Source organism: Delphinapterus leucas, chromosome 10, assembly GCF_059928025.1.
Source record: "Delphinapterus leucas isolate spDelLeu-1000000601 "Yukka" chromosome 10, BTC_Dleu_Yukka2, whole genome shotgun sequence".
Classification (NCBI taxonomy): domain Eukaryota; kingdom Metazoa; phylum Chordata; class Mammalia; order Artiodactyla; family Monodontidae; genus Delphinapterus; species Delphinapterus leucas.
Window position 1 is genome coordinate 25,132,491 of NC_143138.1, and position 72,089 is coordinate 25,204,579.

General features: G+C 41.2%; 1 non-coding gene and 1 pseudogene across 1 annotated transcript; one reads left to right on the forward strand and one right to left on the reverse strand.

Annotated features, from left to right (window-relative positions):
* The first annotated feature begins 26,517 nt into the window (after positions 1 to 26,517).
* Positions 26,518 to 27,986, forward strand: LOC149748185 (oocyte-expressed protein homolog pseudogene; annotated as a pseudogene).
* Positions 27,987 to 42,854: 14,868 nt separating this feature from the next.
* LOC115801798 (U1 spliceosomal RNA) lies at positions 42,855 to 43,018 on the reverse strand. The gene has a single exon (XR_004022143.1). It is a non-coding gene; the product is annotated as a U1 spliceosomal RNA (small nuclear RNA).
* Between the last annotated feature and the right edge of the window lie 29,071 nt (positions 43,019 to 72,089).

The window sequence follows — 72,089 nt, forward strand, 5'->3', positions numbered from 1 at the left end:
GGAATCAAGCGTGCAGGCAGGGAACAGTTGGCGGGAAAGGAAAACTACTGGGACCAAACACAGGGGCCAACCTCAGAGCAATTCAGCAAGAGGTAAAGAGAGGAGGAGTATAATAATACAACCACTCTCATTTAATGTGAGTCTTCCATATGCTAGGAAGGAACACTGCATCTCTTACTTAATGCCTGGGACAACACTGAGTGGCAGAAGTCAGGATCCGCATTTTGTATGAATGGGGGTAGTCATTATGGAAATGATTTTAGATAACTGTAGTTCAGAGAAATAAGTATTGTGCCAATAAGGTTTGTGGTGATGAGACAGGCTGGGACCTGGGACCTTGGGACCGTTTGCTGCAGTGCTTGCCCCTGGACAAATGTCTCCTCAAGCAACAGAATACAAAGAAACTATAAGGGACTAAAAATAACTGCTTGCATGCACAGTTGAGGTAAATTATGAACAGTAAGATACAAAAAGGCCAAAACCCAACTGCCACTCCTGAGGTGCCGGGAGCAAAAGCAGGGTACCATGCATGATCCCTGCACACAGCACCACCAAGTGGGCCGGCCACCTAAGCCAACCCTCCAGCCCAACCCACTGATCCGCCCCTCCCCTCACCCCGTTTAAGGAACCAGCTCGCCCCCTTGTGGGGAGCGAGCAAAGGCACCTGTTAACTTGTTCTCACTCCCTCGTGCTGCAGCGCGAGTCCCCGTAAAGCCTTGCCTGAATTCCTCGTCTGGCCTCTGCTCAATTTCTATTGATATATATAACTGATTCATTTTGTTGTAAAGCAGAAACTAACACACCATTGTAAAGCAATTATACTCCAATAAAGATGTTAAAAAGAAATAAAAAAGAGTCCAAGAATCCGGGTCAGGAGGAGTGATAGAGGCACCGAGGAAATGTTGATCTTAGGTCTCAAGACGGAGCCCACCCAAAGGCCTTAGTGCTCTGCAGGACTTAATAAGAGAAAGACAGACTCCCAGTTTTATACAGAGTGGGCTACGAGAACGATGGTGGGTAGAAGTAATCCAGCTTTGGGAAGAAAAGGATTGAAGGGCAGGGAACCTGGCATGTCACCACAAAGAGGTGACATCTTCCAGGCTTTGAAAAAATCATTTATCACTATGGAAATTCTCCAAGTTAAGAGATTACTATAACTGGCCACGTGTAGGAATCATCTCTCCAGCATTTCTTGGTCGTCTCTAGGGTCAATACCGAACTTATCGGGCAGGGTGTACAAAACATACATACACCAACATACTACGATGCATCAAAAGGTCATGTGACCAGTGCCTTTGTTCCCATTCAGTGATGAGCCAGGCTGGAATTTGGGATAAGAAGGAAACTGAAGAGGCTAAGCAGCAGAAGAATTGGGAATGAAGTCAGCTGAAGTTCCTCCAATCTGCACCTTTTGAGGGGGTTCAAAGAAGAAAGTTATTTTCCACATGCATGAATGTTCAGTGCAGCACTATACACAACAGCCGAAAGGTAGAAGCAGCCCAATGTCCATCCATGGATGAATGGACACACAAAATGTGGCCTATCCATGCAATGGAATATTATTCAGCCACAAAAGGAAATGAAGTACTGATAGATGGGTGAACCTTGAGAACATTATGCCACAGGAAAGAAGCCAGACACAAAGTGTCACATATTGCCTGATTCCATTTATATGAAATATCCAGAGTAGGTAAACAGAAAACAGAATGGTGGTTTCCAGGGGCTGGGAGGAAGAAGCAATAGGAAGTCAAGCCATGGCTTGGACAGGTACAGGGGCTTCTTTTGGAGCGAGGAAGATGCTTTAGAACTAAATAGATTTATTGACTGTACAACATTGTGAATGAACTAAGGGCCCTAAGTTATTCACCTTAAAATGGTGAATTTTATTTTACATGAATTCCATCTTGATTTTAAAAAATTAAGTTATTTGCCATGAAAATTGCAGGAGAGGCCAAGTGCCTCTACTTCCCCCCAGTTATTTCTTTACTTCTGAACCCACGTTGGTGGGGCCAGTGCCTTTTTAAACTGCGTTCACTTGGCCATACGGACTGAAGGACCACTTACTCAGAAGAGGAAACCAAGGCACATGGCCCAATGACTTTTCCTTTCTGATTTGTAAATTTTTTCCTATGAGAAAAAAAAATGAAACCATGTTTACTCATACTTTAAAAGATTGTTTTTTTTAAAAAATGAAAAAAGTACATGAAATCAGAATCATCCTGGGAATTCTGGGACCTACATAATATGTCCTTAATAAGACGTTTATAATCCCCATTACCCCAAAGGTCTCTACTTGTACACTGATGATAACCCCGTTCAGGTGCAAGTAACCAAGGTCCAGCACCTGCAGTCCTTTCTCAGCTGGCCTAGTAGGAGCCCCATCTACCCGGTACGAGCCCAGAATCAGTGTTGTTTTCCTGTGACTGGGGATTTCATATTCACTCTCCAGGTACACACGTGCCTAGATTTCACTGAACTACCTAGGTTTTCTTTATTCCCTATTAATTTAGAATAGTTATAGATGCCCTAACTCTATATAAATTTGAAATTATATGAAAAATATCATGAATATGTATACATTTTTCTGATAAAAGTGTCCATTCATTGTATTAAATCAGTGGTTTTCAAGTTTAACTTGTGTCAAAATCAGCTGGGGGACTTACTAAAGCACCCACTGCTGGGCTCCACACCTGTGGTTTCTGATTCAGTAAGTCTGGGGCAGGGCACATTTTGTATTTCTAACAAGTTCCTGGGTGATGTTGCTGCTGCCAATTGGGGACCACGCTTTGTAAACCACAGCATTAGATTCTCAAAGGGGTCTGTGGTCTAGGATCCAAGGGCTTCAGCCTGGGCTCTGATTTGCACTATATTTCCCTCCTAGAGTTAGAGTCCTGTCCTCCATCACAGCACAATTAGAATCTACCTAGCCCTTGACAGCTCCCTTATCCTTGTAGGTTGGTTTTTGTTAGAAATAATTTAGTTGCATGAACTTGGAACCACTGTGGAAAATCTTGGACCCATCTCAGTCCCCTAAGCAGGCTAGAGTCTAGGGTGCTGTCCCAAAGCAGATGCATCTCCCCTGGTTAGACAAAATGGAGGCAGCTGGACCCCTCTGTCCACATGTACCACCAGCTGCACCTGACTGAGCAGTTTGCCCTGGCTTTTCAGACAGAGACATTGTGGTTGCAGCCAACTTTAGGATGACCTGCCCCACGGCCAAGAGAGTGTCTTTGACCTCAACACCCTCTCCATTAGAGTTACCAAATCCAAGTTCATACCTCTCACTTCACGACAGGCTAACAAGTAGAGAGACAAGGTGTTGGGACAAGGAATAGCGATTTTATTGAGAAAGGCAGCATACCGAGAAGATGGCAGAGAATTCAGGCTTTTATTTTTTTGCGGTACGCGGGCCTCTCACTGTTGTGGCCTCTCCCATTGCGGAGCACAGGCTCCGGATGCGCAGGCTCAGCGGCCATGGCTCACGGGCCCAGCCGCTCCGCGGCATGTGGGATCTTCTCAGACCGGGGCATGAACCCGCGTCCCCTGCATTGACAGGCGGACTCTCAACCACTGCGCCACCAGGGAAGCCCCCAGGCTTCTTTTATGTTAAGGGAAAAGGGAAGTGGGAGGGTTCAAGCAGGTTGCAGACTTTTTGGAGCCACCTGACCTTCAAGGGAAGCGTAACACTTCTTTGTTTTTCTGCTTGCTCATGTGGGCTAAATCACAAGGCCCCTGCAAAACTTCAACTTGCTAGCAGTTATTTTTACTTTGCCATTCTTACCTCTGCTTATTTGAAAGGTTTCTAAGCTGAAAGTGAACTTACCTACAAGTAATAGTCATAACCAACCCGGGACCTTTGAATGGGAACTTTCTTCAGGGAACTTAATGAGCTATTTGGGCACAAGGAACATTCTCTTGGTGTGCAGGGCTAATGTAATAGAATACATAGACTATAGAATGAGGGAGGCAGTTTCAATATGGTGTTAGCTCTGTTCTTCCTCTGTTACATTACCAGATCCCAAATGGCAAATTATGACCCATTAGTCAAGCAATTCAGTGTATTGAAAATAATTGTAATTTTAATGCAATAGAAGACAGAAGAGAAAATATCCCAGTACATTATCATTATTCCTAAAGAGTATTGCTTCTAAAACTTTTCTTTTGTGTGTGTGTGTGTGCATGTGTGTATGTGTGTGTGTGTGTGTGTGTCAGTTTCAGGGAGCAAATATACTGACCATGGTGTAAAATGTACTTCCCACTGTGCATCACAGTCAAAAAATGTTAGAAAGCCTATGCTCTATTTCCTAGCTTGCCTTGAAGGGCAAACACAGCAGTAGGTTTTAATGTCATTCTCCTTAGATAAAATCATTTGCCTGGTATTTTGTCTTATGTCCTAAGATCTTCTTATTATTCTTGATAGGGTAATACGCATTTTTGTATGTGCCACAGAGTGGATAATGTAAAAAAAAAGTTTTAACTGTTTCTTGACTATCTATTGACCTATGTACTCATAATTCCACTTCTTTCCATATCCAAAGAATAATAAGATCCCATCCTAATCCGAGCTTCTGGAAATTATTAGCATGTTCTTTGAGACTCACCCTTCTAAGTGCCCATATGTGTAAAGAAAAATTCAGCTAATGAGCTACTTAAGTCTATGAAGCACATGGATGCAGCTGCCTGCCTTACCTAGCAAGGCATCTCTGCTTGGACTACAAAGACTTATTCAAAGCTGCAAGAAAGCTAGTTAACAATTCACAATTTTTGGCTGAGCTTCCATATTATGTGCTTCAAAGAAACATAGGGGGAGGTAAAAATTTTAACGTATTTCCCTCTTGTAGGCACTCCTAATGGCTGTTACTAAAGCTGATTTTCATCTCTCCACCGAAGAGGTTTGAACAAGGCTCAGAGTCTCACTACTATGAAGACAGATGCTGGATTAAGAAACTGAGACCTATGATTTATCGAAAAGAGAACTGGTTTCTGAGTTCTGAGCACCCGGAAGACCTGAGAGCTGTTTTCATCCTTAACTATATTTGGAAGTTGAGAGATTGGGGGTCAGAGATGACCTGTTTCATATTTCTGTGGTCCCAAGACACCACGCCATGCAAAGCTGATCATTGGGCATTCCCTTCTCAGGGCCTGCTGTAAAGCCCAGAAGTAAAATTTAACTTTTACTAGATGGTCAAACAGTCCACCAAACACAAGTAACCCAGAAATCCTTTAAAAATATGTACCCAAGAGGACAACTACATGCTTTCATTGCAAAGAGCACATTGGTACTAGACAAAATCACTGCATTGTAATTAAGCTGCAGCGGCCAAGTTAAGTTTAAGGGTGAGGCTCTAAGACTTTAAAGAAGAATCTATAACCAAAGTGGTGTTTGCTTGGTGAGCCTCGGGCTCCAAAAGGGGAATGTCCCAGGGATACCTTCCAAGAGAGACCAAGAAAGAATTTTCCTGATTTGTGAATGTATTTGTATAAAAAGTTTTTGAAAGGTTTAAGTTAAATCACGTTTATTTGAAATTGACATCATCACAGAGAAATTATGCTGTTTGATCACTGACTGCACCAATAGAATCTAACATTTTATTTTTGTGTATATCTCTCCATGAAAAAGGAAATTGGGGTTAACACAGATATTTCTCTGATTTAGAATAGAAACACATATTCTGTATTCTTCCCTGATTAAGGGGCTTGCTTTTACTTCTAAACCCATAGGCATATAAATATAAAAATAATATTTAACCCAGGAAACTGTGAGTCACATTGAATTGGTGGGAGAATGGCCACATAACCCTTAAACTTTTGACTCTCCAACCCCACCTCGACCTCTCACCACAGGACATTCTTTTGTAGGTCTCCACTGAAGTAAGTCCAGTTCCAAGGAAAACAAAAGCCTCATCTATTCTTAGTCTCTTAACGAGACAGCGTTGCTGACACTCAGAGACCTTCCTGCACCGCTGTGCGCGTCCTTGGAGGTCTGAGGAAGCAGCTGCTTCACTGCTGTATGGAAGCGTGCTCCCAGTTTATGGGAGCGTGCAAGCAGAGGGCCAGCCCAGAAGTCCTGAGTCTTTTCTGCAGGCCAAGCCTTGAGCAGCCATATCGCTTTAAGAATGTAGTGAGGTGGATGGACCTAGAGTCTGTCATACAGAGTGAAGTAAGTCAAAAAGAGGAAAATAAATACCATATGCTAACACATATATATGGAATCTAAGAAAAAAAAAAAAGGTCATGAAGAACCTAGGGGTAAGACGGGAATAAAGACATAGACCTACTAGAGCATGCACTTGAGGATATGGGGAGGGGGAAGGGTAAGCTGGGACAAAGTGGGAGAGTGGCATGGACATATATACACTACCAAATGTAAGGTAGATAGCTAGTGGGAAGCAGCTGCATAGCACAGGGAGATCAGCTCGGTGCTTTGTGACCACCTAGAGGGGTGGGATAGGGAAGGTGGGAGGGAGGGAGACGCAAGAGGGAAGAGATATGGGGACATATGTATATGTATAACTGATTCACTTTGTTACACAGCAGAAACTAACACACCACTGTAAAGCAATTATACTCCAATAAAGATGTTAAAAATAAATAAATAAAAATTAAAAAAAAGAATGGTTGAGTTGCAAATGAAATAATGCCATTTGCAGCAACATGGATGGACCTAGAGATGATCATACTAAGTGAAGTGAGCCAGACAGAGAAAGACAAATATCATATGATATCACTTATATGTGGAATCTAAAAAAAAGATACAAATGAACTTATTTACAAAACAGAAACAGACTCACGGACATAGAAAACAAACTTATGGCTACCAAAGGGGAAGTGGGGAGGGCAGATAAATTAGGAATTTGGGAGTAACATATACACACTACTATATATAAAATAGATAAACAACAAGGACCTACTGTATAGCACAGGGAACTCTCTCTACTCAGTATTTTGTAATAGCTTATGTGGGAAATGAATCTGGAAAAGAAGATAGATAGATAGATTTTTTTTTTTTTTGCTGTACACCTGAAACTAGCACAACATTGTAAATCAGCTATACTTCAATTTAAAAAAAAATAAGAATGGTTGAACTACTAAGCAAGATAAAGGTACTCCCTTGATCAAAGAACATTCACATATTCAGGTGTGGGTAAGTCAATTGGGCATATCCATGAGCTATCTTGAATTTTATGCCGACCGGAACAGCCTGGTTGTGGCCTATCAATCATACATTGTACATCTGCTTTAATTATTAAAGAAAAAGGCGCACTGACCAGAAGTAAAGAATGTCCAGTTAACAATAAAGATTAAATGCCTCCCTTCCTGGGACGTCAATGCTGGCCCTCCTTTGATGATAAGACTCCCTTCCCAGGTGCCAAGGCCATGCTGACTCTCTGTGTATGTGCTGATCTCGTTTTTTTGAAACCCTGAAGGAAAGCATCCCTGACTTGTTGTTCTTTGTTCTGACAAAACATAAAACTGCACTGAAAACCCCACTTCTCCAGAGCAGTTCCTCAGAGTTATCTGAGAGGCTGTCTTCTAGGCTATAGTCCTCAGTTTGGCTCAAATAAAACTCTTTTCTATTCCTATCACAGATTGTTTATTGATTATTTTTGTCGACACCCTCACTGATTTTTTTGAGGCTTACCTAGTAGTAAGAGTACTAGAATACATAAGACATATATAATCTAAAGGAAAACTCACAGTTACCATAAAGCAGGAGGCAGAGACAATAAAAAGACACTGACGTGCTCAAAGGGATGGTAGACCTAAATGTAAAATGAAAAAGGATAAAACTTCTAGAAGATAGGTCTATATATATTTATTTTTATCTAGATAAATATTGATGTATTTAATCTAGATAGAACTAAGGGACCTTCGGTTCAGCAATAATTTTTTAGATACAGCACCTAAAGCACAATCCATGAGAGAAAAAAATTAAGTTGGACTTCATTAAAATTAAAATAACTGCTCTGCGAAAGAATGAAAAGACAAGCCATGGACTGGGAGACTTACCTGATGTCTTGCAAAACATATCTGATAAAAGACTTGTATCTAAAATACACAAAGAGCTATTAAACTCAGCAATAAGAAAACAAACAACCCAATTTAAAAATAGGCAAAAGGTCTGAACAGACTCCTTATCAAAGGAGATACACAGATGGCAAATAAGCACATGAAATCCACTTTGCATCATATGTCGTCAGGGAAATGCAAATTAGAACAACAATTAGACATCACTACACACCTATTAGAACGGCAAAAATCCAAAACCCTGACAACAGCAAATGCTGGCAAGGATGTGGAACAACAAGAACTCTCATTCACTGCTGGTGGGAATGCAGAATGTCACAGCCACTTTGGAAGATTATTTTGGCAGTTTCTTACAAAACGAAACATACTCTTCCCATATGATTCAGCAATTTCCCTCCTTGGTATTTACCCAAAGGAGCTGAAAAATCTACATCCACACAAAAATCTGCGCTGTCATGTTTATAGAAGCTTTATTCAAAATTGTCGAAACTTGGAAGCAACCAAATTGTCTCTCAACAGGTGAATGCATAAAGTGTGGTACATGCAAACAATGGAATATTGTTCAGCAATGAAAAGAAATAAACTTGCAAGCTACAAAAAACATTGAGGAAACTTAAGTGCATTCTGCTAAGTGAAAGAAGCCAATCTGAAAAGGCCCCATACCGTATGATTCCAACTACATGGCATTCTGGAAAAGGCAAAACTATGGAGACAATAGAAAGCTCAGTGGTTGCCAAGAATTCAGGGGAATGGGGAGCGGGATGAATAGGTGGAATAGGGACACTTTCAGGACAATGAAACTATTCTGTGTGATAAGGTAAAGGTGGATACAAGACATGATGCGTTTATCAAAACCCATAGAACTAGGCACTTCCCTGGTGGCCGCAGTGGTTAGGAATCTGCCTGCCAATGCAGGGGATAAGGGTTCGAGCCCTGGTCTGGGAAGATCCCACATGCCGCGGAGCAACCGGGCCCTTGAGCCACAATTACTGAGCCTGCACTCTGGAGCCCGCGAGCCACAACTACTGAGCCTGTACGCCACAACTACTGAAGCGCGCGTGCCTAGAGCCCGTGCTCCGCAACAAGAGAAGCCACTGCAATGAGAAGCCCGCGCACCGCAACGAAGAGTAGCCCCCGCTCACCGCAACTAGAGAAAAGCCCGCGCACAGCAACGAAGACCCAATGCAGCCATAAATAAATTTAAAAGAAAAAAAGAATCTTGCCAGGGGAGATTATCCTGGATTATCTGAGTGGGCTCTAAACCCAATCACAAGTGTCCTTAGGAGAGAAGCAGAGAGAGATTACACACAGAGAAAAGGAAAAGGCAATGTGAAAATTCAGGCAGAGATTAGCATGACATGACCACAAGCAGAGCAATCAAGCTGCTGACAGAAGCTGAAAGAGACAAGGGATGTATTCTCCCCTCGAGCCTCTAGAGGCCGTGCTGACCTACCGACACAACAAGCAAATACAGATCTTCCTTGACTTATGATGGGGTTTTGTCCCAATAAACCCATCATTAATTTGAAAATATCAAAAGTCAAAAATGCATTTAATACACCTAACCTACCCAACATCATAGCTTAGCCCAGGCTGCCTTCAATGTGCTCAGAACGTTTACATGAGCCTACGGTTGGGTAAGATCATCTAACACAAAGCCTATTTCATCATAAAGTGTCGAATATCTCACATAATTTACTGAATACTCTCCTGAAAGTGAAAAAAAAAAACCAAAAACAGAAAGGTTGTCTGAGCACAGACGGCTGTGTGTCGGTTGTTCACCCTCGTGACTGTGTGGCTGACTGGGAGCTGGGCTCACTGCTCAGCATCACCAGGGAGCATCTTACCCCATATCACTAGGCCCAGAAAAGATCAAAATTCTAAGTACAGTTTCCACTGAAAGCATATCACTTGCACATCATCGTAAAGTCAAAAAAAAATCGTGAGTCAAGCCATCATAAGTCAGTCACATCCTAAGGTTGGTACCATGATGTATTTGTAGAGTAACTACTGTGTTCCGGTCACTATTCTAAGTGTCCATGTGTAGTGATGCATTTAATCCTCACAACAATAAATGAAGTAGATACTGTTATTACCTTCATCCCCATGTTATAGGTGGGAAAACTAAGACTCAGATAGGTTCAGTCGTCTGACCGAGGTCACACTACTAGTATGACATAAGTGGCATTCAAGGCCAGGCAGTCTGGCTGCAGAATCCTTGTGCTTAACCACCAGGTGACACTGTCCTTGGACAGGAAGCAGCTGTAGTATATTTAGTGGATACAAATGCACTTTGAGAAGTGAAGCCGTGAGCAGCGAGATAAGGCTAGAGAGGTAACCCTTATCACACAGGGGTCTTGAATGTCATGCAAAGATCAGGCTTGAGCATGCAACATCAGAAGCACCCAGAGGGCTTGTCTGTACCCATATTTCTGAGCTTCACCCTCAGTTTCTGATTCAGTGGGTCTGAGGTGGGGTCTGAGAATTTGCATTTCTGGCAATTCCCAGGGGATGCTGACGCTGCTGGTCTGGGGACCACACTTTGAGAACCAGTGCTCTAGGTGATAAGAAGCTATTCAAGGGTTTCAAGCTGAGAGGAACTCTGTTAGAGTTGCAGTTTAGTTACCTAAAGGTACTAAAAGCATTCAACAGTATCAGAAACAAATCTCAATATTTAAAATCGATAAAAATGCAGCTGCTCTGTTTTAATAAGGAAGTGGTAGAGTACTTTCTGGTTCTTCAACTTGTAGGTTCTAGCATCTGTGAGACCTTGGGTAACTTACTGAACCCCTCCCAGCCTCAGCTCTCTCATCTTTAGAGTGGGAGTAGAATCTTGAGGGTGAAATAAGCTGAATAAAGTATAACAATTGACATACAGTAACACTCATTACATAGAAGACATTTTTATATTTAGTATATTGTTGAGGGGAGTAGGGCAAAGCTCCCTCCCCCAGGATGGATTCTAGGTGAGCTGGGACTTTCTTTTTTAAATATAGTTTATTTTAACTTAAATGTGCTTAAAGGAGTACACTCATATTAGTTAGTATAGTGTAATTTAGTTCAATTTAATGAACACAATTTGGACCAAAGTTGTAAATGGTTTAAATATTTAAAAGAAAAAACAAAACAAAACCAGGACTTGCTATCTGTATTATTTTTCACCTATTTTAAGTGTACAGAAGATCCTCCCTCAAATGCTACGAAAAAAGGCAGCACGAACCCTGAGAAATTGGATTTTAGTTTACTTCAGAAAAATAATGTGTTACACTGTAAAGGCTTAAAAATTGGAGCAGCAAAGCATTTTCATAATGTTTCCGTGCCAGCTTACACAAATGCAATAACCATAGCGTAGCCCCCGGGTGGGGAAAGGGTACTTCACGTGTGAGGCAAGTACAATAGCTGTGTGAATTTAGTTGATATTGTATGTGGCTTCTAAATCCATACCCTCTGAGAGCCAACCAATTCCCTAGGTCTGAGTTAACACTCTCAGTCTGAGGAACATTTTGAAAAATACTGAGTTAGATCAGTTTTAAACACTACGTTCTGAAATTGTAAGGTTTTTAAGTGAGCATTTTTCCCGAATTAAGTAATTAGACTGATTTTTGCCAGATTTATAGATTCAGGTGCTGAATAATGTGCCTGGTCTTTCAGGGTGCTGGAGATATTTTCTGCGTTAGGCCATTAATCTTGATCACATTTCAGTGATACATGGAAAAAGTAGGTCTCATCCTCCTTAAGTTTTAGAAGGAGAATACAGCGCTGAAAGTCTACACATAAGGTCACTGAAGAAATCTGTTTCAGAGCTGCCACTAGGCTCTGGGCCCCCTGAGATCTCTTCCGGAGGACTGTGTTAGATTTCACTGATGACCTTAAATAGGAGAATGCACATGGATTTTCAATCAGGAACCATGTGGTCAACCAAAGTATCAAAAACCTTTGCAAACACTATGTTAAAACATGCCAGAGGATTATCAACCTTTTTCTTGTTTGCCAATATACTGAGAAAAAAAAACCTCATTACTGTTCTACCCTGTGGTTCCTTAAGAGACCTCGAGCGTCTTTTCGTGCGGCCTCTATGAATCGCCTTTTCCAATCCTTTGCCTTTTTCCTACTGTTACATCTTTTTCTTATTAAGGACATGATTTCACTGTCATATGTTTTTAAAAGGCTTTCTTTCTACTCTGTTGCTGATATAAAGGGACCACAATCTTTGATGCATGCAGAGAATGCAGATTCTTTATTTTGTCCATTGTCCATCACCCTGAATGAGCCCCACTTGCTAAAGAGAAGAGAAAATTAACAAAATGTTAAACCAATGTACCCCTTAGTCTGATTTAACAATTTAAACAGTTCTTTTAGGTAATGTTCACCTTTAGGAGTTAATTGTTTAGTCGGTCTCATTGTTTGCGCCCCACCATCACTACTTACACCTTCGCTCCTACTTCTCCCAAGATGGGACTTGGTATATAAGAGGAGATGGGCTAATGTGAGCTAGGAAGAGAGTGCAGGGTCCCAGGGAATATGCACAGTGCTCCAGAGTCTCCCCAGGGCCATCTGCAGAATGGCTGGCTTGGTACCCATTGGGTTACAGTTTGTTCCATCCAAGCCACATGCATTTTGTAAGCATCTCCTGCAGCTGGTGATACCAAGGCTGATTTATTCCCAACTTGGTGAGAGCCATAGCAGTGACCCCTCCTCACCCCCCACCACCACTGCCTTGGCCCGCTCCAGTCCTTGCTGAGTGGCAGACTCCACTGAGCATCTGCCTCATGTTTTATCCTGCCCTCTGGCTCAGGGTTTGGTGTAGGGCCAACTCACGCTCTTTATAGTGGGCTCCACGGTTCTCAACTCAGTGTGTCCATTTGAAGAACCATAGGAACTCAGAAATGCACTACCCTCCACCCTCCTCTCTCCCTCTCCTAAACTTACTGGACACGACTAAGTTAACACAAGACTTCTACACAGCTGTCTCCTCCAGGACTCATATGGAAGGTGAAGCCAGCCCTTCTGACCTTGGTGTTTCCCTCAACTGATCTGGCATTACCTCCTCTTAGGACATGTGTCTAATTATCTACTCTCCTGGCATGTTATCCAGTTCCTTTTCCCAAAAATCCCTTAGGACTGGATAGGGTGAGCTTTCCCTGATTCTGCTCCTGAGACCTCTCCAAGGTGAAAATGCTCTGTCTCTAGTTCCCTTCTCTTGATATGCGTATTTCTTGTGGCAAAATCCTATTCTGAATGTCAGATGTTGACTATTAACTCTTTCTCTTGGCATTTTGGCTATCTCAATTATTTTTTAATCCTTTAAACATAATTATGCTGTCATTCATTGTTCACAAATTTTTGAACATTCAAATTTATCAGTCTTTTCCTTCATGGAGTTTTCAGGTTTTCAGTTTTCATAAGAATACTGTACAAAACTCAAGATTATAAAAATATGTTTGTATAGTTTTCTTTGGTTTCTTACTATTTTTTATGTTTAGCTCTTTAAGCAATATGATTTTTTGTATTAATTTAGAGATATGACTTTATTTTTTCAACATGGCCACAATATCGTTTTCTGAATCTAAACTCCATTTATTTTATCAAACTAAATTCCCATTAATACATTGATCTGTTTCTACATTTATTCCCCTAGGTCGGGAATCTCTTGGTAAGCAACAGGTGGGAATGTTCTGAGTCATTTATTCTTCTAAATTGGGTTTTTGTCCTTTGCCTGCTATATTTCTTTTCACTATATATATATGTATATATATATATCAATATATATGTAGGTATGTATCTATACATATAGATATATGTCTGTATCAGTCACACAAAATTTTTACACATTGCCTTTCATCTTGCTAATTCTTGGAAGCTCTGTCCACATATTCCTTTTGTTCTTGCCTCATTGTGTGTCTTCTTTATTTTCTTTCACTGTATTTGATAATATTTTGCTTTCCTCAATCTATATGTTGACACTGGCTATCTTACTCTTCTATCATCTAAGTGATGATGGTTGGGGTGGGGAAGGACAATTGCTTGCCTGAGGCTTTGTATACTTGTTAGAATATCTGAGCTCCACCTTCTCTCCTGTGATGTGGGTGACTGTCCTGTTCCAGGTTCCTTTCACCTGGGGAGTGAGGAGCTGGGAAACAGCCTATTCCCCTTGGCTTCACTTTAGGGTAAGCGGTGGGAGCTTGGGGTACCCTGAACGCCAGAATAAGAAGGACTTTACTCGGAGACACCAAATCCACACTGGCCATCCTAGTTCATCCCTGTCAGTTTGTTCTCTTTCTTAAGGAAAAAGAAATCCTTCAGTCAAAACTTTGGCCAAGGAGTGAATGCCTAGCTGCCTTTTAGGTTGATGAGACAGAAGAGGTGGGCGTGTGGAGCCATAAATCTGCATCTGAGGGACTTCCCTGGTGGTGCAGTGGTTAAGAATCTGCCTGCCAAATGCAGGGGACATGGGTTCCAGCCCTGGTCCGGGAAGATCCCACATGCCACGGATCAGCTAAGCCCGTGCGCCGCAACTACTGAGCCTGTGCTCTAGAGCCCGCGAGCCACAACTACTGAGCCCGTGAGCCACAACTACTGAAGCCCGCGGGCCTAGAGCCCGTGCTCTGCAACAAGAGAAGCCACCGCAATGAGAAGCCCGCGCACCGCAACAAGAGTAGCCCCAGCTCGCTGCAACCAGAGAAAGCCTGCGTCCAGCAACGAAGACCCAATGCAGCCAAAAATAAATTAAATAAATAAATAACTTAAAAAAAAAATCTGCATCTGAGGGAATTCCCTGGCAGTCCAGTGGTTAGGACTCCATGCTTCCACTGCAGGGGACATGGGTTTGATCCCTCGACAGGGAACTAAGATCCCAAATGCTGCACACAGCCAAAAGAAAAAAAAAAAATCTGCATCTGAATCTTCAGTCAGTCCCATCAATGTCCAGCCCACCGTCACTCCTGACTTTTGAATCAGGCCATTGTACGTGTTCTGCAGGGTAGGTCGGCTGCCCTCTGTACTTATTTTAGCATTTGATTTCCTTGATTTAGCCTTACTATTAAATATCTGCTTTGTTGATGTCCCTGAGCTGTTGAGTTTATACTTTTTTAAACTTCTTTACTGTCATTTAAATGGGGTCTCAGGAGGAAGAGTAGGTCAAAGTTTGTACTCAATCCACCACCTGAATTAAAATTATTTTCAAGTGATTTACATACCTGGTAATTCTTTAGAATTGTAGATCTGAATTCTTCAGAACTGTGGATCTGTTGATGGTGTCTTTTGGTTTCTGGCACTCTAAGGAAAGATGGTATAGATATAGGTTATAGGTATATAGATATAGATATAGATTATAGGTACAGGTATAGGTATAGATGTGTGTGTGTGTCCTATGATTCTGAGGGATGAACCTGAAGACAGAACGGTGTGTGCTCAATCTGCATCTTAATCCAGTTTCTCCTAAAGCCTCCTTTCATTGAGAAACAACCCCTCAAAACCCGTATTTCCATGAGTATATTTTAGCGACTGTCAGTCTACAACACACATTCTTTCTTAGCCTCAGACTGGATTTCATTGCCAGCATTTTCTGGAACTGACCGAGTATTGGAAGAAGACTCTCTGGCCCTTCTGACCTCCCTGGAATCATTTAACTCACAATCAGTCACTACAAGCTCCTGGTAGATTTGGGAGTATACAGTATGAATACCCACATGTGCTGGAGATGGCACATATTCCCATATTCTTCTATATATACTATTAAGAATCAAACATATATTTTTCTCACTGAGAAAACTAATACACACTCATTGCTGAGAAATTGGATAATATAAAAATGAATAAAAAGCAAAAATATTACTTCCAATCTCATTTCCCAAAGAGAATAGTTGTTAATCCTTTATTTTCTTTCAATTTTTTTCTATGCATTTTTAAACAAAATTAGGGTCGTTTTATACACATACATTTGTAAAATATTACACTCTGCTTTTAAAATATCTTAATGTCATGAATATTTTTAAATGTCATTAAGTATATTTGGAAAATATTAAGTTAAAAAAATTTTGATATTGACTGGAATTAAAGAACTCAAAACAAAATCAATTTATGTGCATATTAAGAAGGCTCACTCCATATTGATTCCACCACTGTCACCACCATCACCACCATCACCATCACCCTCTCTAAAGTAACCACTTTCATTAATTTATTATTTATCTTTCCAGTTGAAAACACTATTTTTAATGGCTGCATAATAATCCATCCTAAAGAGATATAAGATTTACACATTCTCCTAATTTGGGGCATTTGGAATGTTTCCATTTTTTCACTATTATAAATAATATTTACAAAAAATTTTAAAGTATTGCTATGACTTGGCAGAGCTTCCTGACTTTCTATTCACCATATTGTATTTTTCTATCTGGCACCACAGGAGAAATGAAAGTTCGTTAAATGGTACTTCCGGCTTTTACCAAAACCTTGACGCTAAAGGGTCCCTTAGCGTTAGACTAGTTTAGTATCAACCCCTCATTTAACAGAAGCAGGAAAGTAAAGCAGAGAATGAGCGACTCGCCCAGAGCCACAAGCGGGTTAGCAGGAGGAAAGTGATGGAACACAGGACAGGCTGGCTGCAACATCTACCTCACCACTGCCCTCCCCAGGCTGGGAGGGATGACTGGGGTAGGAGACCCCCTAGCCCACCAGTCAGTCCCATAGTCCCGCTCAAATACACATGCTTGGTTGAAAGAGGAAAAGAAGAGGAGTGTTTAAAGTCAAAGTGACCGCATATCTCTGCTAGAACATCTTGGCTGAACCATCTTTAGGCTGAACATCAGGTATATAAGTAAGAAAAGAGATGAAAACTGAGAAAATAAGAAAAGGGACAATTCTAAACCTCCCGTATTGTTTCTAAATCATGCAGCAGAATCCAGCCAGCTGCCAAGGCGAGAGGCATACTGTGAAACTAGATTCCCCCCAAGCTCCCTGGACAACCTGCCTTTCCTTGTTCATTTCTCTTAAGGGAATGTGGAAAATTCCCTGGGATTTAGAAGCCTTTGACTCATCAACACATATGTCTGAGAACTTATTCTAAGATAATACACAGACAAGTACACAAGATGCATATAAAATGATTTTCATTGCAGTCTTAGATATCATAATGAAAACTGGAGAATTCTATTTCTTCCGGATATATTTTATTTGCCTCTGCAGCTTCTCTCAGCCTCACCTGGCTCTGAGACCCTTTGCTTTGCCTTGGCTATTGCTATGGCTGGCCCACTCTTCGAAGACTTCGAAGTCCACCTCCTATGGCCAACCAGCCACACACTCACAGTCTCTGACTCTCCCGGTCACTTGCAAATTCCAGTGGAGAATTTCACTGTAGAACCTAAAATCTTGTTCGGCCAGTGGCTGCTAAAGATGCTGAGTGATGAGAGGGAGTGTGACGGAGTCAACTTCCTGGTAAGGAAAACTTGGACCAGTGGAAGAGAGAAGAGAGGGGCTAGCAGGGAAAGGCCTCTCCCTTCCTCCCTCCAAAACACTGTCCTGAGGCTTGACTTCTCCATGTGGTCCTCCTGGGTACATCCTGCAGGACCAAGCAGACGTACCTACTAAGGAACAGATGCCTCTCAAAATTAAAAATGATGACGTTAAAGTTAAAAATGATGACGTATACCTATATTCACTAGCTTGGAAAGAGCTCTGAGTGATATTTCTGGAGGGAAGTTAACCCTGTTTGTTTCTAGATAGTCAGATTTTGGACATTTTCTTTTTTTTAAACTATTATGGATTTATTGTTGCACTTGCTACAAGTATGTATTAAATTTATAAACAGAATAGTTTTGGGGAGTCCAATTTTTACACTAAAATGTTGCCCAATTTTTCATCACCATAAAATTTGCTCTAATGAATACATTTTAAAGATAAATACCTTATCAATGTCACATGTATATAGAAGTAATGTTTACATGTGTAAATAGATATATACATAGTGTATCAGTACCTAAACCATTTTTGAATGGAACTTTTTTATTAGGCTGTCCACTGACAAACTGCTTTACTCAGCTTCCAGTTTCAGAAATGCCACTGAATAATTGCCTATTCACAAAGAACAACAGTCCCTTTGTGAAACAAAGATTTTTGGCTTGCAGCCTTACAGACAGAGTTCACAGCACTATTATAACTGTTCATACACATTTGTCAGAAAAGGATGGTATCTGGGGTTAGTTCAATCAGTTCCCTACAGAATTCAATAATAAACTTCTAGCTAAACTTAGAAATGCTATTTTATTATTTACATGTGAAGTGAGTTTTTTGGTTTCTTTTTTTTTCCATTTAGGGTATGTCAGCTGATTTAAATAAGCAACTTATACTGAGGAAAGCTTTTATCCAAGTGAGCAAGCTAAATGGAAAAATACAAAACCAAATAAAAAATGCTAAAAAATAAAGATGTTGCCCAATTCTGGACCCAAATGAATTAGGAAATAGATTATCCAATGGTTCATGATTCTAAATTCAAATATGGTGCCAATGTACAGAAATAGTATGGGAAAGATGTTACAGAGGAGTCCGAATCAACTCTGAAATATCATTTTCTGTGGGGAAGAGAGGATGAAGAAATCATTAAAAGCCATGGCTAAGTGAAAAGACATCTTCTAACACACATGTCCCACACCTGGTAAGATATGTAATTAAAAGGGGTATGTGGATAACAACATGAAATACAGAGTAAAGAGAAGAGTCATTATTTCAAGCCTATCCCCTGAAGTCACTAGTGCCCCCTCATTCTCCTTCTAACTGGATTCTGGAGTTTCGTACACATTCTTCTTGCAGTACCTAAAGTTCTCTGAAGCTCAGGGCATCCAACTCACTTGGTCTGTTCTCTCCTGTCCTGTCTTCCAGGCTCCATCTGCGGCCCAACAGTGACGATGCTAAGGAAACTCCCTCATCCAGGTCTCACTTCTCATGTTCATGGTGGAAGTTGAACTTCCTTAACTTTGTGATATATTCTTTCTGTTGCCATTTCTGGCATCAGTCTGGTCCCTTCTAAAGGTAGTCTACTGCCTCCTGAGAAAAAGAAAACTTTTTCCTCAAGCATTTCAACACTTCTGTAGGCCCCAGGAAAATCATGGTCCCATTCTGCTTAGATGCACCTGGAGCCCCGAAGTAGCACTCTCCCGACTCTTTCTGTTCCCAGTCTACCATCTTCACCCTTTTATAGGATGCTCAGTCACACACCCAGCCATTCATTCAACAAGCCTTTTCAGAGCACACTGGGGTCACTGTGCTCAGTTCTAGAAATTTCATGGTGAGCAAAACCAGAAGCAACAACCCCAGGCCTCCTGGAGCACCCCTTCTAGTGAGAGAGGAGACATGGACTGAATCATCCCCAAATGCAGAATTATACAAACTCTAGTAAGGGTTGTGAAGGTAAGTTCCCAAAAGCTAATAGAGCATGTAATGAGAATACTGATTTATTCTGGCAGGACCAAGAGGCATGTCCAAGAAGTCATCTAAGCAAGTATACTCACACTGATATCCAAAGTTGTTTTCTCGGCAAAAAGAAGGAATGTGCCAGGCAGAAGGAAGAGTTTTTGTCAAGTTTGTGACATCCTCAGTGAATGAAAGAATTTTGGTATTTTGGAGCTAAGAAAGTTTGAAAGGTTGGTAGGTACGTACATTCTACAAATTCTGGCCAAGACGTTAACGGTGAAAAGTGTTTATCGCCCTCCCCACTCCCTCAAGCGCCTCAGTCCCGGAGCTGTCCACTGCAACATGCTCCAGCTCTTTTCTTTCAAGAGGCCCAACCACGAGGCTTTACATAAGCACAGGCTCCAGGGTCCCAGCCAGACAATATTATGAGCACAGAATGAACCTCTTTCTGGTATAGTACCTTGTACGCAACTTTATAGATGGCAAAGTGTAACCAGTAAGGATCCTAGCAGTAAGGGATGGGGCAGTGTGACTGGCAAGAGCGGAGAACTGTTACCATTCCTAGGCCAGAGGGAGCTGGGAAAAGATTGGTTTCTAGAATGTGAACAGATGGAGAGGCTACCTGACCAGAGACAGCACCTTTGAATGGGATGCAGCCCACCTGTGGTTACACCTCAGGCAAGCACCTGGGGGGAGGAAGAGTCCAACTTCTCTCTCCTCCCACCTTCTGAGATCTTGTCCTTGCTGGAACTCAATGAGAGCCGGAGGGCAAGGACACCCACATGGATCATCCCCCCAGGATATAGAGCAGAATGGAGAACGGGGCATACGCAAAGCAGGTGACATAGTCAGGAGGGTTAAAGCATAGTGCCCCAGTTTCAAATATTTGAGGTGCCACTAATAAAGTCCATTCATCTCTAGATGCCTCAATTTCCTCATCTTTAAAATGGAAATGATGACAACGATACACTGGTTTGCTTTAAGCATCCATAAAATATTTAGACTAGTGCCTGACACCTGGTCAGTGCTTATAAACGTTCTTACAGAAGAATGTTTATAAATGTTTTTATAGAAGAAACTGAAGTTCACACAAGGTAAGTGACTTACTCAAGCTCCTGCTGTCAGAAGGGGCACAATCAAAACCAGAATCCAGACCTTATTGTTCTTGTCTGAACACTCTTAAATCTCCTTTAAGCTGTGTCCTCCACTCTCTTCTTCAGAATCAACAGAATAATTACTAAATTGACTAATAGTTAATTCTGTAAGCACATTCTGAATCTTAGCGCTGTTTGTTAATTTGGGGAGTATTTGCATTTTCTCCCAACTTTATTGAGATACAATTGACATATGACATTGTGTAAGTTTAAAGTATACAACCTATTGATCTGATACACTTAGGTATTGCAATAGTGTTAACTCACATCTCCATCTCATAGCACAATTACCATTTCTTTTTTGTGGTAAGAACATTTAAGATCTACTCTCTTAGCAACGGTTGATCATACTTTTCAAAACTGTATTCACAGAGGACAGGAAAATGTTTCTCCTATTCTCTGTAACTTAATGCAAATAGGAACCTGTACCTTCACAACCGCATAGAGAAGAGGAAGAGAGAACAGCTCTGTCTTCCTCTCTGTCCACCATGTGAGGACACAATGAGAAGGCAGCTGTCTGCAAGCTAGGGAAAAGGCCCTCATCAGGAACTGAATCTGCCGGCACCTTGATCTTGGACTTCCCAGCCTCCAGAAATGTCGGGAATAAATGTCTGTTGTTTAAGCTATCCAGCTATTTTGTTATGGCAGCCTAAGATAACTGATACAAGATCTTCTGTCCATTTTAAATTGGAATATTTATCTTTTTATTTTTGAGTTGTAAAAGTTCTTTATATATTCTAGATACAAGTCCCTTTGCAAACTGTCACTTTCATCTAAGATGCCACCATCTCTCGTTTGGACTAATTACCCCATCTTCCTGCTTCTACTCTAGATCTCTGTATTGCATTCCCCACACAGCAGTCAGAGTAATTAATCTTAAATATACATCAGATAGTGTCACTCCTCCGCTCAAAATCCCTTACGGCTTCTCTTCTGATCCAGAATAAAATCCAAAGTCTTTACCATTGCGGACAAGCCCCAACCGATGTTGCCTCTGACCCCTGCTCAGTCTTCATTTCTCCCTTCTTCCCACTGCTTACCCTGCTCCAGGCACAGTGGTCACTCTGCTCTTTCCTAAGCAGGCCAAGCAAGCTACCACCTCTGAACCTCTGTACTTGCTATTACAATAAGAAGCCAGCCAAGAGAAACTCAAGAGAAAGTATTGTAGGCAGAGGGAAGGTCTAGAACAGTTAGGCTAAAGTGAGACTGACATGTCCAAAGAACAAAAAGATGTCTAGTGTGGATACAGCAAGTGGAGAAGAGGCAGTAGGTGACACAGATGCAAAGTTCAGTAAGGCTTTGTAAGGCAGGGTGAGGACTCGGGATTTCACCACAATACAATGATGGGAAACCACTGGAGGTTTTTAAGCAGGAGAGTAATGTCTGATTTAAGTTGTAAAAGCATTGTTCAGGATGGGTAGACAGTGGCCACTAGCTTGGAGGCAGGAAGAAAATTAGGATGCCTTACTCTTACCCACTCAAATGTCTCCACTCTACTCCCAACTAGTCTTCTTCTACTTGTGCAGATTCTCTGCCCTATATACTCTTCACTTTCCCCAGATGCAAGCTCTTCCATGAATGAACGACTGAATGAATGAACGAGCTTGCATCTTAACATCAATACACCAAAGGAGCTTATTCACGTTCAAGAAGCACTCAGTGAGCATTCAAAAAAGTTTGAAAGGCACAGTGCTCTGCTGTGGTTAGTTATACACGTGACCAAGACACTCTCCTTGCCTTTAAGAAGCTTTTCTAGTTCACTGAGGAAGACACTACACCTGTATCTAAAATACCAGCAAGAAGGGTTACAAGTAAAAGAGTTACAGGTAAAGTTCTATAGAGAGTTCAAAGGATTGGATGATCACTTCCAGGTAGAAAAATCACAGAAAATGTCCTATTTGAATAGAGTAAGACTTGAATAGGTGAAAATGGTTAGAAAGTGCATTTTAGGTCGATGAAAAGAAACTGATGTAGAATCTGGGAGCAGAATAAGATATTAAAGATCATTTAGTCCAAAACTGATTTTCCACGAGTGTAGCAAATTATTTTATGGTCAATCACAAATATAGAGAACAGACTTGGTTGTCGGGGAGAAGGGAGTGGGGGAGGGAAGGATTGGGGGTTTGGGATTAGCAGCTGCAAACTATTATATATAGGATGGCTGAACAAGGTCCCACCGCACAGCACAGGGAGCTGTGCTCAATATCCTGTGATAAACCAGAATGGAAACGAACATGAAAAAGTATGTGTATAACTGAGTCACTTTGCTGTACAGCAGAAAGTAACACAACGCTGTAAATCAACTATACTTCAATACATTTTCTTTAATGATTTTACGGTCGAACAGGTACCCTTTCAACTTCACGCTTTCCCGTAAAACCGTATATGCAGTTTGGTAATGAGACTGCTACACTGAAGAGCCACAAAATTGTGGTGTAAACCTCCAGGCCATGGCTGGACCAGTGATAAAAATACATGTAACAGTCAGGCGTGGAAGAGAAAACGTCCAGACTATTTGTGAAAGTCTGCTCCATCTACCCCATAATGTTTCTGGTGCTATTCTATCTGTTCTTCTCTCTACAGAATCTACTTTCATGCTTGTATAAAGACAGCTGATGAAATTTAACTTCTGCTTGTCTTGGAAGCTGCGCTAAGTCAATAATAAACATGTACTTTGGAATTTTGTCTATTTGAACATTCACAACCTGCTGCTAGACTTTTAAAAAATCTCAGAAGTTTTAGGCTAGTATAAAGGAAAATCATTATGATATTCACCAGAGAGAAAAAAAAATCATTGATTTTTAAACTTTGAGTTGACAAAGTCAATAGAGCATGTTCAAAGAAAAATCAGTGAGTTGCTACAGTCATGGCTCAGCAACACTGGACTTGAACATGGACTTATAATGAGTATTTATCCTTAACATTCACATGAAGATCGTGTCTGCAAACCTCAGCAGTTTCAGGGTACTGCCAGATAAAGATGTTTTCATTTACGTTTCAATTTTTACTGCTTAATCGCATCCCTTACGGATCAAGGATGCATACATTTTCAGGGCTAGAAGATTAGGCAGAAAAGTCATTACAATTCTTTCTGTGTCCAGTCTGGGTTGACAAGAAGTCCTCGGCGTTTTTTTCTGACAGTGTTGCTTTGGAGACAACAAAAAGTTAAATCAGAGATATGGGGATATATGTTTATGTATAGCTGATTCACTTTGTTATACAGCAGAAACTAACACACCATTGTAAAGCAATTATACTCCAATAAAGGTGTTAAAAAAGAAAGTTAAATCATAAGTATTCCAAAGACAATCCTTTATACCCAGCATATCAGTAAGTATGGGTATCAGGGAAAAAGTAAGAGGTAGTTTCTGCCTTCAGGAAATGTACACAATTGTTGGAAAGTTTATGTGTGTATCTATATACTATGAGAAAGAGCCAGAATGAGAGAAAGAGAGACATGGAAGCCAAATATTTAACAAAATATAGCATTTGTACTACAGACATTAGGAAGGGAGAAGAAACTGTGAGCAGGAGTTAATCAGAGAAGGCTTCATAGAGGAGACGGTAGGATTCAAGTAGTTATAGTAGAGAAGAGAAAGTATTCCACATAAAGAGAATGGCACAAGCAAAGACACTAAGATATTCCCTCCTTTTTTATTAATCCACTCAACATTTATTAAGCACTTCGCACCAGGACTGCTAACCAGTAGTTTCAAAGATGAGCTGAAAGATGAAACCGTGCTCTCTCCCTTCACGGGAGTGGCCTAGGAGCCATTCAATCTTCTAACCCAGTATCTACTCTGCAACCAGATTTTTTGAACGTTTATCAAAAAGTTGAAGCTTCTGCTACTTTCTCAATGCATCTTCTTTTTTTAAAACCCTCTATCCAGTTCACCTGTATTCTCATATCTTTCATGAGATTATTTTCCACCTGCTGCTCTCACAGTCCACAGCATTAGCAGTTCTGGGAGCAAACACTAGAAACCCAGCCGAGGTGTGTGGGCTGATGAAGCTCAGCAATGAAATGACCCATAACCAGAGCCACCCAAGTTCAGTTAAAGGATGATTGTGATTTGGAGCAGCCAAGGACCACTGCCATCTAACAGTGGGGAAACTGACTCCTTGGAGAAAATCAGGATAATGACCTGCCAGCCCCTGCCAACTGGAACTAAGTGTGGGCAGATAGAATCAGACTCCACTCCCTGCCCTGAACCCTGAACAGTTAGGCTCACATCCATTGCAAGAGCAAGGGCAGCTCCAGAGAACACTGTGAAATGGGTCTTTGGTCATCAGTGCCCTATTACTCTCTTATTTGATTCTCCTTTAGAGGCTCCTTCTCTGTCCAATTCTCTGTTTCTTCAGGCCAGCCACAGGCTTCCCAGAGCCTCCTCCCCAAAGTGGGTGGACTTTTCCTTTGCCCACATGGAGGCATGTGAGCATGGCTGGAGATAATCAAGCAATTGGACAGGTCAGTTTCTGTATATTCATCATAACCTTCTACTTCAATAGGAAAATAGAAGTCATCTCTCCTTCCCACCATGAAATTCCCCACCCACCTGCATATACATGTTCATCATCTCCTCTCCTACCATTTCAACACAGAGCTGTTAAGAGCACGGAGTTAGACTACAAAGGTTCAAGGCCTGGGTCTACCACTTAGCAATGTGATCTTGGATAAATTGTTTAGCCTCTCTGAGCCTCAGATTCATTGAGAGTAAAATAGGGGGAATTTTAGAACCACCTCATCAGGTTGTTGTGAACTTATAAGGGAAAGCCAATGACCATTACAGTGATCCATAAAGCAAACTCTAAGTTTATTTATTTGCCAGGCAAGGGAACATGTGCCAGTGAAGAAGTTCACTGAGGTGGGGAGGGAGGTGTATATATAAATAAATAAATGGGCAGGTGGGGCTCACAGTGGTTATACTAATTAAGAATAATAAGTAGGAATGTACTCTTATTCAGAGGATTAAATTGTTTAATCCATGGTAAAGCATTTGAAACATTGCCTGGCATATAAGAAACCCTCAAAAATGCCACCTTTCATTATTTATTACTAAACTGTTCCAAATCTTGTTCTCTATCTCAGGGATTTTACTCTTGAATTTTCAGTTCTCTCCGTCTCTACTGGATCACTCCCGTTAGCATTCAAATATATTCTACAACCTCCATACATAAGCCTTCTCTCTCACTTAGTAAAGATGAAGATGGAAACTTAAATCTTTTTTTAGATGAAATCTTAAATCTTTTAGATGAAACCTTAAATCTTTTTTAAAAGATGAAATCTTAAATCTTCAATGGTGAAAAGATAGATTTATATTATAAATGATTTGGAGAAAACAGGGAGCCATCTAAAAATAAAACCAAAGTTGTATCAGTACTTCCCACTTTACACCAGGAAAATCTCCTATTGGATCAAAGATCTCAGTTTAAATAATGAAACTATAAATATACTGTAAGAAATCATGAGAGAACTCTTTAATAAACTCAGAGTGGGAAAAGCCTTCTTAACTATGACACAAAACTCAAGGGCCATAAACAAAAAGATTTATAATTTTTTTTTTTTTTTTTTTTTTGCCGCACCAAATGGCATGTGGGATCTTAGTTCCCTGACCAGGAATCAAACCTGCACCCCCTGCAGTGGAAGCGCGGAGTCAACCACTGGACCGCCAGGGGAAGTCCCAAGATTTATAAATTTGACAATATAAAAATCAAACATTTCTGCAAGGCAAAAGCCACCATAGGGCTTCCCTGGTGGCGCAGTGGTTGAGAGTCCGCCTGCCAATGCAGGGAACACGGGTTCGGGCCCCGGTCCGGGAGGATCCCACATGCCGCGGAGTGGCTGAGCCCGTGAGCCATGGCCGCTGAGCCTGCGCGTCCGGAGCCTGTGCTCCGCAATGGGAGAGGTCGCAAGAGTGAGAGGCCCGCGTACCGCAAAAAAAAAAAAAAAAATCCACCATAAACAAATTCAAAAGACAAACAACAAACTGGGAAAATAAATTCCAAAGATAAATAACAAACTGGTAAAACACATTTACATCGTTATATTGCAAACAAAGGGCTACTTTTCCTATAGCATGTATAAAGTGCTAAGAAAAAAACCCCATAACCTAGGGCTTCCCTGGTGGCGCAGTGGTTGAGAGTCCGCCTGCTGATGCAAGGAACACGGGTTCGTACCCTGGTCCGGGAAAATTCCACATGCCGCGGAGCGGCTGGGCCCGTGAACCGTGGCCGCTGGGCCTGCGTGTCCGGAGCCTGTGCTCCGCAACGGGAGAGGCCACAACAGTGAGAGGCCCGTGTACCGCAAAAAATAAACCACAAAAAACCAATAACTCACTTTTTTGAATGGACAACAATCCCCAAAAAAGGAAATACAAATATCTTTTAAACGTAAAAAGATGTTCAATCTCACTCATAATGAAAGAATACAAATTAAAATTATCCAGAACTACCATTTTTCACTTACCAGATTAGCAAAGGTCAAAAGCTAGATAATACTCTGTGTTAATGAGGTTATGGGGAAAGAAAATCCCGCGAGAGCTGCTCGCCCCTTACCCGCGGGCTGCTGCAGGTTTCAGCACAGCCGACTACGCGGGCGCTGCCGAGGCTCTGGGGGACGGGCTGCTGGGGTTCCCACTTCCGCCGCCACGGATTCGCTCCCGGCCGTGGTGGTTTCCTGTGCAGTAGCTGAGGAGCCTGCTGGTGTTTTATTTGGAGGCGTGGCTGGCCGACTCGGTCTTCGGCCCAGACCGAGCCGTGGTTCCGGAAATGGAGTGGAAGAGCCAGGCCCTGCTGACCGTGGACGCAGTTCACGCCGGGAGGTTGGTGGAAATCACCGTCTTCGGGCGGCCGGCTGTCCAGCGCCGGGTGAAGAGCGTGCTCCTGAGCCTGGCGCCGAGTCACCGGGAGCAGGGCGCCCGAGCTGAGAACATGGAACAACTCGAGGAGTTCTTGAAGGCCCAGGCACCAGGCCCCCAGGTCCCCCAGCGTCCTGTTGCGTAAGTGTTGTCAGGAGTATGAGAACAGTTCTCCTTCTGCTACTAAAGTTCAAGAGAAGCAAATATCCTTAAATCTATGCATTTATTTTTTTCCTGTATCTTGATGGATAGTGGTTTATTTTACTACTGATTATTATTTTGCTGATTAATTTACATTCCTATGAGCAATAGTTATTGCTCATAGGAATGTAAATTCGTGCAACTATGAAGGAGAGTTTAGCATTATCATCCAAAATCATAACTGTTCATCCCTATGATCCAGCAAATTCTTTCATTTATTTATTTGAATTTTATTTTTTTATACAGCAGGTTCTTATTAGTTATCTATTTTAAACATATTAGTGTATATACATCAGCAAATTCTACTTAGAGAAATTTATCCTGCAAATTACACATACACACACACACACACGCACACACTTCCAAAACAACACATATATAAGGTTATTCATTGCAACATTGTTTGTAAGTTAAAAGCATTAGAAATAAGTGTGTCCTCCATCAAAAAGAGTTAAATAAACTTTGGTGCATTTGCACCAAGAAATAAGATACCAGCTTCTCCTCTGCCCAGCCTGTGAATGTCAGCTTTCCTCCACACTCAGTCCCAGGTCTTCCTCATTCTCACTCTCAGTAGTGTCTCCCATGCCATGGCTTTAAACGTCTTCATAGAAAATAGCTCATATCAGAAACCTAATCGTCACCTTTGTTGCTTCACTCTCCCACATTCCCTTCACCGAATACCACTAACCCAGCTCAAAAATATTTTGAGTTTTTTAAACAGCTTTACTGATGTGTAACTGACATGAAATAAACTGCCCATAATTAAGATAAAATAGGTGTATTATTTAGTTAGTTTTGACACAGGTACACTCCCAAAACTATCACCACAATCAAGATAATAAACAAATCCATTACCCCCAAAAGTTTCCTAATGCCCCCTTGGAATCCTGCCAGCCCACCCCCCCATCACCCCACACCCCCATCCCCAAGCAGTAACTGATATGCTTGCTGTCACTATAGCTCATTTTGCACTTTCTTGAACTTTAAATAAATAGAATCATACAGTATGAACTCTGTCAGACTTCTTTCATGCATCATAATTATTTTACAATTCATCTACATTGTTGTATGCATTAATAGCTCATTCCTTTTTTTGCTGAGTAATGTTCCACTGTATGGAAATATCACAATTGTTTAAACTCACCTATTGATGAACATTTTTGATCCTTTCCACATTTAGCTATTACATATCAAGTTGTTATGGATGCAAAAATATATTTAATCCATCCAGTTCCCTTCATTTAAAAAAAGTAATATGTTTCTTCTTTCTATTTTTTAAGAAATATTTTTTTATTTATCTGGTTGCGCTGGGTCTTAGTTGCAGTGTGTGGGATCTTTAGTTGTGGCATGCGAACTCTTAGTTGCAGCATATGGGATCTAGTTCCGTGACCAGGGGTCAAACCCGGGCCCCCTGCACTGGGAGTCTTATCCACTGGACTGCCAGGGAAGTCCCTCTTCTTTCTATTTTTAATGCCTCACTTAGTCTGCAGTTATCTCTAATGAGTAGATGTAAGGTTCCTTAACTGATCTTTTATCTTCTACTCTTCATCCTACCCAGTTTATTCTCCATCCTACAACTACAGTTAACTTCAAAACATATGAGTGCACAATCCTTTCTTATTTAAAGTCCTTCAATGACCACCACTCTCCACTCTCCTCCCACCCACCCAGTATATTAAAAATAAAACCCAAACTCCATAGCCTAAAGATAATCCAACCTGCCTTACCCAACCTATCCTCTTTAACTTCATATAGTACCACCATCTCTCATGGTTATGCTTCTTGACCTACATGATCTTTCTCTCATTTCCTCATAATAAAATTAAGGATTATAAAACAACTACCTAAATTTCCTCCTGCTCTTAAAGAGGTTACAGTGAGATGGATTGACCCATTTAAGAAGTGAAGCAAGGAGTCTTTGATCTAAGGAAGAAGGAAAATGAACAAGGCCAAAAACTATGCAGGTCCTTGATGCTGGTGGTCAAGGTGCTAAAAGGCAAGTCCAGGTAGGTCACCAAGTCTTTTCATAGATAAAGGCCACAGAAAAGCAACCCAAAATAAAATATGTACAGCTGAAAACAGCGGTATGAAATTTAAAAAGATGAAAATTATTAGTGATGATTACTGACTGATATGGAATACAGACAAGGGAAATCTAATATAAAAATAATTGATATTCCTAAAGAAAAGAAGCAAATGGTAAAACAAAAAGTTCTGAAAGATTTAATGACAAAAAGAGAAGACTTAATCTACCAGAAAATTTTTCCCAGGAAAATCAAAGTGTAATTTTGTGTCCAATCAATTGTACTTGAAACATAAAGGTAAGAAACAGACTTTCTCAAATAAGCAACAGTTCATGAAATTTAGTGCTCACAAGCTCTTTGAGAGTCATCCAACATCAAAATACAGCAAGCCGAAAGAAACTAGAAATGGAGGTTCCATGGCCAATGAATGGTGGGTCATTAAACTCATTCAATGGTTTAAAGAAAAAGCAGTGCTGTGAGAATTATGTTTACAAGAGAGAGCAAATTTATGAATCTTGATAAGGTAAAAGTAAAAATAGGCTTACCAGAAATGTGGTCTTGAAGGGATGAGGTAAGGATAGTGTCAAGTTTCTCATCTTCAGAGCAGGAAGTCCATAGATACTGTTCAAGTGGAAGTCTTTTGGTATTTGGGGGTTTTTTTGGTTTGTTTTATAAATTTATTTTATTATTTATTTATTTATTTTTGGCTGTGTTGGGTCTTTGTTGCTGTGTGGGGGCTTTTTCTAGTTGCAGTGAGCGGGGGCTACTCTTCGTTGTGGTGCACAGGCTTCTCGTTGCAGTGGTTTCATTTTTGCAGAGCACAGGCTCTAGGCGCATGGGCTTCAGTAGTTGTGGCACGTGGGCTCATTAGTTGTGGCTCGCGGGCTCTGGAGCACAGTAGTTGTGGTGCACGGGCTTAGTTGCTCCGCCGCCTGTGGGATCTTCCTGGACCAGGGCTCGAACCCATGTCCCCTGCATTGGCAGGTGGATTCTTAACCACTGTGCCACCAGGGAAGTCCCTTGTTGTTTTTTTTTAAGTGAAAGAATCTTCTGAAATTTTAGACTTATCTTTTAGGAAATAAAATTGCTTGATATGAAGAAATTCTTATTAATCTGAGGTTGAGCAATTCTGTCAATTTCATTTGTTTTTCTCCTGTTAAATTCAAGTAAAGAAAAATTGAATGCTTTTTATTTTTGAAAAGCATTGAGATCCTATTTTTTAAAAATAATTTTATTTATTTATTTTTGGCTGCATTGGGTCTTTGTTGCTGCGCATGGGCTTCCTCTAGCTGCGGTGAGCAGGGGCTGCCCTTCATGGCAGTGTGCGGGCTTCTCATTATGGTGGCTTCTCTCGTTGTGGAGCACAGGCTCTAGGCGCACAGGCTTCAGTAGTTGTGGCACACGGGCTCTAGAGAGCAGGCTCAGTAGTTGTGGCGCATGGGCTTAGTTGCTCCCCGGCATGTGGGATCTTCCTGGACCAGGGCTCGAACCTGTGTCCCCTGCATTGGCAGGCGGATTCTTAACCACTGCGCCACCAGGGAAGCCCTCTGAGATCCTATTTTTATAAAACTATATCTATACACACATAAGGATACATATAAAGAGAGATGATGACAAAGATCTTGTCTGCCAAAAGTTAATGATGATTATTTCTGGGTAGTTGATAGTGGGTTTTGTTTTGCTTGTTTTTTTGTTTTTTACTTTCTTATTTAACTTTTCTGTAGTACTTAACTTTTGGTGGTAAGCATGAATCAGTTTACAAAACCCATACTTTTTAATAGGGTGTCTGCCTTCTGAGCTATCACAGGGTACGGCTGGGAAGAGGGAAGTTGACCAGAAGGCCCACTGATCATGGGTCTCACACTTTACAAAGACAAGAAACTCAGATTTTTCAATGTTCTCTCCAAAATGAAGATGCACATATTGTAACTGAGATACACTGACAAAATTAAATATTGAAAACATAGCACATTTTCTTCTTTTTAAAATTATACCTGGAGCTTCAAGATATCCATGCCTCTTTCACACCCTGAGAAGCCCTGCATATATTATTCAAAGTTAAGAAATGCCAGTTTAACACAATGGGAAGGATAGGACCCAGAGGAGGAATCCTGGTTCTCCCTTCTACGTCCTAGATTATGCCCAGTTTTGAGCTTTCTACCAGGTGAATACTATGCAATCCTGATACTGTCATCTACAGAGCTGCAAGCATTGAACAAAACTAGTCCTGGTTAGGTAATGCACAGATTTTGTGTTATGATGCTCATAGCTGATTAATTGCTTAGATTTGGATTGACTTTGGTCTGCCTTTGATCTGATCACTCGATTCCTAATTTTACTACTTCAGCAAAAACTCACTGCTTTTCTTACTAGATCTATGATTAAGTTATCCGCATTTTTTTTAACTTACATCACATCTATGGGTACCAGTTCCTACTTATTCCTTGGCTCACTGTTTCTTGACCCCTGGCTGGCTGTAGTAGTGTGATATTGGACAAAATGGACCAAGAAAGCAGTGCAACTCACTAGCTTATTAAAGTTTCTATAGCAGTGAAAAGTGAAAAGGATTCATGAGAGTGTTGAGAAATTCTGGCCAGATCAACATCCAGGTTGATGAAACTGAGTACCTCATGGGAAGCTGGTCCTGGGACTCATGGGTTCTCCCTGCCCATAAGGTGTGTTAGAAATAGTTTTAGAAATAGAAATAGAATCAAGTGATCAGATCAAAGGCACACTTACCCTACAAGGAATCCTAAAGAGACTCCTTCAAATGAGGTAAAAAGACCTTAGACAGTAACTCTAATTCTCACAAAGAAACAAAGAGCACCAGTAAAGGTAGCTACATAGGTAAATATATATAAAAGACAGCATAAGTTTATCCTTGTTAGTAACTTTTTCCTTCTATATGATTTAAAAGACAGATGCAAAAAGCAATAATTATAAAACTGTTGATGGGCTTATAATTCATAAAGATGTATAGTTGTAGGACAATAGTAACATAAAGAAAAGAAGAGAAAAGGAGTGATACTGAAGTAGAAAAACAAATTGGAGAAAATAAATAAAATACAATAAATCCTAGCTCTGCTAGTTCTATAATCTTGAGCAATTTTTTTACCCCATCCTGAGTCTCAGTATTCTCCATACAGAGTGTAATATTTACCTTATCCTTAAGTAAAATAATATTTATTTTACAAGCTTGTTGAATGGATTAGTGAAAACAATTTTCTGGAAACATTTTGCACAATGATTTGCACAGGTGCTCAATAAATGCTAGAACTGCTTCTGAGTAATGGGTACTTGGCAGTTTATTATACTACTTTCTCGACTTTTCTGTATCTTGAAAATTTTTTACAGTAAGAAAAAAATTTTAGTGCCAGCTTCATTCCTTTTATGGTCTTTTCTTTGCTTCTTTCTGACTTAACCTATAATTTGATGAATGAGCCTAGAGAAAGAGGAGGTTAACTCTAAATGACTAACTAAGTTATCTCCACAAGGATTTTCTTAGGGGATGCAAGCAGATGAAACATGAATTAGGAAGTTCTCAACTCCACTTTGCACAGAGGTATGTCACATAAATTTAAAATGCAAAAATCCAAATTAACGAAGACAGTTGTTTGTCTTTGTCCCCTGTCCTCTGGGATAGCCACCAATGATACACACTTCGTGGTCTCCATGTCTTTGTATAATCCCCAACCCGGAAGTGTGGGCTGGATCTAACAAGTCACGTCTGATAAATAGAATGCAATAAAGGTGATGGGGTGTCACTTCTGAGATTTAGTTATAAACAACTGTGACTCTGTCTTGATGGTTTTCTTTCTCTCTCTGGCTCTGCTCACTTGCTTGCTCTGGTGAAGCAAATGTACATATTGTGAGCTGCCCTATGGAGTGACCCACAAGTAAGGAACTGTAGGAAGCCTCTGGCCAAAATCCACGTGTGTGAACTTGGAAATGAATCCATTTCCAATTGACCTGGAGATGACTAGCTCTGCTGACACCTTGATAGTAGAAAGCCTAAACCACAGGACCCAGATAAGCAGCACCAGATGCCTGACCCAGAGACTGAGAGATAATAAATGTTGCTTTAAGCTGCTAAATGTTGGGGTAATTTTTTATACAACAACACACAACTAAGACACCTGTTTCTTGACAAAAGGAATCAGTGTAGAATGTCTATAAAGATCTTCTATGGATTCAAAATATGATAAGCCTTTCCAGAAATCAACTTACACAAATTTTTTTGGAACACTTCTTTTGCAGAAAGCATATTTATATATGCTTTATAGGAGTTATATAAGAGTAAATAGGAGTCACACTGACCACCCAGAACATTCTTATAAAAATTTAAAGTTAAAATTTAAGGTTACCTTAAGATTCTCCTTGTCTCTTTGTTTTTCCCAATCACTCTTATTGTCCCAGTTCCTCTACACAAAATTAATTTGTTAAAAAGAAGGAGGAGCAAGAAGAGGAGAAGGAGGAGGACGAGGAAGAGGAGGAAAAAAAGAAGAATAAACAACCAGAGAGGTCATCAAGTTTTCATTGGCCAGATGAGATTTACAAACCAGACTCTTAAAAATACTTTGCATGCCAAGAAGATTCACTGAGAAAAGTAATTTCCTACACTGATGGCTATTCTCTACCTGAATCATGAAGACACCTCCTGAATTTTCTGGAACAGTCCCAGTTTCAAATCTTCTGCTCCACTTTCCCCTAAGTCAGCTTGTACTTGACAAAATCACATGTGTTGATTTGGGTTTGGAAATAATGGGTCCCTAAAATCCTGAATTGCTCTTGAACTAGGCTTGTGTCATTGGTGGGCACAGTATATCAACTCACCTACTAATTATTCACTGAGATCCTTTGATAGCTTCAGTGCTCTGCTATGACAGTCAAAAGAAGGAGAGGAGGGCTTCCCTGGTGGAACAGTGGTTGAGAGTCCACCTGCCGATGCAGGGGACACGGGTTCATGCCCCGGTCCAGGAAGATCCCACATGCCGCGGAGCAGCTGGGCCCATGAGCCATGGCCTCTGAGCCTGTGCGTCCGGAGCCTGTGCTCCGCAACGGGAGAGGCCATGACAGTGAGAGGCCCGCGTACCGCAAAAAAAAAAAAAAAAGGAGCGGAATCTTACAGAAGCCTATAGCGTATTTGGGGAGACTGAACAGCATATATGAAGGTACAGAGCAATCAATTAACTGGCTTCTGGATGTAAGAGGTAACTCAGTCGTTCAGAAAAGGAAGGGATCCTTGAGAACTAAAGAAATCTTAGGAGTCCTCATGGAGGAGGAGGAGGACTTGAGATGGAACAAAGGAAGAGTTGACTTCACTTTTGCTGTTCAGAAGTACAAGGTGGGACACAATGAAATCACAGAACAATTAAGAAAAGAGAACACATGTGGAGGCGTACCTCAAAGGTAGGTTGAATATGAAGAATGTTCCTAGTCCAGTGCTATGTATCTGATCATTGTAATAATGTTAATCACTCCTTTAACGCCTGTTACTTGCCAAGCACTATGTTAAACACTACGCACTTACTATCTCATTTATTCTTTTCTTTTTTTTTAGTTTTTATTGGAGTATAGTTGCTTTACAATATTGTGTTAGTTTCTACTGTACAGCAAAGTGAAACATCATTTACTCTTTATAAATAAGACTTACTATTCTTTACAGACAAGAACACTGAGGGGCCCAGAGAAGTTAAATAACTCACCTGAGGTCACAAGCTAATATGTGGCAGAGCCAAGATTTGTAATAGGGAAGAACAAATCTCACTCCATATTGGATCTGTTTCTTTTACTTTAACCTCTGTTTTCTATTGCTTTTGCTACAAGTTAAGAATGTTGCCTGTAGCCTGAAATATACAGGACAGCCCATTCTCAAAGCTCTGACCTTTAAAAGTGTAACACTTTTCCATTGATATAGAGATTAAAAAGTTGCACAACAGCACATTTGTCTTATTGGAGGTTTACAGGAACATCATGACCTGACCTACATGGACAGCTGCTAGAACAAAGGATTCTGACACCAAGAAGTTTGCAACAACTAACCATGCCCCTCCCGTTTAGTATAAAAGGAGCCTGAGGGCTTCCCTGGTGGCACAGTGGCTGAGAGTCTGCCTGCTGATGCAGGGGACACGGGTTCCAGCCCTGGTCTAGGAGGATCCCACATGCCACGGAGCAACTGGGCCCATGAGCCACAACTACTGAGCCTGCGCGTCTGGAGCCATGCTCCGCAACGAGAGGCCACAACAGTGAGAGGCCCACGCACCGCGATGAAGAGTGGCCCCCGCTCGCTGCAACAGGAGAAAGCCCTCACACAGAAACGAAGACCCAACACAGCCAAAAATAAATAAATTTATAAAAAATAAATAAAATTTAAAAATAAATAAAAGAAGCCTGAATTCTAACTTGGGTAAGATAGTTCTTTAGGACACTAGTTCATCATCTTCTCTGACGCCTGGCTTTCCAGATAAAGTCACTGTTCCTTGCCCCAACAACTTGTCTCTCAACTTATTGGCCTGTTGTGTGGTGAGCAGTACAAGCTTGGACTCAGCAACTGATTCAAGTCCAGGTATGACTGACACCAAAGCTCAAGCTCCTAGCCATGATGCTATCCTAAAATTGAGTATAGAAAACTGCCCAAGAAACATTAGTGCTGAAACTCTTCTGCAAACTCTTCATAGGTAAGTGTCCCACCTGGCCAACCTGAGAGTTCCATCTAATGGGTAGTGAGGACAGACCAAGTGCAGGGGTACCAAGTGCAGGGATACTGCACAGCGTAGGAAGCACATACCCTTCCAGTCTTGGCCATACTACTCTCCAGCTGTGGAACTCCTGCAAAGCCACTGACTCTTATTTTCCCTGTGTGGTCTTTAAGGTCACGGTCACCTCTAAACTCTATGTGCAGTATTTGTTTTGCATGCAGAAGGCTTACTTCTCATGACTACACCAAAAATAGCCTAACACAATGGTGGGATGTATTGATTTCAAACATCCTTTTTTTGTAGCTCTGAGCTGCTAACCTACCACCTAATAAACATGTCTTTGTTCTCCTTGGATGTAACAACAAATGCACATAAGTAATTTCATTAAAACTTATGTGTCATCAATTACTACTACTCACTTTGGGCTCAAGAAGTGCAAAGCCTCAAGGCAAAATGGAAGCTCTAACTTATTTTGCAAAGAAGGTAAAAGACAAAAGACATGTGAATTCTTAAGAAGCTAGAAGGAGGCTTGTTTCTGTCACTCCTAATTCAACTCTCAAACCTAACCTGGTGGTGTTGAAAACATTTCTATGAAGGGAAAATATCTCACCATCTACAGAGACTTCAGTATTCTTTTATCCCAAGGAAACTAAAATATTTCCTATTTTTGTTAATTGGACATATCTTCACATTAGGTTATTGCTTTTTTCTGTTTTGCTTTGTGTTTCCCTGATTGGCTTATTGAACTCAGTTTCACATAATCCTTTGAGCAATATCCTCAAAACAGCAGTGTTGTGTTTAACCTAGTTCTATGACAAAGTAAACTGCTTTCCTTCATACTTTAAATGGAAATGTTTTCTTATTGTTCTAATCCCCCATATTCATTTCTGGGATGTTATTCCTCATAAAAGCTCTTTCTCATTACAGAAAATGAGAAGCATAAACAGCGTGGACCTCCTAATGTAGAGTGATGAGAATGTTCTAGAGTAAATGTGGCTAGATCGCAGCTAGTTCTTCTACGTGTCAACATGCATATTAGGAGAAACTGGAATGGGGCTTGAATTTTATTCTCTTCCAGAATTTGGGATCTCATTCACTGCATTCTTCTGTTTCAGAATTTGGAATACTGAAGGATACTATTAAGTCAGAAACTGAAGGGTTAGAGATTTTACCCTACTTGCAAGCTAACAAGTAAGGCTGCCCTATACAGTTGTATATACATGGCAGTGACAGAAGAATACACACCGTTTGGACATAGACAAAACTGTTTATTAATCACAACAAAATCAGCACCCAAAGCAATATCTTGCATCAGTTCCCAAAACCCCCATCCCCACAGAGTGACACAGTGGGGACCAGATGTCACCTAGGCAGCCACTGGGGTGCATTGCAAGAGAGAAATCCCCAAATTAGGAAAAACTGATTTATATAGGGCTATTGCTGGCTTGCCCATTCTCCCCTCCAGAGAAATAAAGAGGTTTTATTTTTCCTCTGGAGTGTAAGCAAATCTCTTCAGGGAGAGGAAGAAGATTTTTACTAACCTGGAATGTGTCTAGGGAGGGAGACATTTACAAGCTTTATTATCTCTAGCTTCCAAGGTCATTTGCTCTGCAAACATCCTTGAACCAATGGTCCAAAAAGTATAGAAAATGCCATGAAGAACTGCCTTCCAAAGCAGATAGGACTGGGGACGGAAAGTGAGTGCTGTCTCCAGAAAGCAATTTACCCCAGCAAAGCCCACGAGTCTTGGGCCTCCCTCCCAGACCAGCCCAGACCTGCGTGCTCTGGACTCCAGGCTGCCCGTTCACATCCCAACCCTAAATCAGGGAGAAGCTGAATCCCAAAACCTAGTGGACTCTCAGTTGAAAACCAGAAAAGACCTGGCAGAGAGGGGGGAAAAAATCCGTTAGACAGAAATCAGAATAATCAAATAATAGGTGGTACTTGGGAGAGAATGGTTTTTAGAGAATTTTCTAAGCTGATCTGAATACCTCATTGCTTTCTTATATGATATGCATAGGCTTGGACAAGGCAGGGAAGAAACAGATTAAAGTGCCTGTCAGTTTAGACAATATCCCTGGAGTATAGGGATTGCTCAAAGAGCCCTCAGGTTAAGCCAAAGGAGAAATGATATTACCCAAGATGGGTTCAGGGTGGAAGAGAATTTATCCTGTAATGTCCATGTCCACAGTCCATACAGTCTGACTCTTTATTATGCAGACAGACCTGCCAGGAGGAGCTCGCATCAGCAGCCCCCATGATTATAACCAATTAAGACGCTTCATTAGTATATTTCCATTTCTCAGAGTGAAAAACTGGTCTGAAATGGGACAAGCTATCGTTGACAACCCAAGGTACCAATGAGTGTACTGCTTGGAAATATCGTAGTGGTTCTTTGGCGAGAATAGCTTTGAAACTGGGTTATGCTCTCAGCAACAAATCACCGAGTGTTCCTGAAAAATTGAAAGCATCTTGTCTGGGGAAGAGGCATTACTTCTATTTTCTACCTAAGGTATTTTCTGGCGTTCTGGGGAGGCAAACAGCCCAAGATATAGTCTCTTCAGGCTTTCATTTGCTGAGAAAAATGGCCCTTCAGAATCTGGGATATTTTGGGCGCATTAAGCTGAGTGAAATTTGGGGTCATCTAACAGGTTAATGATCCAAATCATTAAACGGGCTACACTAATCTTCCTTCCCACAAGAACAATGTCAGTCATTTGACTTCTAAAAATGAGGGCACTAGGAAACAGAAGGCGAGATGGGAAAAATTGTGGGCAGCTTGTATGCTCTTTAAACAAGTTCAGGTTCTAATTCAAGAGGAAGAACGTTTACAGGGGTCTTCTCTCTGCACACAAATTATATCTTTAAATATATATACAAATTGTTTTTTTCTTTGCTTTTAGAATGCTAGTGCTATAAATTAAATTAAGTGTTAATTGCTTGGTTTATTGTCCACCTCTTGTAGTTAAAATATGCTTTATATACTATGATTAAATTAACCTCTCTTTGGAACTTCCCTGGCAGTCCAGTGGTTAAGAATCCATGCTTCCACTGCAGGGGCCATGGGTTCAATCCCTGGTTGGGGAACTGCATGCCAAGCAGTGCAGCCAAAAACAAAAATTAAAAAATAAATTAAGCTCTCTTTGTAAACCAGCCATTATGCCTTTATGCCTTCATTTGTGTATCTTTGCTCCATAAAATACTGTATTCACAACCTCCTAAGCTTCTAACCTTTAGGAGTATTTACTTAGCCATTATGTCATTCAAACTCAGATTTTTCCATTTTTAATCTCGAGGATTACTCAATCCTTGAGATCTGGGACAACGTTAAAAGTGCTAGAAACAATGCTTCCAAGTCCTTACCTCTCCGTATTTCCTATGTGTGTTCAAGCCATTACGTCTTTCTTTTTTTAAAAAAAAAATAAATTTATTTATTATTTATTTATTTTTGGCTGCGTTGTGTCTTTGTGGCTGCGCGCAGGCTTCCTCTAGTTGCGGCAAGCTGGGGCTACTCTTTGTTGCGGTGCGCAGGCGTCTCATTGCAGTGCTTCTCTTCTTGCGGAGCGTGGGCTCTAGGCGCGCGGGCTTCACCAGTTGTGGCAACGCGGGCTAAATAATTTTGGCTCACAGGGTTTGTTGCTCTGCAACATGTGGGATCTTCCTGGACCAGGGCTTGAATCCATGTCCCCTGCATTGGCAGGCGATTCTTAACCACTGCGCCGCCAGGGAAGCCCCAAACCATTAACTCTTAAGAAAATATTTCTTCACGAAAAATAAGGTTTTCCCAGACAAGCTTTGATGGTAATCTGAGGTGGACAAACCCAGAGGTGCCACAAGCAGGTCAGTCTAACACAAAGGACACACCATAAACGAGTGGTGATTCTACTCTGGAAAATAAATTTCTACCAAGAGGAGTAGTACTCAGGCATCATCCAATATTATAAAAGAAGGAAATCCTGTCTCTCTTAAACAAAATAGAATCCAGAACCTCCAAAGTTCATAGGTAGGAAGTGAAAATCCAAATAGGAAAGTCTCTGAAAAAGTGACTTGTTTTAGTCCCACTCTGTGGTAGGCAGAATTCTTAGATGACCCCCAAATAACATGTAATCCCCTCTCCTTGGCATATGGGTAGAATCTGTGAATATGATGAGCTATTACTCCTGTGATTAGGTTACATTATATGGCACAGTTGACTTTCTTTTAATTGTCATAAAAAACACTACATAAAATTTACCATCTTAACCATGTTAAAGTGTACAGTTCAGTAGTGTTAATTATAATCAAATTGTGCAGCAGGTCTCCAAAACGTTTTCATCTTGCAAAATTGCAACTCTGTACCCAGTGAAAAGTAGTTCCCTATTTCCCTCTCCCTCCAGCCTCTGACCACTTCCATTCTACTTTATGCTTCTATAAATTTGAGAACTTTAGATATTTCATATAAGTGAAATCATATAGTATTTATCTTTTTGTGTGTGACTGGCTTGTTTCTCTTAATGTGCTCAAGTTTTATGAACGTTGTAGCCTATGACAGGGCTTCGATCTTTTGTAAGGCTGATTAATATTCCATTGTATGTATATACCACATTTTGTTTATCCATTCACCCACTGGTGGACATGTGGGTTGCTTCTGTCTCTTGACTATTATGAATAATGCTGCAGTGAACATGGATGTGCAAGTATCTCTTTAAGACTCTGCTTTCGAATCTTTTGGATACATACCCAGAAGTGGGATTACTGGATCATACAGTAGTTCTATTTTTAATTTTTTGAGGAGCTGCCATAATGTTTTCCATGACAGTTGCACCATTTTACAATCTCACCAACAGTACACAAAGGTTCCAATTTCTCCACATCCTTGTAAACACTTGTTATTTTCTGTTTTTTGATGGTAGCCATCCAAATAGGTATGACATGATATCTTATTGTGGTTTTGATTTGCATTTCTCTAATGATTAGTGATGCTGAGCATCTTTTCATATGCCTTTTGGCCATTTATATCATCTTTGAAGAAATCTATTCAGGTCCTTTATTCATTGTTTAATTAGGTTATTTTGCTATGATTTAGTTGAAGGAGTTCTTTATATATTCTAGATATTAACTCCTTATCAGATATATGATTTGCAAATATTTTTCTCATTCCATAGATTACCTTTTTTTTTTTTTTTTTGGCTGCTTTGGGTCTTCGTTGCTGCACATGGGCTTTCTCTAGTTGTGGCAAGCGGAGGCTACTCTTCATTGTGGTGCACTGCAGTGGCTCTCTTGCTGTGGAGCATGGGCTCTAGATGTGCGGGCTTCGGTAGTTGCAGCACGCAGGCTCAGAAGTTGTGGCGCACAGGCTTGGTTGCTCCGTGGCATGTGGGATCTTCCTGGACCAGGGATTGAACCCATGTCCCTGCATTGGCAGGTGGATTCTTAACCACTGTGCCACCAGGGGAAGTCCCTCTATAGATTACCTTTTAATGTTGATTTTTTTCCTTTGATGCACAGAAATTTTTGAGCTTGGAGTAGTACCCTATGTATATTTTTGCTTTTGTTGCCTGTGCCTTTGGTGTCACATCCAAGAAATCACTGCCAAATCTTAAGGTCATGAAGTTTTCCCTGTTTTTTTTTCTAGGAATTCTATAATTTTGAGTCTTACATTCAGATCTTTAATCCATTTTGAGCTAATTTTTGTATGTATTGAAAGATAAAGGTACAATTTTATTTTGCATGTGAGTATCCAGTTTTGCCGGCAACATTTGTTAAAGAGACTATCCTTTCCCTATTGAGTGGCTGCTTGGCAGCCTTGTTGAAAATCATTTGCTCATATATACAAGGATTTATATTGGGCTCTCTGTTCTATTTTATTGGTTTATATGGACACAGTTGACTTTCAGAAAGAAAGATTATTCGGGTGTGCCTAACCTAATCACATGAGCCATGTAAGAGCAGAGAATTTTTTCTGGCTGGTCACTTGAGCAAACCAGCACGAGCAAGATTTGACAAAGGCACGTTAGTGAGATGAAGGGGGACCTGTGGCTAAAACTTGAGAGCAGCCTCTAGGAGTCGAGAGTGTGCCCCAGTTGACAGCTGGCAACTGCAAGGAAATGAATTCGGCCAACAATCTAAATGAGCTTGAAAGTGGATCTTTTTCTAGTCGAACTTCATGATGATAACACAGCCGATTCAACATTTTTATTTCAGCCTCATGAGACCCTGAACAGAGGACTCAGTTAAAACGTGCCAGACTGCTAACATACAGAAATGGTGAGATAGTAAATCTCTGGTATTTTGAGATGCAAAATTTGTGGTATTTGTTACACAGCAAGAGAAAACTAACATACCCAGGTCACACCTTCCTCTTTTGATGAGGTCGTTCTAATCACTGGGGCCATTAGTCCACTGGACTCCATGGCTCCTTTGTTCTGACCAAAGTTGAGACTGAATGAAACCTTTTTCTTTTTTCTCTTTTTATTTACTTATCTTTAAGGAGGATTTTTTTTTTTCCAGGGGAAAGTGCGAACGCAGTCCCCCACTACCACAAATTATGCAGTCGAGTTTCCCACATTTGGGGAAATCACAGGGGTCAGCACATCCGGAGTGCAATGGATAAGCCTCGCCCTGGGAAAACCACCTTCGTGATCATGGTATCTCCCCTGCCAGGTAAGTATTAAGGAGGAATTTTTAAGTTAATGTATTAAGTTTGTAAATAGGTAATATGTTCAGAAATACGTGGTTCAGAAATCAAAACATGTAACATCTCTACATATTACAGTGAGAGTAATCCCTCGTCGGCCTGTTCTGTTATCCCTCATCTGCCTGTTTTCACCTGCCAACCATCTCCCCAGGGAACCACTGCTTCTAGTTTCTTGATATCCTTCCTGAGTTATTTTAAATGCATATATGTGACCAAAAAAACTGTTAATTACTCCCAATATCAATTCTCTTCTTAAATAGCATTAGAATTTTTATTGGAGCAAATGGCTGCCAGGAATCAAAATTCTATTCCCCAGGGTCCCCTAGAGCTGGGTGTGACCAGGTGTGGCAGCTTTCCGGAACCTTCCTTGGTGTATGCCCTTTGTCCCTTCCTCTTCTTTTCCATCCCACTGCCTGGAAAGGAGATGCTTCCTTGGACCGAGGACAAGGCCATGCCCTAAGAATGGAGGGCAGGTGTGCTAGAAGGAAACTAGCCCTGTGAGTGTGTCACGTAGCAGAGCCCTGACTCCATTCTGGACTGCCTTCCCCTAGATATTTACAGAGAGAAATGATCTTTTATCTTTTTTAAGCCACTGTTCTTTTTGAGTATTATCACTGGAAGCTAAACCTAATTCTTAACTAACACAATATTTTTAAAAATATGAAGATATAGTCTCCCTTACCCCTTCTTTTACCAAAATAATAGAATATTACATAATTCAATATTACATTGCTCTGTATTTTCCTTCTTTGACTCAACAATTTATCTTGTAGCTCTTTCCATTTTGTACTGTCAGGGAGGACAAGAAGTAGATGGCACACTACAAACAGGTGTTAAGGGAAAAATAACAGGACTAATTATAAAGATTTGGGCAGGGTTAGGAGAAACCAGTAAGGGAAGGGGAAGCCAGAGTGGAAAGCCACTAGTACCCTTAGGCCTGAAGAGGTAAGTAGATGGACTGGTTATCAGAACTCAGAGAGATCTGTTGCTGCAGGACAGGGCAACCCAACAGCAGTGTGGCTTTTGATTTAAAAAATAGCTTCCAACCATCGCCTCATTAGGGAAGGGAGCCTGAGGAACATCCTAATCACTTTCTTCCTATTCTCCAATCTCCTGTTGGTGCCTCCTATTTCCTAAATCCAAGCAAAAGCCAGAGGGCAAGGAAGATGGTTGTGATTCACAAAGTTCACCCCCCTGGAGCCCAGAGCAGTATGGAGAAAGGCAAAGAGTGCATCGAGAGGGAAAAACAGGAAATATCCAGCACTATCCACCCATGTTACTTCTCAGCATCTACTTTGTCCTTTGTTTAGAAGAGAAATTTATGTCCCCAACAAAGGGAACATACAAAGTCCCATCAGCTCCATGCATTCATAGGGTAATGTCTTTCAGTCATATCCCAATATCATTAAACTTTAGCCGTGACATTGCTCTTCATTTAAATCTGCAGGAGGATCTACAAAATCAGTGCAATCCCTATCAAAATTCCAACTGCTTTTTTTGCAGAAATGGACATGCTGATCCTAAAACTCATATGGAAATGCAAAGGACCCTAAAGAGACAAAAAAAAAAAAAAAAAAAAGAAGGAAACCACTGAGAAAGAAGAGTAAAGTTGGAGGACTCATATCTCTTGATTTTAAAACTTATTACCAAGCAACAGTTATCAAAATATTGTGCTACTTGTATAAAGACTGATATATAGACCATATATAGATCAATGGAATAGCTTGAGAGTCCAGAAATTGATTTCAGACAAAAGTACCAAGACCAGTGAATAGGGAAATAGTCTTTTCAAAATATGGTCCTGAGACAAGTGAATATCCACATGAAATGAATGAATTTGGACTTCTACCTCATACCATATACAAAAATTAACTCAAAATGGAACAAAGACCTAAACAAAACAGGTGAAACTATAAAACTCTGAGACAGAAACCTTGGTGTAAATCTCTGTGATTTTGGAGTAGGCCACAGTTTCTTAGATATGACACCAAAAACACAAGCAACCAGAGAAAAAATAGATAAATTGAACTTCACCAAAATGTAAAACTTCTGTGTGGCAAATTATACCATCAAGAAAGCGGAGGGCTTCCCTGGTGGCGCAGTGGTTGAGAGTCCTCCTGCCTGATGCAGGGGACACGGGTTCGTGCCCCGGTCCGGGAAGATCCCACATGCCGCGGAGTGGCTGGGCCCGTGAGCCATGGCCGCTGAGCCTGCGCGTCCAGAGCCTGTGCTCCGCAACGGGAGAGGCCACAACAGTGAGAGGCCCGCGTACCGCCAAAAAAAAAAAAAAAAAAAAAAAAGCGGAAAACAAATCCACAGAATGGGAGGCAAATTTTGCAAATCATATCTCTGATAAGGGTCCAGTATCTAAAACACATAAAGAACTCTAATGACTCAACAATTAAAAAAAACAAAAAACGCCATTAAAAAGCAGGTAAGGATATGCGTAGACAGTTCTCCAAAGAAGATATACAAGTGGTCAGTAAGTACATGGAGAGATGTTCAAATAATCATCACAGAGGGACTTCCTTAGCGGTCCAGTGGTTAAGACTCGCTGCTTCCACTACAGGGGGCACATATTCAATCCCTGGTTGGGGAAATAAAATCCCGCGTGTCACGCCAAAAAATTTTTTAAAAAGAAAGAAAAAGAATAGTGGTCAGAGAAATGCAAATCAAAGCCACATTGAGATTACACTTCATACCTGCTAGGATAGAAATCAATCAATTGATCAACCAATCAATCAATAGCATAATAGTGCTGACAAGTATGTGGAGGAAATGGAACCTTCATGTTGCTGGTGGAAATGTAAAATGGTGTAGCACAGCTACAGAGAACAGATTGGAAGTTCATTAAAAAGTTAAACAGAATTGCACTGTTTCCCAGCTATTCCTCTCCTAGGTATATAACCAAAAGAAAAGAAAACATACGTTCCCAGTAAAATACGTACATGAACGTTCATAGAAGCATTATTCATAATAGCCAAAAAGTGGAAACAATTTTAATGTCCATCAACTGATTAACTGATAAACAAAATGTGTTATAATCATGCAATGGAATATCGTTCACCCATAAAAAGGAATGAAGTATTGATACATGCTACAACATGGATGAACCTTAAAAACATTATTCTAAGTAAAATAAGACAGACATAAAAGGCCATGTATTGTATGATTGCATTTATATGAAATGTCCAGAATAAGCAAATCAATAGAGATGGATTATCTCCACAAAAAGTAGATAGTGGTTGCCAGTGGAAGGGGTAAAGGGGAAATTAGTGAGTGACTGCTAACAGGTATGGGGTTTCTTTTTGAGATAACAAAAATGTTATGGAATTAGATAGTGGTGATAGTTGCACAACATATAAATACACTAAAAACCGTTGAACTGCACACTGGTTTTTTTTTGGCCTCGCCGTGCTGCATGGGATGTTAGTTCTCTGACCAGGGATTGAACCCACGCTCACTGCAGTGGAAGCATGGAGTCTTAACCACTGGACTGCCAGGGAAGTCCCTGAATTGCACACTTTAAAATGGTGAATTTTATGTTATATGAATTCTATTTTATTAAAAATATTACCAAAAAATTATCAGGGAAGGGGGTGGGTGAGACAATTAATGCAAAACACAGCTGCCACATTCCTCACTTCTCTAACCAGTGACAAAGCCTAAATTGAGAATCATGGCTTCTTTCCTCCACTACCCATTCCACATTCCCCTGACCAGCACCGCAGCTGAGTGAGGTTCTTTACTTGACAGGGTGTTATGGACTGAATGTTTGTGTCCCCACCCAAAATTCATGTGTTGAAATTCTAACCTCCAAGGTGGTGGTCTTAGGAGGTGGAGCCTTTAGTAGATGATTAGGTCACAAGGTCATGAGTACCTTCATAAAAGAGGCCCCAGACAGAGATCTCGTATCCCTTCAACCATGTGAGGACACAGCAAAAACACACCATGTGTGAACCAGGAAGTTGTTTCTCACCAGACTCTGAATCTGCAGGTGCCGTGATCTTGACCTTCCCGGCCTCCAGAACTGTGAGAAATAAAAGTTCATTGTTTATAAGCCACCTAGTTCATGGTATTTTTGTTATGGGAGACATAATCTCTACCTCATTCCTCATAGTCAAACCTCATTCCTGGGGACTCCCCTGGTGGTGCAGTGGTTGAGAATCTGCCTGCCAATGCAGGGGACACAGGTTCGATCCCTGGTCCAGGAAGATCCCACATGCCGCGGAGCAACAAAGCCCGTGTGCCACAACTACTGAGCCCACGTGCCACAACTACTGAAGCCCTTGCGCCCTAGAGCCCACGCTGCACAGCAAGAAAAGCCACTGCAATGAGAAACCCGCATGCCACAACAAAGACCCAATGCAGCCAAAAATTAAATAATTAAATAAATAAATAAGTAAAATATATCCATACTTTTAAAAATATATATTATTAAAAAAAAACCTCATTCCGGTAGTATTTTGGTCTTTGGGGGTTTTATTTTGATTGACTGTTGAAGTGAATCCCCTGGGTTTCAAATAGAGTCCCCCTCACCTCCATTGTGTAGTAGCAACCAGCTCTCCAACCAGTAGAATCACCTCTTACCTGCCTCTCTGAAATCAAGACAAAGCCAAGTTTGACTTTCAAGTATCCCCATTTTGATGATAAATAGGCGCAGGGAATACATGTGACTAATACTAAGTAGAAATCAAAGAAATTAAGCCTAAACTTTGAACAAAAATCTGTATATTCATTGCAAATTATAGTTGTAACCATTGAGTTGTCTTACTTATTTGATGTTTGGAAAATTCCAGTAACTATTTCTGCAATGAATATGGATACTACATAGGACTTTAGTACTTTGGTGTTATATGGTTTTCTTTTCTCTTTTTTTCTTTTTTACATTTGTGGAGCTTATATTTTAGTGTGAAATTCTTGATTTTTTTTTTTTTTTACCCTGAATAACAGAAGAAAGAATGCTAATCTCGGTGGCTTTTGTGATTTGCCATGGAGGTAAGATCTTATAAGAAACCCAATTTTTAAAACAATGTACAACAACAAGAGAATGGATAAACAACAAGGTCCTACTGTATAGCACAAGGACCTATATTCAATACCCTGTGATAAACCATAATGGACAAGAATATGAAAAAGAATATATATACGTATAACTGAGTCACTTTGCCGTACAGCAGAAATTAACACAACATTGTAAATCAACTATTCTTCAATAAAATAGAAACAAACAAACTAAAAACAATGTACAATTTTCATGGAAAAGTGGAAAAAATACGTACAGTTTTCATGATCAAACAGGATTTATCTCAGGAACCCACAGTAGATTTAGAACTCAAACATTAAGCAATATAACTAGCATTTCATGGTGTTACCTGTTTTTAAAAAATCAAGTCTTGGGAGTTCCCTGGTGATCCAATGGTTAGGATCCTCACTCTCACTGCCAAGGGCCCGGGTTCAATCCCTGGTCAGGGAACTAAAATCCCACAAGTTGCGTGGCCTCAAAAAAAAAAAAAAAGGAGCCAAAAATGGCCAGAGAGAGGTCTCAATTTCCAGTTTAACAAGACTGTCGGACTATGTTACCTAGAAAAGCATTTCCTTGTTGGGTACCTGGGCCTCCAAACCCACTGAATCTAAGGTTATGGAGATAGAAAGAGAAAATTCTGAAAGTGAGTTCTAAGGGATAATGAGAGAGGCCATTCTTATGTCTACCCTTTGGTTCTTGGACCCCTGGATTCTGAATATAAGGCAGACAGCACCATAGCATGGTCCCTGGACTAAGGTGTGTACCATTAATACATACGGCACCTCAACTTTCAGTAGAACTTCCCACCATTCTTTCAAGCTAGATGCTCTGGGTGATAGGCCATGTAAGGCCCAAAGATTCTGAGAGCATGAGCCCAGCGTAGCACATCTTTACCATAAACTGTGACTTTGGTCAGGGTCAATGCTGAATTGGGTACCATGATAACTGGTAAAATCTCCTTTCAGTCAACAAATGCTGGGAGAGGCAGTGTGAAAAGGGAAAGTAAATCCATAACTTGAATATGTGTTTATCCATTAGGAACAGATTGCTGCCCCCTGCGTGATGAAAGGGGTTTCACGAAATCAACCTGCACCAGGTACCTGGCTGACCCCTTTGGAATGGACCGTGTTAGGAGCTCACCCTTGGTGTCCGCCATCGATAGGTTGAGCACTCAAGCTGTGGTGACAGCCAGACCGCCTGGGTGGGCGAAGTCCTTGCTGCCACGGTGATGATGTACTCTGTCCCACTGAGCAAGCACAGGAGTGGCTGGGGAGAGAGGTTGACCAACATGCAGAGTAAGGATCATCTTGTCCCCAGATTATTGAGAAACCCTTCTGCAATGCACGACCTTTGGAGAGCTTCCGTTCGGGTCAAAAATATTTTCACGCTCTGTGCCCGCTCAATGAACATGCCTCTCCCCTCAGATTTCTTTGTCCCCAGTCTTTCAGTCTTCTTCTTTCCCGGACAAGCAGACCCATGCATTAGTCATTGCCTGTAAATTAGGATTGACCCATACCTCAGACTGTTTCTCCTTTCGGGCAAAGTAGACAAGCAAACTTTGTCAACGTGATGTCCTGTCCACTGGAAAAATTTCTCCTCAGCACACTTTCAGGGCCACCTCGAACTGAAGCTGAAAGCGGTGCCGTCTGCATCTGCAGGTGCCAGCACCCCATGTAGGCCCAAATGTGAGGCAGTCCTGTGCCTTTTCCTCCTCTGTTAACCATTGTTAGGGAATCCCCCTGTGGCCCAAGGTATAAGTTGGGTGAGAGGTAGCAATGTACTAGCCCCAGGCACCACGGGGGTCTGAGCTGCCTTCCAGACCTCCTCCACCTGGTCTTGGATATTCCACCCCCATTTAACATTGGAAGGCTGCTATATACGTCCAGTTTCATGATTTTGTGGCTCAGATAATATCCAATGCATGATGGATAATTTGCGCCACAGAGTTGATCAGAATGCCACAATAAGATAGTCATCCCATCTTTACCAAGACCCAGGAATAAGCCAGGAGCTGCTTCTCAAAGAGGGAACAGTTGTCCAAAGAGACCACGGCTCTACTCTGACACCCTAGGGCCCTGGGCTGTGATGCTTTCCCTGGTCCTACCAGAGGCTCGCTGCAGCATCCCTGTCTGCCACAGACACTTCCAAAGCCACCAGGTCTGCTGGGTCATAAGGCCCAAGTGACAGGGCATTTTGTACCATAGCCTCGACTTGCTAAAGACTTTTCACTGGGCACCACTCAAAATTGACCCAGCGGACTTCCCTGGTGGTCCAGTGGCTAAGACTCCGAGCTCCCAATGCAGGGGGCCCGGGTTTGATCCCTGGTCAGGGGACTAGATCCCACATGCCGCAACTAAGAGTTCACATGCCACAACTAAGACCCGGCGCAGCCAAATAAATAAATATTTAAAAAAAAAAAAAAACAACCTGACCCAACATGTGGGTCAGAGCATCACGCCCAGATGTAATAGATGTTGCCTCCAAAATCAAAAGAGGCCCACAAAGCATGGTGCAAAGTCCAAAGTGAAGCAACTTTTCTCCCTCTTTAAGGGGGCTATCTGAACATGCTTCAGTCCCCTGAATGTCCACAAGACCATCCCACTGTCACCAAGCCCCTTGCTGCCTTTAATTCCCATCCTCTGGCATGCGTGTTCTTTACAGTGGCGACTGGGGTCCTGCTACTGCCCACTCACCAGGTCCAGTTAATATAACTTTATCAATACAGCCGACCAACAAGATGATCAAGGTCCACCTGCACCTTGTTGTGACAGAAACAGACTGGACATAGCCCTGAGGTAAAACTGTAAAGGCACTAATCTCTCTGCTCCGTGAAGGCTAACTGCTTTGGTGACAGCAATGTACAAAATGTCCGTGATAAATCAATAGTAGGATAATTGTACTGGGTAGTAAGGGTGCTAACTTGTGCCAGGAAGATGCCATATCCAGAAACTCACCTGAGATTGGCACTACTCCTGAATAAATAACCTACATTCTCCAAGACTCTCTGGCTTTTGTACTGTTTAGATAGGTGAGTTATGTGGAGATATGGTAGAAATTATCCATTCTGTGTTTTTTGAGTTTTTGATTGAGCTATTCATCCCTCCTCCAGGGATGTAGTGTTGCTTTTGATTTACTATCTTGGATTGGAGGTCAGGATGTGGAAGTTCCAGGGGCTTCTATTTGACCCCTTTCTACCTGACAGCGCTCACTCCATGGGTCAGGGAGCCAGTATGGGGGTCCTTCAATTTGCCAAGTATGTCTCTTATCACTCTACTACCTGGGACAAGGGAAATAAGCACAGGATGGGTCCAGGATCCCACTGGACCCACCTTGCAACGAGTTTGGAGCAAGATTTCATCGATCGCTGAAGCTCTGTAAGTCTCTTCTCAGCAGAGGGACCACAGTGACATTTTCAGGCTCCAGAAATTAGCTTCACATTAGAGCCAGTTATCTGGTAACTCCAGGAAGGTCTGGGCATAAACTTTTTCTATTGTATAATCACCTGCTGAATGACTGCAAGTTTCTCCAAGGAAGGTGTGTGGCCACACTTCTGAGCCCTTCTGCAATAGGTCTTACATCCTTCTCAATCAAGGGGCTCCAAGCCTGTGGTGTCTTAGATCCGGAAACTGAACAAGAACCAGGTCAGATCTCTGCCCCCCTTTTCAAGAATGTTTTTTCTGTCCATCAGGTCAAGCAGTACCTTAGAAGTCCGTCCATCTGTTTCACTCCTAAGGATGCCATGATCAATTAGCCACCGTCACAGATCCTTACAGATCAAAACTCCTTATTTCTGGTAGAGAACCCTCGTGGCTTGCTGTAGTAATGCACACTCCTTGTCTGTTGCTGCCACTTGGCCTCCACCACTCCCAGATTCCATTATCCCCACTTAAACTCCATTGCAACATCTTCTACCCTCATGTCAAGCCCAGAGAGAACAGCTGTCACAGGACTTTTCAAAGATGCTTGTACTCCTTTCACTAAGAATATACTTTCTAATGTCTTAGGAAAAAAGCCTCCTCCAGATTTCCTGGGGGGTATGGTTAACAGGTGGCTTTGTGGACTGCACATAAACAATCCATGGAAGTATTTCTCTCCCTAAGCCTTGGGCTCTCTGTACAGTATTCCACAGAAATTATAACATCTCATTCTCAGTGATCGCACGTGGCCGCTGAGTCCAGGCTTCAGTAAAACATCACAACACACCAACAAGGGATGGTGCAGAACGCCAGCACTGGCAACAGTGAGAAGCTTCCTCTACCGCTGGGCCTGGGTGGAGGGCAATGTTGCCAGAACCCCACCCAGTAGTAGCTGTGGTCTTTGGGAGAGGAACACTGCCACTGGCAACCACAGCCCCAGGGGAGAGAGAGCCAAGGAATTTACTCCTGCTGGTACTTCCCCCTCACCCAGCCTCAACAATGGAAGTCAAAGGGCAATGGACCCCAATAGATTCATTCTAGAAAGGGCAGCCTTGTAGGACCAAAACAAGGCAGAGAGGGTAAATAGTGAATTTGGAGAGGAAAATAGACAATATCCAGTACACATGTCAATGTATAAAGGACTTCCTTTTTAACAGCTGCATAGTATTTCATTGTATGACTATACCAGTGAGGTACATGTGTCCAGTCCTCTGCTGATGGATGTTTAGGTTGTTTCCAATCTTGTTATTATAGACAATATGGTTATAGATACTGTACTGTAATGTAACATATGTAATGAATAATATAACAAGTAACCTTGCACATAGGATTTTTTTTTATTGTGGTAGAATATACCTGATATAAATTTACATTTTAAGCGTACAATTCAGTGACATTAGGTACACTGACATTATTATGCAATCATCACCACCATCCATCTCCAGACTGCTTCATTATCCCAAACTGAAACTCTATACCCATTAAACAATAACTCCTCATTCCTCCCTCCCCCCCAGGCCCTAGTAACCATTATTCTACTTTCTGTCTCTATGTATTTGACTACCCTAGGTACTTCATATAAGTGGGAGCATATAATATTTGTCCTTTTGTGTCTGGGTCATTTCATTTAGCCATTTATTTATAAGTTACTTATGGCTTATATCACTTATTCCACTGGGCCAAGATTCATCCATGTTATAGCATATATCAAAGTTTCATTCCTTTTTAAGGCTAAACCACATTCCATTGTATGTGTGCACATGTGATATTTTGCATATGTGTTAACATACATGTGATAGAAATGAAATTACTGGATCTAAGGATATATATCATTGTAATTTTTATGTTTATTGCTGAATTGCACCCTCCCCACAACCCACTGAAGAATTTGTACCAATTTATACTCCCATCAGCAATGTGTAAGAGTATCTAATTCGCATGTCTTTGCCAACACAGTATGTTGACTTTTGGATATTTGCTAACTGGATAGATAAAAGAAACAGAACAGATAAAAAATGGCATCATCGGGGGCTTCCCTGGTGGCGCAGTGGTTGAGAGTCCGTCTGCCGATGCAGGGGACACGGGTTCGTGCCCCGGTCCAGGAAGATCCCACATGCCGCGGAGCGGCTGGGCCCGTGAGCCATGGCCGCTGGACCTGCGCGTCCGGAGCCTGTGCTCCGCAACGGGAGAGGCCACAACAGTGAGAGGCCCATGTACTGCAAAAAAAAAAAAAAAAAAAAAAGGCATCATTATTATTAATGTCGCTTATTATCAGTGAAGCTGTGGATTGTATGTTTTAGGTGGGCAGTGGGGGGAACTTTCAAGTACTAAATATTTACTAAATATTAAATAACACCTAAAGGAAATTAGAAGAGGGCAATAAATATTTTAAAAATTCATCTTAGAGAGTAAAGATTTTATATGTTCCATAGCCACCCAGCACTCATTTGCAGGCGGTCTTATAGTTCTATACTCCATCCCAAAAGGACTGGCATGACTCACAGCGTTTTCATGTTGGTCCCTGACGTTCTATTTGGGGGCCTGTCCATGGTGGCAAGTGCCTTCTTGGTGGCTCCCGCCAGGGATCCCTCTTTTAGACATCTGACCTTTCTAAGGAAGAGAGGGTCTGCTGCTCCTTCCTAAGGCCCTCTGTCTTGATTTCGGTTTCTGGTCTGAGAAGCACACCACAACCAGGCAACTGATGCCAGAACTGACATCAGCCTTCAGGTGAGAGAAGGGGAGTGATTGGCAGCGGCATCTGTCACCCCACTGATCACCAGGGTGATCCTGCTGATCCAGCTGATAAGATGCTATCATCTTTCTCATGGCTGCTCACGAATCCTTCCAAAGCTGTGCACAAACCTAGATGCAAGGGCTTAACGGGGTAACCATGTCTTAGCTGGAATCACAGATAACCCTGGTAGAGCAGTAATTTCATATCTTGTGTTTCCCAAACTTGCTTGATAATAAGAATCACTTGGGACATTTGTTAAAAATCCAGCTCACCAGGCCCCTTCCCTGGAGATTCTGTTTTAGTAGGTCAGAAAGGGTGAGCAGCGTGCCCAGGTCACGTGACTGGTTAAGTGGCAGGGCCAGGATGCCATGATTCCACTCTTACACACAATTACTATCTACATTTGGGCAAGTCACTTAATAAAAATAATTGCCATTTACAGAGAGCTTTATAGTTTATGAAATGATTTCACACCATTATTATTTAATTCTTACAACCCTATAAAATTGATAAAATTACTCTCATTTTATAGAGGCTCAGAAAAGTCAAGTGATTGGCTGAGGCAGGGGTCACACATTCAAATGCCTCTAGAGACCAAGCAGTTTCATCCGTTTTCTCAATCATTGATTCTTTCTTCATCCCTCTAGCAAGGAAGCATTCACTCGTTCATCCATTTAAAAAGTATTTACTGAGTACTGATGACCGGTGACACAGGGGTGAACTGTTTAAAATCCCTGCCCTCATGACGCTTGCATTTTAGGAGGGAAAACAAATAGTAAGCACATAAAGAACAAATAAATAAGATCATTTTAGATTATAATAAGTGCTATGAAAGCAATAAAACAGGCCTTTTGAGCAGGGGCGGGGGCAGGGTAGGGTTGCCTAGGGTTTTCCAGTACAGTCGCCATTAGCCTGCATGTGTCTACTGAGCATTTGAAATATGGCTCATCCACATTGAGATGAGTCATAAGTGGAAAATAGACACTGGATTTTGAAGACTTAGTACCAAAAAAAGAATATAAAATACCCTAAGAGTAATTTTTATATTATATGTTGAAAGGATATTTTAGACATATTGGATGAAATAAAATAGATTATTAAAATCAAATCAACTTCACCTGTGTCTTTTGACTTTTTTTTTTTTTTTTTTTGCGGTACGCGGGCCTCTCACTGTCGTGGCCTCTCCCGTTGCAGAGCACAGGCTCCGGACGCGCAGGCTCAGCGGCCATGGCTCACAGGCCCAGCTGCTCCGCGGCATGTGGGATCTTCCCAGACCGGGGCACGAACCCGCGTCTCCTGCATGGGCAGGCGGACTCTCAACCACTGCGCCACCAGGGAAACCCTTAAACCATCACTCTTGATGCTAGTTCAGCCTCCCTGTGATCACTGAAGAATATACACTGTCGGCCTGACCATTTAGTACTCACGATGGAGGGGTGTTAGAGCAAGGCACAGATCACCCTAACGACGGGAACAAGGAGGATCTCCAAATTATACTTGATACCGAGCAGAGCCTTGTGGGGCTCCTGGGCATAAAGCCTTTCTGTGTCCCCCATTTCTTTGATTACAGGAAATAGCCTTCATTCAGCCTCCTTGACCTTCCCTGAGTTCCAACGGGCAGGTTCAAGCAGTTGTTAATTGAGGAAGGGAGGGGATGAGAGACCAGGGAGAAACAGTCAAGACAAACAGTAGTGCAGCCTTGGGGCAGGTCCTGGTTCCCCCTCAACGGATACACACAACAATATCTTTGAGTTGTTTTGCAGATACTGAAACCCCCTCCAGGTGGGAGAAGTTAACAATTAAGGACGGTATGCTGCCCACAAGCATGTAGACCCCAGACCAGTTGGAAACTGAAGGTTGAGGATGCTGACTCCCACTTACCTCACCACCACCCCATCAGAAGAATGTCCACGAGCTGATCACGCCCTCGAACCATCACTATAAAACTTCTCGCTATCCTCTCCAAGTTGGGACACATCGTTTTTCGAGGCAGGATCCCGCTGTGTCCCCCTTTGCCTGGCAAAGTAATAAAGCTATCCCTTTCTAATTCACCCAAAACTCTGTCTCCGAGATTCAATTTGGTACCAGTGTACAGAGAAGCTGTGCTTTCGGCATCATACTCCCTCTCTCTTAGAAAAAAATGGTAAACTGGGCAAGCTGAAACAAAATAATCTAACTTTGTACTTTGCCTAGGTCCATTATTTCATTGAGAGTTGCAAGGTAGTGAAAGTCTAATTCTTGTATTCCTTTTTCATTTATTAGAATTTTTCCATAAAGAACTTTATTTACTCCTTGTGAAATGGAGCAGGACCCTGTGGGGCGCTCCCGGGCTTCACTCAGCCTCCTTGACATTCCCGGAGTTCCAAAGGGCAGATTGAAACAGTTGCTAATCAGGGAAGGGAAGGAATGCAGAAACAACAGTGCAGGGTTGGGTCCGCATCGGTAGGCATCCTGGTTCCTCCCAGGTAATATACATAACAGTACCTTTGAGTTCTTCTGCAGGAACTAAAGCCCCCACCCAGGCGGAGGATGGTAACTTCAGGCTGAGCAAAAGATTCCTGGAGCACCACCCTTCTACCTCAGCAGCAGCCAATCAGAAGAAAGTCACACACCCTGTAGCCTTCACCCCAAATTTTGCCTTTAAAAACTCTTCCCCAAAAACCATGGGGGAATTTGGGGTTTGGGGGCACAAGCCACTCACTTTCCTTGCTTGGTCCTGCAATAAACCTTTCTCTGTCCCAAACTGACATTTCCGTTTGTTTGACCTCACTGTGTGTCGGGCACATGAACGTGTGTTCGGTAACACTTGTGTGTCTTGAGTTATACACAGGAAAGGCAAGAAAATTCCAGGCTTATTCCATATATTTCCTGCTCCAGACCTGGCCCATGCATTTCTCCAAGGAGTTTTGGGTACCTTTTAGTGAGAAATGATGTTTAGAGACTATAATATGGACTTAAGTGTGCCCATTGTTCCTGAGATAGTTTTTTAATAGGCATTTTCCATGAACAGAGTTAAGAAATTTGTATTTTTTTAAAAGAGAAAATATAATTTCATTCTGACCGTCCAATCAAATTTAGGGTTAAAGGGGTTTTATTTACCTATCTTGATTTTATATCTCTTTTTTTCTGCTGAAATCTTAGTTCTTTATGATATTAGCATCATCATCAACCTGCTCTATCTTATCTATCCATCAGGATATATCCACTGATCACAAAGAGAGAGGCAACCAGACTTGATGCCTTCTGATGTGATATAATAGGAAACACATCATCACCTAAGAAATATCCTTGCTAAATATTCCAACCTTAATATGAAGTAGATTTAATTATTGGTTTTCATGAAATACAGGAAACAAGGGAAAAGGAAAGGCCATATAGATGCAGTCAGCAAAACACAAAATGCAGGAGACTCTCCAGGACAAATGACCAGATTTCTTTAAAAATAAGCTACAAAGAAGACAAAAAAGAGTGAGGAGGAAACTATAGATTAAAATAAATGTAAGAGGTATATTAACCAAATCCTAATTCAAACAAACTGACTATAAAAGTTGTTTGTTAATAAGACAACTGGGGAAATCTGATAACTGACTGGATATTTGATGACATTAAGGAACTTTATTTATTGTTTTACGTATGATAAAGATACTGTGCTTTACAAATAATTTTAGAGATATATATCAAAATAATCAAGGATGAGTTGATATACTTTGGGGCATTTTCTATAAAACAATCCAATAGTGAGGAGAAGTGGGCCCCAAACAATAAAATCAGAAATGAAAGAGGAGATGTTTCAACTGACACCACAGAAATACAAAGGATCATAACAGATTACTATAAATAACTATACACAAATAAAATGGACAACCTAGAATAAATGAACAAGTTCCTAGAAATAGTACAATCTCCAAAGACTGAATCAGGAAGAAATAGAAAATATGAATGGACCATATACCGATAATGAACTTGAATTAGTAATTAAAAAAACAAACAAACTCCCAACAAACAATAGTCCAGGACCAGATGGCTTCATAGGTGAATTCTACCAAACATTTAAAGAAGTGTTAACACCTATCCTTCTCAAACTATTCCAAAAATTTGAAGAGGAGTAGTACCTCTGAATTCATTCTATGAGGCCAGCCTCATTCTGATACCAAATCAGGTAAATACAAAAAAAGAAAGAAAGAAAGAAAACTGCAGGCCAATATCACTGATAAATATAGATGCAAAAACACTCAACAGAATATTATCAAACCAAATTCAACAGTACACTAAAAGTATCATACATAAAATTCAACAACCATTTATGATACAAACTCTCAACAAATTGGGTTGAGAGGGAACATATTTTAACATAATAAAGGCCATATATGACAAGCCTACAGCTAACATAATACTCAACAGTGAAAAGCTGAAAGCATTTCCTCTAAGATCAGGAACAAGACAAGGATGCCCACTCTTGCCACTTTTATTCAACATAGTATTGGAAGTCCTAGCCACAAATCAAACAAGAAAAAGAAATAAAAGGAATCCAAATAGGAAAGGAAGAAGTAAAACTGTCACTGTTTGCAGATGACATGATACCACATATAGAAAACCCTAAAGATGCCACCAAAAAACTGTTAGAACTAATAAATGAATTCAGTAAAGTTGTATGATACAAAATTATCTCAGAAATCTGTTGCACTAACAATGAACTACCAAGAAGAGAAATTAACATAATCCCATTTACAGTTACTTTAAAAAGAATAAAATACCTAAAAATAAATCTAACCAAGCAGTTAAAAGACCTGTACTTCATACCTATAAGACATTGATGAAAGAAAATAAAGACCACACACACAAATGGAAAGATACACTGCTAATGGATGAGAATTAATTTTGTTTAAATGACCATACTACCCAAGGCAATCTACAGATTCAACGTAATCCCTATCAAAATACCAATGGCATTTTTCACAGAACTAGAACAAATAATTTTAAAATTTATATGGAAACACAAAAGACCCCAAGTAGCCAAAACAATCTTGAGAAAGAAGAACAGAGCTGGAGGAATACTGCTCCCTGACTTCGGACTATATTACAGAGTTACAGTAATCAAAACAGTATGGTACTGGCACAAAAAAGAGACACATAGATCAATAGAACAGAATAGAGAGCCCAGAAATAAAACCACACTTATATCGTTAATTAATCTATGACAATATACAATGGGAAAAAAGACAGCCTCTTCAATAAATGGTGTTGGGAAAACTGGACAGCTACATGCAAAAGAATCAAACTGGACTACTTTCTCACACCATATATAAAAACTCATAGTAGATTAAAAACTTAAATACAAGACCTGAAATCATAAAACTTCTGGAAGAAAACTTAGGCAGTATGCATTTCATATTGATCTTAGCAATATTTTTTGGATCTGTCTCAGGCATGGGGAAAAAAAAAGCAAAAATAAACAAATGGGACTACATCAGAGTAAAAAGCTTTTGCAGAGTAAAGGAAACTATCAAAAAAAAAAAAATGAAAAGGCAGCCTACTGAATGAGAGAAGATATTCACAAACTATATATCTGATAAGGGGTTAATATCCAAAATATACAGAGAACTCACAACTCAACATCAAAAAACAAACAACCCCATTAAAAAATAGGCAGAGGACCTGGGCTTCCCTGGTGGCGCAGTGGTTGAGAATCTGCCTGCTAATGCAGGGGACACGGGTTCGAGCCCTGGTCTGGGAGGATCCCACATGCCGCGGAGCAACTAGGCCCGTGAGCCACAACTACTGAGCCTGTGCATCTGGAGCCTGTGCTCCTCAACAAGGGAGGCCGCGATAGTGAGAGGCCCACGCACCGTGATGAAGAGTGGCCCCTGCTTGCCACACTGGAGAAAGCCCTTGCACAGAAACGAAGACCCAACACAGCAAAAATAAATAAATAAATCTGTTCTTTTAAAAAAAAAAAATAGGCAGAGGACCTGAATAGACATTTTTCCAAAGAAGACATACAGATGATCAACGGACACATGAAAAGACGCTCAATATCACCAATCATCAGCAAAATGCAAATAAAAACCCACAATGAGACATCCCTTCACACCTGTCTGAATGGCCATCATCAAAAACAACAACAAATAACAAGTTGTTAACAACTATAGGATCCAACAATTCCACTTCTGGGTATTTATCCAAAGAAATCAAAAACATTAATTCAGAAAGATATGTGTACCCCTATGCTCACTGCAGCACTATTTACAATAACCAAGATATGGAAACAACCTAAGTGTCCATCAATAGATGAATGGATAAGAAAGACATGGTATACACACACACACACACACACACACACACACACACACACACACACTGGAATATTACTCTGCGATAAAAAAAGAATTAAATCTTGCCATTTGTGGCAACATGGATGAAACTTGAGAGTGCTATGCTAACTGAAATAAGTCAGAGAAGGACAAATACTGTATGATTTCACTTATATATAGAATCTAAAGAACAAAACAAGCAAATGAAACAAAACAAAACAGAAACAGACTCTTAGAGAACAAACAGGTAGTTGTCAGACGGAGGGGCATGGGGGGATGAGTGAAATGGTTGAGGAAGATTAAGAGATACAAACTTCCAGTTACAAAATAAATACAGTAAGTCATGGGGATGTAATGTACTGCATAGGGAATATAGTCAATAATATTGTAATAACTTCATATGGTGACAGATGGTAAGTAGACTTATCATGGTGATCATTTTGTAATGTATAAAAATATCAAGTCACTGTGTTGCACACCTAAACTAATATAATATTGTAAGTCAATTACACTTCAATAAAAAAAATTAAATAAATTAAATTAAATATTAAAATAAATTTTTATAAAATAAAATTTCAGAACTCCCTAAAAAACAAACAGAAATGAAAACACATGTCCACCAAAGCCTTGTACGAGAATGTTCATAGCAGCTTTATTCACAACAGCCAAAAACTGGAAACAGCACACGTGTCCATCAGTGGACTAAACAAACTGGTATATTCATACAAAGGAATAATACTGTTCAGTAAATAAAGTGACAAACTAGGGCTTCCCTGGTGGCGCAGTGGTTGAGAGTCCGCCTGCCAAAGCAGGGGACACAGGTTCGTGCCGCGGTCCGGGAAGATCCCACATGCCGCGGAGCGGCTAGGCCCACGAGCCATGGCCGCTGGGCCTGCGCGTCCGGAGCCTGTGCTCCGCAATGGGAGAGGCCACAACAGTGAGAGGCCCGTGTACGGCAAAAAAAAAAAAAAAAAAAAGTGACAAACTACTGACACATACAGCAACTTGAATGAATCTCAGAAACTTTATATTGAGTGAAAAAGTCAGACCCAAGAGTATATAGTGTGTAATTCCAGATATGTGATGCTCTGTAGCAGAAAAAAAAATTATGATGAAATCAGAATAGCGGTTACTTCTAGAAGTGGTGGGGATTGACTGGGAAAGGGTGTGAAGGAACATTCTGGTTGATGGCAGTACAGTCTACCTATATCTCAAGTGTCTTGATAGAGTATGTGAATTATAAGGGTACATGCCTCTGTTAAAACTGACTCAACTGTACACTTAGATCTGTGTATTTCACTGCATGTGAATTACATCTAAATTTAAAAACAACTTATTTCCTGCAAACAACTGCATTGTGCATCTCTAGCCCTTTTACCCACTTTCGATAAAGAGCACATTAAGATTTGGAGTCTATTCCCACACATGTTTGCCTCATCTCTTAGCCTTGTGAACTGTGATGGAGGGAGTTATCATAAATATCATACAGGAAAATAGGGGTCACTATGTCGCTAGTCATCAACTGCAGCAGACCAGAATGCCACGTAAAATAAGTCACAGCACCAGTTTCAAATAGAAACAGGCATAAAGTAAAAAGGGAACATTTTACATTTACAAAAGGTACATAATAAAGGGTAATATTTAACCATTTTCAAGTGATAATGCTAGATATTCGAAAGAGTCACATTCCTTTATTTCCAAGAGAGCAATGTGTTAAATAACAAGGCAATCTGCATTGCTATTTCTATCTTCATTAGGAAGTAGTTAATAATGTCCAAGCTATTTAAACTAAAATCCAACTCATAATATTAATTTTTGTTTATCCTAATAGACCAGATATAGATGAAGTAAATAGTTCTTTGTTTGGACTTTAGGAGCACATTATATGGACAATATATCTAGTTTTTGCTGGTTGGAATTCAGCAGTCTTTTCAGTGGGCAGTGTATAAAATGATCCCTTACCTCATTGCCCTGTAATCTTCTTCTGTTTGTCTCAAAACCTTCCATTGAGATCAAAGTGGACATTTTCCCACCTGTTCTTGATTTTTCTTGACCTACAGGCATACCTTATAGATATTGCAGGTTTAGTTCCAGACCACAGCAATAAAGCAATTATCTCAATAACATGAGTTGCACGAATTTTTTTGGTTTCCCAGTGCCTTTAAAAGTTATGTTTACACAATACTGTATTCTAGTAAGTGTGAAATAGCATTGTGTCCAAAAAAAAAATGTACATACCTTAATTTTAAAATATTGCTAAAAATGCTAACCATCATCTGAGCCTTCACAAGTCGTGGTAGTAACATCAAAGATCACTGATCACAGACCACCACAACCAATATAATAATAATGAAAAATTTTGAAATATTGTGAGAATTACCAAAATGCAACACAGAGACACTAAGTGAGCAAATGCCGTTGGAAAAATGGCTCCAATAGACTTGCTTGACACAGGGTTGCCATAAACCTTCAATTTGTAAAAAACACAAAGCCAGTACACCTGTACTGACAAAGGGTCTCTCCTTGACCACTCTCCAGCCCGGCTCCTCTGAGCCTCTTCTCCACTAGGCCCCAACCTTGCCCTATAAAGACTGGAACAAACATCAACATAGTTTCTAAAAGCTCAAGGCCGAATCCCTCGGAAGACCCATTCTCCCTTAAAAGGGCTGCCTGAGAAAACTCAAGGCTGTCAAAAGAATTTGCTGTGTGTTTCAGCCCCTGTCTCCCAGTCGCTATTGGAGGGGGGTGATGCTGAAAACTCGACCTCTGTGCACCGGTGCAGAGTCGAATCTCAGAGACAGCGTGTAGAAAAGAATAGCTTTATTGCTTTGCCAGGCAAAGGGGGCCACAGCGGGCTTGTGCCCTTCACAAACTGTATCCCAACCTGGGGGAAATTTGATGAGGAGTTTTATAGCAATGGTTCAAGGGCAGGATTGCTGATAAGGATCAGGGTGTGTGCAGGGCCTGCATTCCTGTAATCTGGCCTCAGGTGATCTCCTGATGAGCTTCTGTGGTTCCTTTAATCTGGCCTCAGATGGTCTCCTGATATTCTCTGAAGAATGCTTCATCAAGTAGTTAACATCTTCCGTTTGTTGGGAGTTTTAGTTCTGCAGAAGAGCTCAATGATACTGTTAGGTGTATCCCTTGAGGCGGAACTAAGGTCCTGCCCCAAGGCTGCACTCTTGTTTCTCGGCTCCCTCCCTCCTTGTCTCTGCATCCCCCGCCCCCCCTTCCCTGATTAGCCACTGTTTGAACCTGCCCTTTGGAGCTCAGAGAAGTTCATGGGGGCTAAAGCCTATTCCCTACAAACAAGAAACGGGGGACACAGACAGGCTTCCGTGCCCGGGAGCCCCACAGGGTCCTGCTTGGTTTCACTAGGAGCCAGTTAGCAAACCCAGATGGGTTTCACATGGACCAACCCTTTTTCCCCTCGTATTTTTATAAGTTTTCACCTGCCTGATTCTACGGAGCCCCCAGTCACCCTCCCCTGTATCCTCTCATTCTCTCTTTAAAATGCCCAGTCACCTCTGTTTAAGTCAAAGTTGAGTTCAGTTGACACTAGACCCTTTTCCCTATTGTAATAGTAGATTCCTAACTAAAGTCTGCCCTGACCACTTTAGCTAGTGTCCAGCTTTGTCTATTAGCTGTCACCAAAAACGGGTTGAGCAGAGAAGAGCCTACAAGGGGCCGACAATCAAATAACAGACAGGGCCCACATACAACAAATACAAACACAGCTTCTAGAGTGACAAGAAAGGAGGTCAGAGATTTGCAGCAGAATGATAGTATTTGATTAAGGAAGACTTTTGGAAAGGAGAAATTTTGAGAAAGCAATGAAAGGGTATTTACAGTTCAGAAAAGAGCCAGAGGTCACATCCGCCTGATGTAGTCTTGTTAGGGTTGGAAATCAGCAGTGGGCGTGGACATTGTTTGAGGGACAAGTGTAGTGAGAGTGGAGGGGTGAGGATCACAAAGGAACAAGGGAGCATCGGGAGTAATCTAGATGGTTAGAGAGTCTGTAACCCAGGGAAACACCTGCTTTGGGTTGTCACAGAGCATATCACAGTGGTCGCCATCTTCAGCTGCAATGGCCTCTTCTCCGACTTGCCCGAACAAAGGCTCTCTCCAGCACAACAGGGTGACTGTGTGCAAACCAGAAAAGGCTTTGCTGCCTCAGGCCGAGACTCTTACACGGAGTGAGAGGAAGGGAGGAGTTTAAAAATACTGAATTAGCATAACGGGGCTCATCCATGTGCAGCCTCTGTGCTGAGACCCTTGGAACACAAAGGACCTGAGTCACTTTGAGGATTGGGGTGGAGGTAGAGATTCACTTTGTCTTCTTTTAGCTTTCAGGGGCTTTTGTTTTCTTTGTTTTGGATTCGGGGTTTTGTTGTTGTTGTTGTTTGCTCCTCTCCTAATTTGTCTGGCTAAGGCCACAGCCTGAACACCTTGAGTTTCTCCCAGACGTGATAGCACGGTCTGCACTTATCTATAAACACTCCTCCAAGCACTTTCGTAAGTCCCCGAGTCCTTCCAATCAATTTACTTCTGAAGTATCTCTAAACGCATTAAGAGGGTTACTTCATTTCTAGAGGTTTCCTAATTCAAATCTCCGACAGCTGTCACTGTAATCACCGACTGCAGAAGTTTCTTCGTTGTTTCTAGCTCTCCTCTCCAGCTCAATCCAATGTGTCATGGACCTTTTACAGAATCACCTAAGACACATCTGATCTTATCACATCCCCGCCGAAAAACCCTCAGGGTCTCCCCATTTCTTAACTGATAAAGTGCAAACCCTCAGCACAGAGGCACAGTATGTCCCAAGATCTTCTGCCTCCTTCCCCCTCTGGCCAGAATCCCTCTCCTGGCTTTGAGATACCAGAGAGTTGCCATTTTTCAATGGTGCCCAGCATTTTCGTTTCTCCATGGCTTTGTTTGTATGGTTCCCTCTGCTCTAATGCCTTCATCCTTATACCCCCATGTCTGACCAGCACTCTCTATATACCTTCAACTCCAGCTTAACTGTCCCTTCCTCTGGGAACCACAGCAACTTTTTCAGGCAAAATGAATCCTTCCCTCCAGACTGCTCCCCAAACCCAATCCCCCTACTGTAAATTCTCATTGCTTTGGTCTTTACTGAACACTGTAAAAATATCATTTGCTTAAATAGTCTTTTATGAGATTATAAAATCCTCAAAGGTAGAAATGAAGTTACACACGTAATTTGACACATAATGACGTACTGCCTCAAACTGTTTCCCTTTTTCTCATGTCTTCTCCTTCCATCTTAGATTGTAAACTTCTTGAGGAGTTAAATCCTTCTCTTCCTCCTTCACTTTTCCAACCCTTACTCTTGTGATGAACCTAATTTATCCTTTTATCTGTAAAAGGATAGATTAGATCACCTACTGGGTTGTATCTTGATGTAACATTTGGTAATTCTGAGAGCAAACAGGAGGAACCCAAGAAGTACATCATACTGATTATACAAGGGCTGCTTAAGTGGTATTTATACTTAGGAATTGAATAGTAATTACCTTTTTTAAGTAGGAAAGAGGCATAGAATCAATGAAGATCCTCCTCCTGCATGCTCCTGGTTATTGATGACTTACTACGTGCCCGACACTAATCTAGATACCGGGGATACAGCAGAAAACGAAATAAAACCACACAAAGGCCTTGCCGTCCGTGGAGCTTGCAATCCAGGTGGGGAGACAGAAAACAAAGACGTACATGGTAACGTCAAGTGGCAACGATTCTATGCACAAGAATACCACACTCCCACTGCTAACAATAGCAACGATGATATAAAGCTGGTGAGGAGCTACAGAGTGGTGAAAGGCAGTGATATTTGGGAATGACAATCAGAGAAGCCTCTCAAAGGGGCTGCTAACATGTGCAGGAAACACTGCTGTGGGTCCCCAAGACTGTCCTCACAGCTGTCTTAGGAGGAAGACACTACAGTATGGTTACAGCCCAGAGCTTTGCCAAGAATGGGGCAGACGGGATTGTTTACCTGATAAAGGGAAAACACTTAAGAAGGTCAGTGGAGAAACACATAAGTGAGTAAACAAATGGTATAGTCATCGTCTGTTCCAAAATAGAACCTCTTATTTTATCTATCATCATAAATGGTGGTTTGGGGCTTCCCTGGTGGTGCAGTGGTTGAGAGTCCGCCTGCCGATGCAGGGGACACGGGTTCGTGCCCCGGTCCGGGAAGATCCCACATGCCGCGGAGCAGCTGGGCCCGTGAGCCATGGCCGCTGAGCCTGTGCTCCTGTGCTCCGCAACGGGAGAGGCCACAACAGTGAGAGGCCCGCGTACCGCAAAAAAAAAATGGTGGTTTGAAGATGTTTTTTTAAACTTGGAGAATCTCTGACTCAATAAAATATGAGCAACAAACTATACATAGGTATGATCTCATCTGAATTAAAGTTATAATTACGTACGTGTGTGCACAGAAAGTATACTTCTTTTACAATCACAAAATAGTAATAGTGCCTCTAGCTGGTAGAATTACAGGTGGATTTTATTTTCCTCCTTATACTTTTTAATATTTTTAACAGTTTCTACCTCAAGCATGTCTCACTTATACTTTTTCATTTTACTTTTTTTTTTAACTTGTGCTAAGATGCTTGAGATATAACATTTTAACAAATAAGGGTACAATGCAATATTGTTAACTATAGGCACAATGTTTCATTTTAATTTTCACTTTTAAAATGATATGTGTGCATTAAAAATACTTCAAATAAACCAAAAGAAATTAAAATAGCAGAGATGTGCAGAAGGTAAAAACTAAACATCTCCCCTGCCCTTACCCACTGGTTTCTCTCCTCAGAGCTTTCGCGCTAACAGTATCTTTCAGCAGCCTTTTCCATAGCCTTAGAAAATATTTTATGCAGGTCCAAACATATACATATATTCTTTTCCCCCCACAACTGGAATTATAATATATATACCATTATATTAGCTATTCTTTTGTTATTGATTTAAAAAGACTTAAATACATTCCTATGTCAGAACATAAAGAGATGCCTCATTCTTTTTTCAACTACTGGGTAGAATTCTTTCTTTTGGTGTCCTATATTTTACCCAAATGGATTGTTGCCAATGCTTTGCTATTGCAAATAGAGCTGCAGACAGCAACTGCCTGCGGTTCAAGGATGTCTCCAGCCAGCAGGATTATCTGATGTTCGGGGCATCCGAAGACAGGCCAGCTCAGGAGTGGCCCGCTGACCTGGCTTCGCGGAGGCTGAAGTGTCTTCTGCACTCATTTCTAGGTTAAGAGATTATTTCTCAGAGCCCTTCAGCTCTAGAGTCATTTCTGAGATGGGCTGGAGGGTCTGCTGCCATCAGGAGCAACACACACACACACACGCACACCCCTGGCAGTACTCTCTCCTGGTTTGCCCTGGGCACAGGCCCTGTCTTCTCTGAGTCCCCTGATTGCCTCCTTTCTTCCCATCTTTAGGCTGAAACCACCCACCAAGTTGGCCTTCACTTTCAGACTCGAAGACCCACACTCTGGGGTTCGGGGTCTGGCTTTTCGGGCAGCCATTGAGGAGCCAGATCACCCAACGCAGATGCATGGGGAGTCCCGGTGGGGTGAACCTTAAGCGGTAAGAAAAGAGAGATGAGTAGATGGGAAAAAAACCTCCCCCAACTTTTGTCTCTTCTGCAGACAACTAGGAGTCCCAGTTCTTCCCTCAGCTCCTCCTGAGACGTCCTGCCTGAATTGCCCACCCAGCCAGCCACCAGCTGAGTCCCTTTGTACTTTGTTGGGAAACAGCAGCCAGTGAGGAACCACTGTGCTGCTTCACAATTTTCCTGGCCTTGCTTTCTCTTTATTCCTCACCCACAAGTCCTGGGACCTGCCAAATAAAGTGTCAGCACTTTATTTTTGCCTCAGGCTGCTTTCTAGAGGACCTAGGCTAAGATATACATTAAAAGGAAAAACAAGCCTTTTTTTTTTTTTTTTAAATAAAACCACTGCCCTATAAGGTGGTTTTAGGAAGAATTCTCAGAAATAGATAAGGTCCCGTGTGCGTGTGTGTGTGTGTGTGTTTGTGTGTGCACGCACGTGTGTGCCCATGCACACACATGAGTGTAAGACAAATTTTAATACCTCTTTTTCATTAAAAAGTAATAAATTCTGGTCATCACTGTTTAAGCAATAAAAGAATCAAGGCTGCAAAAAAAATCCTTGTACAAACATACATATCTTTTCTTATGCAGACATATGTGTTATTACATATTTAATTTGCTACATGTTGTGAATTACCCAGAGGATAAATTTCTAAAAGTGAAAATATTGGGTCAAGAGATATATGCATTTTTTTACTGTGATAGGTGTCATTAAATTGCTCTTTAAAATTTTTACATAATTAGGGCTTCCCTGGTGGCACAGTGGTTAAGAATCCACCTGCCAATGCAGGGGACACGGGTTCGAGCCTTGGTCCGGGAAGATCCCACATGCCTCAGAGCAACGAAGCCTGTGCACCACAACTACTGAGCCTGCACTCTAGAGCCCACGAGCCATAACTACTGAGCCCACGCGCTGCAACTTCTGAAGCCCACACGCCTAGAGCCCGTGCTCCGCAACAAGAGAAGCCACCACAATGAGAAGCCTGCACACCGCAAGAGTAGCCCCCACTCGCCACAACTAGAGAAAGCCTGCGTGCAGCAACAAAGACCCAACGCAGCCAAAAATAAATGATAATAAAATAAATATTTTTAAAAATCTTAAAAAAGAAAAGTTTTCACATAATTAGCTCTTCACCATAGTGGATTACTCTTTCTCCAAATCCCTTGCCTATATTGAGTCTTATCAAAATTTTAATCAGTTGGGTGGTTTTGACAATTCCTACTGGCATTTTTATTAGGTTTTTATTACTGTGTAGATTAATTTAGGATTGATGCTGTGATAATTGCTATCTAAGAGTGGAGTATGTACATTTTTAATATCTTCAGTAGAATTGTAAGGTTGTCTTCATATAGGATAGGTATTTTTTGTTATGGTAGTTAGTTCTGTTAGACTACAAGGGATCATTCCTTCCATTACACTTTCTAAATATTTTCTATTTTTACATATTAATTTGGAAACCAACTACTATTCTGAATGTTCCTATTGCTTCTAGAAATGTTTCAGTTGATTCTCTTGGAATAAAGCTATATTATCTACTAATAATGATAATTTTGCCTCCTCTATTCCAAAACAGAACCTTATTTTATCAGTCATTAATTAATTAATTCAACAAATAATGGAGTTTCTATTGTATGCCCAGTGCTGGGCTAGGCTATGAATCTAAAGTGTTTGGATACTATTTTCAGAACTGTGTTCACTATAGCGTGCAATAATACGCTTTGTGGTCTTTTTCATTTAATTTTCATAGAATAAGTAGTGTTTTTGTGCTTCACTATTAAATGTGAAATGTTATTTGCTTTGAAATATACATATTTTTATCAAGTGGAGGATATATTAATATATACCTATCTATTATGAGAATGTTTATTAAAAATACATGTTGAATTTTGTCAAATCCCTTTTTAGCATTTATTACAATGATCACAATACGTTTCTTAACCAACTAGTATGGCTGATTATATAATATTAATCCCATTTTACAACTATTTTTGCATTTCTTCTCTGTTGAAATGTGCTGCTAGATTCTACTTGCCAATATTTGAAGTCCCGTTGTAATTTTAATGTAGTAATTTATTCTATGTGCTAATATTTTGTGCAGGATCTTCGCATAAGCGAGATCTGTCTGTAGTTTTTAAAATGATTTAAATGATAAGAAAAGCACGCACTCCCTGAGAGTAAAAAACACAACAGTTTCGTATTCTTGTGTCTGCAGAATCCCGATTGGAGAAGGAAACAAGAACAGCAGGAGAAGGCTCACACCCTCTACCTGAAGTCTTGGCTTGGTGTTGCTCTATGAGATTATCCATGAACCTGAAGCCAGTAAAATAGCCTCGCCTTTGATTTGCCAAGATGTAAGGGCTAATCACCAAGAAGTAATGCACACAGCGTAAAGCTTGACAGCTTATGTTTGTAGTCAACCAGACCTGGCTTCAAGTCCTGACTTTGTCATTTCAGGCTCTGTGACCTTGGAAAAGCCCTTAACGTTTCTTGTTCCCCAAAATGGGAACTATCCCTCCAGCCACTTTATAGGGCTGTGATGAAGACGAAATACGGTAAAGCACACACAGTGGTTAACACAGCACTCGGTGTGTTGATATGCTTGATTAATTTAGCTATTAATAACGATTAATAAATGGTTATTGCTATTCTCCTACATAATCATCTAAAGTAAGTTTAAAGAGTTCTGAAATCCACGTGCTATAGGTACCCTCACACCGAAACACTTATGCCCTCATCCTCTGACCCACCTTGGTTAACCGTATCTCAAGGAGCAGGTCACAAATTCAGTACTAAGGCATTCTGACTCAGAAAGTTTCCAAGTTTATAGAATTTTAGAATATTGTATTTAGAATATTTAGAATTTTAAAATATTTATAGACTATTTATTCTATAAATAAATTTATAGGAATTTATAGAATATTGTCCTTTGCTACGATAACACCTTTCTCTGTCAGAAATTGAAGCGCTTTTGACACAACACTACACAGAAAGACAAGGTGATTAAATCAAGAAATGTTTGAAACACACACACAGCTTTTCTGCCTAAATTAACTATGAGAGTACTTCATGCCTACAACTGGCAATTGAGTTGACATGGGGTATGGATTTGGCAATCGTCGTAGCTGACATCATAGTCAGTTTCAGCTAATCGGGCTGTTCTTCAAGGGACTAAAACAAAAATGGAGTCCTTTCTGAATTTTCAGATACTTGTCTTTAATCACTGACCCACCTTGCTTAGTGAATTCCACAGATGTCAGTAAAGCTTAGAAATGTTACTTCTCTCTTCCTAGCTGACCCTGAAAAGAACCTATCAGAGTGACCACTTACATGTGGTTTTCTAGAAACACAATCGAAGTTCTAGGTCTGGGCTCCACTGAAGTGGCCACAAGCAAGGTTTCAAAAAAGAAAGGAGGTGGAGGAGATGGGGGGGTGGTGATTCGCACTCTTAACTTCCTACTCCCTGAATGCACTAGTCTCTACCTGTAGCTGCAGCCAGTCTTGAACCCTAGAGACCATCAGGTTTATATAAATACAGCTGCAGCACCTGGGGATTCTGAGCATCTGACCAAATGATGATAAATTCTCTGAAAATAATTTTTTTTTTGCGGTACGCGGGCCTCTCACCGTTGTGGCCTCTCCCGTTGCGGAGCACAGGCTCCGGACGCGCAGGCTCAGCGGCCACGGCTCACAGGCCCAGCCGCTCCGCGGCATGTGGGATCTTCCCGGACCGGGGCACGAACCCGTGTCCCCTGCATCGGCAGGCGGACTCCCAACCACTGCGCCACCAGAGAAGCCCTGAAAATATTTTTTAAGGCCCGCATAGACCATTGCATTAGGTATGTTTAATGGGATGGCCCCAGGTCAATCCAAGTCTTTTATGAAACAGCTCCTGGCACAACTTAGGACTGCT